The sequence below is a fragment of the Sebastes umbrosus genome, chromosome 2, assembly GCF_015220745.1.
Source record: "Sebastes umbrosus isolate fSebUmb1 chromosome 2, fSebUmb1.pri, whole genome shotgun sequence".
NCBI lineage: Eukaryota > Metazoa > Chordata > Actinopteri > Perciformes > Sebastidae > Sebastes > Sebastes umbrosus.
This window is the reverse complement of record NC_051270.1, coordinates 3,340,361-3,412,449: the sequence shown is the minus strand read 5'-3', so window position 1 is coordinate 3,412,449 and position 72,089 is coordinate 3,340,361. Positions and strand designations below refer to the sequence as shown.

General features: G+C 42.1%; 1 protein-coding gene and 2 long non-coding RNA genes across 3 annotated transcripts in view; 2 read left to right on the top strand and 1 right to left on the bottom strand.

The window, feature by feature from the left end:
- The window catches only part of mex3b (mex-3 RNA binding family member B), a 5,703-nt gene extending 3,835 nt beyond the window's left edge, over nucleotides 1-1,868 (bottom strand). The window contains exon 1 of the mRNA XM_037758893.1: nucleotides 1,154-1,868. Within this exon, the coding sequence (XP_037614821.1) occupies nucleotides 1,154-1,427 (274 nt within the window). The 5' untranslated portion in view covers nucleotides 1,428-1,868. The remainder of the gene's footprint in view (nucleotides 1-1,153) is intronic.
- A 27,271-nt stretch (nucleotides 1,869-29,139) lies between these two features.
- On the top strand, nucleotides 29,140-55,414 carry LOC119501355. The gene is made up of 3 exons (XR_005209805.1): nucleotides 29,140-29,649; nucleotides 53,797-53,899; nucleotides 54,996-55,414. It is a non-coding gene; the product is annotated as an uncharacterized LOC119501355 (long non-coding RNA).
- Nucleotides 30,515-51,910, top strand: LOC119501361. The gene is made up of 4 exons (XR_005209807.1): nucleotides 30,515-30,659; nucleotides 44,661-44,673; nucleotides 51,011-51,012; nucleotides 51,900-51,910. It is a non-coding gene; the product is annotated as an uncharacterized LOC119501361 (long non-coding RNA).
- Nucleotides 55,415-72,089: the final 16,675 nt, after the last annotated feature.

Genomic DNA, 72,089 nt, shown 5'->3' with positions numbered 1-72,089 from the left:
AGCTCCCTCTGAGCTCATAGTTTGGTGACTTAGCCTTACATGTTCTAATTTACCAGATAATAATAATAATAATGATGATAATAATAATAATAATAATGCACTTCACCCAAAATGATTTGGAAGTGTCTGTAATTTAATTTAAAAAAGGGAGTTCACTTCAACCCCAGTCCTCTTTCCCCCAAAACGAACCTCCATTCAATTTGTTTACATTTTAAGCATCTTTACATGCCTATAAAAGTATACAAGCCTGAAAACATGACTTAGTGTTTTGTCAGAGTTGTTTCAGGCCTCTCGATCAATTCGGCCTGTACAGAAACATCCCAACAGGCTCTCATTTCACCTAAATGTCAACTTTTTTGAATTGGTTTCTGCTGCTCGACTGCCGCCCACAGCTGTGTATTTATAGAGGAGGAACAGTGTGTGACTAAACTGGCGAGACGCTCACTAAAAAGTTCACGTTTTTTATTGAACTGTTTGCCAGATCCTGGTGGATTAAATAGAGATGCCGAATTCTCCAGTGGTACCTACACATTTAGATAATAGAGATTAAAACGCAGTTTGGAGTGCTTGTGCACAAAAGCAAGTCGGTTTTAACATAAAACATGCAGTTTTCTAGTGGCACTCTGGTTCCTCTCCCACCCACACAGGATAATAAGCTCGGGACGTGCTCGTACCTGAAAGTGGTTTGGGTGCATGTTGCAAAACATGACAAATATATATATATTTGTCATGTTTTGCAACTGAACATGCACCCATATATATATGTGCATACATATGGGTGCATGCATACACCATATATATATTTGCATATATATATGGGTGCATGTTCAGTTGCAAAACATAACAAATATATATATTTGTTTTGCAACTGAACATGCACCCATATATATATATGGTGTATACATGCACCCATATATATATGTGGGTGCATGTATACACCATATATAAGCTATAACTGTGTAGAAACTGAGAAACACACACCCTGTCTGCCCACAATCTCAACAACATGCAAAACATGACAAATATATATATATTTGTCATGTATTGCAATTGAACATGCACCCATATATATATATGGTCATATATATATTTGGGTGCATGTATACACCATATATCAGCTATAATAAGTGTGTAGAAGCAGAGAAACACACACCCTGTCTGCCCACAATCTCAGCCACATGCTCGGAGCTGGGCACCGGCACGCATTCGGTCATGTTGACGCTCTTCTTGCGGGGCTCCTGGTTGTCGTACAGCGGGTTGTCGTCGTTGTCCAAGCCGAGCAGGGAGAGCTGATCCAGGGCGATCTGCAGGGCTCTCTGGCTCTGGTCGTCCAGTGCAACATCTCCTCCTCCTCCTCCCTGGTGGTGGTGGTGGTGGTGGTGGACGCTGCTGCTGCTGCTGCTGTCGGCGAACAGCGAGCTGGGCATCTCTGCGACTTTTGCAGCGTTGCAAAGGAGGATTCAGGGATAGGATGCACAACCCAAAAAAAAAAAGGAGTGACCAGGAGGGGAGGAAGAGGGGAGGAAGAGGAGGAGGAGGGGAGAAAAGCACTGGACTCTTCTCTCAACTGGTCAGTGCAAATAAATGTGTGCAGAAAAAACAGTGCAAGCAGCAGCTACATAAAAAAAACATCCACCCTCCTTTTTTTGTTCTCCCAGATTAGAAAACTGGATGCTGTTACTTTGTTGCTGCTGCACAGGAAAAAAGAGTTTATTCCAGAGCCGGTTGGTGGATAGATAGATAGATAGAGAGATAGTAACAATATATTCCTTCCTTCCTTCCTTCCTTCCTGAACAAGCAGCTGAGCCCCTCCCCGGCGTGGCTTCCCTCAGGTCCTCTGTTGCTTCTGTCTGAGCTCTCTGTGCAGAGCCAGACAGAGAGGAGAGATGTGCTGGTGACGTCACCTGCCTGGGCTGGGACGATGCGGTGCTGCGAGCTCATTTGCATATCTGAGAGCTGATTGGCTGGCTGGGGAGGTGAGTGGGCGGGGCCTAGGAGGAGGGCCTTAAAGGTAACGCCCCCTTCTTTGTTCTCAGTCTCTTTGTCTCTCACTCTGTCTGTTTCTAATGTTTACTCAGACACTTCTATCACATTGTTTTATATGCATGAATTATACAGTATGTATATACAGTTTATATGTATACATATCAAGTCAAATTTATTTCTATAGCACATTTAAAACAACATGAGCTGACCAAAGTGCTTTACAGACATAGGCAGAATAAAAACAGAATAAAAACAGGTCAACAGAGCAGACAACAAAATCTCACACATATCCACAGACAGAGACCAAGATAAAACCCACGAGTAAAAGACTGTTATAATGAGCATTATAAAAGGCCAATTAGTAATCACAATTCAAGTACATTCAAAAGCCAAACAAAAGAGGTGGGTCTTGAGCTGTGCTTTGAAAGACTCTAGACAAGATAAGATAAGATAAGATAAGACATACTTTATTGTCCCACAGGGAAATTTGTCATCACACAACATACCAGAAGTCACAATGTAGATACACATATTAAAACATGGATCATACACACACTCATGCATGTACGTGCTTGAATTCACATGTTGAGTGTGAGACAGTGGTTCTTTAAAAATAATAAAAGTAATAAAAGACAATAGTTTCTAATACTAAAAGCAGTAGTTCTTTTTGTTTCTAATGTTTACTCAGACACTTCTATCACATTGTTTTTCAGTATGTACTGTATATATACGTATACATATAGATAAGATAAGATAAGATAAGATATACTTTATTGTCCCACAGGGAAATTTGTCTTGGGCTCCGAGCCACTGCATCACACAACATACCAAAAGTCACATACAAGTACATACAAGCAATAAAACATGGATCATACATACTGTACACTCATGCATGTGTGAGCTTAAATTCACATGTTGAGTGTGAGACAGTAGTCTTTAAAAATAATAAAAGGTAATAAAAGACAGTTTAAGTGTACACATGTATATATATATATATACATATATGTGTGTGCGTAGAAATATATGTACATGTTGAAAAGTATGCCTATATTTTTGTGTATATTTATATATACTATATGTGTATGTGTATATGTATTTATGTGTGTATGTATATATATATACTGTATGTGTGTATGTATATATATATATATTTAAAAAAGTGTATATATATATATATATATGTATACAAACAAATATTTGTGGGTTTATGAATATCTATATGGGTATATACTGTATGTGTATGTATGAACATTTGTGTATGTTTATATGTCTATATAAATGTATATGTATAGGTGTAGATATGGAAATGTATGTGCACATATATTCGCAGGTATCATAGTATACATAAATTACTTGAATACAGCATCCAACCTAGTTGTTATATCTCTGCCCACCTTTTTTATTTTTATTTTTTTCATCTAATTTTTTTTCCTATTTATTTATTTATTATTTATTTATCTTTTATAATTTCTAATGCTGACGTTGTTTTCTTTTGTGTACATCCTGTTTTGTCTCTCTGTTCTTTTCTAAGCTTATTACTTAAAAGTTTGTTTATAAACTTTTGTAAGTTTGAACTGTAAATAAAAATAAAGAGATTAAAAAAAGTAAAGAAATATACAGTATTTAGCCTACTATGGACATGAAGAGTAATATGATCTCAGTAAATCAATTCATGTACATCCAATCTGTAAATTTCCTCCAGGGAACCATTTTAATCCTGTTTTTCACTCTGGAATAGAGGAAAGACACCTCCTTTCTTTTTACAACACGTGGCGTTGATACAGTATATACGTTGAGATCTGGGCTCTCCTTAACAGCTAAGAAAACATTGTTTTATGATCTTGATACCTCAGGACTTTTAATCATTTAATGAGAATTGCTTTTAAACACTTTTGAACTGATGGCATGTTTCAGATAATTTTGGATTGGAGTTTTATTACAGTTTGCTCATAACAGGGAGTTAAACCTCTCTGGGGTCTAATTTGAAGAAGAAACAGTTGATTTAGATTTTGCCATTATTATTATTTTTACACATAATGCACAAATAATAAGGATGTGAAGCCATCTCAATAAAAAAAAAAAAAATTAGAAGAAGAGAGCATCAAGATAAGAATTTGGTTTAGGGTTAGATAACTAAATATCTTTCTTAATATTCAGAGAGGAAACTAGATTGGATGGAGGAACTAGACTAGATGGCACAGGCTCCATTTAAATGATATTTTATAATTCATATGTCAAATAAAATCACTATTACTCAACATATGAATACAAATTATTCAGCATAATACAATAAAGTGGAATAAGGTGTTATACTACAATACAGATACGTTTGTTAAGGCTATGAAAAAGTGAAAAAGGAGAAAATATAAACTACACATGGACAACATTTTGAGAAATAAAGGCATAAACATGAATAAACAAAAATATTTCATTCATTTGCGCCCTTCAGTTCTTTTAATTAAAGAAATATACTATATAAACTGAGATATTTCTGATATCTCCATGAAAATTGAGCATACTCCATCTGCTGAAAGAGACCAGTTGAAAGCTTTGCAAAAGTAAGTAAGTGTGAATCTTTAGTTAAGATTATTTTTAAGAATAAAATGTATATGTATTCACATTGGGGGTTGCAGCTTTGACTCCAAATAAAGCACATAAAAACCCACTGAATTTAATGTTTTTCATGAAAAGTTGATGTTTTGGAGATACGGGGTTTTCACAAAGCCATAATATATTATGTTTAATTCCCCATGAACTCAGATATTCTTGTGTTATCACGTTGCTTTGGTATCAATACCGATAATGTGATAATGTGATAATGTGATTGTGTTCTTTTTTTCAACATTTATTATACAGTGACAATACATTTTATTTTATTTTGGTAAGGGAGTCCTGTTTGATAGTGGAAAGCCTTCCAGCCTTTATGTAATAATGTTTGAAAAAGGCATTTAATACACCTCCGATCCAGCAGTGCAGAGGCTGGCTGACAATAGCTACAGGCCGTTTTGCATAATGATTTCTGCACTCTTTCTCAGTAATGTGCTGGTATTATGAAGCCTAAATGTTAAGAGCGTTGCAGGGTGATGGGTCAGTGGCCTTTGTGGACGGCCATAGACCGAGAGAGGCAGGAGGATGAGGGGGTAGGGGGTGGCGGGGGTGTGTGGGGGGGCGGGGGGGTTGGCCAACACAAAGGGGATTTCAAGCCGATTGAAAACCGTTGAGACCAGAAGCACTTTGCTTTGTCACCTCACTCCTGGAGCACAATACCAATGCTAATGAGGAGCCGCTCAGGAACTGGAGGAGGTGATGGGATGGGACCCTCTTGTTAATATTTGACACCTCAGCCCCCCCGCACCCACACCCCCCACCACCTCCTCCCAATTCCTAGTGATCCTGAATCTATTCAATTCTATATAGGCAAAGTGTTTCCCATACTTTCTTAAATCCTGAACTACAAATGGGAAAATATCAGATGCGTATTTGATAAGATTTTGACTCACGTCATACATGCCAACCCTCCACATTTTCCCAGGAGACTCCCGTTTTTCATAGAGCCCTTTTAAATCAGGAACTTTTTGGTCAGAACCAAAAAGTGATGAGGTTTGATACCCGACACTATTTTCCCAGCAGACTCCAGTTTGTCATCGCCCTCTCCCGGTTTCCTCCCGGGGTCACGATCCTCCCGTATGTCTCCCAATTTATGGCAAATTTTCATACTTTTTTTTCCTTTTCGTTATCTCTGCCTGTTACTGGAACTGAACAGTGTGTATAATCCCGACTGTTTCCACCCGGACGACAATAGAGCTACACCAACTGTCGTTTCCCTGCAGAAGAGAGCAGTCTACGCTCGCGACACAGCACAGTTTGAGCTCATGTTTAAGCTGCGTTTAGCCCAAAGTTGGGCTTTGCTGCAGTGCTAGCTGTTGGAAATAACAAGTTTCAGAGCGCAGTGGTGGCGTTGTCGCGTTGTGTCTGAAAGGACCTTCAGTGAGTGAGAGACGGAGAGAGAAATGGAGAGAACTAAGAGAAAGAAACACTCAAGCAGGAGCATAAATAAATAAAAACAGATGAATATTAGTTTATGCCAGAGATTCACAGGCTAAGTTCACACCAGAGGGGCGAATTCAGCAGCAGGACCCACATTCATCAGCACATGAAGTCATAAAGTTGTCACGGAGACGTAGATGTTCAATTTCCTTTTTTTTTCTTAGCACTTTAAGAATTTCTTGTCCGGGTTCAGCTCATTCATTCTTGACCTCGAAAAACAGCAGTTGAAAAAAAACAATCTCACCACAGGTTTTAATTAAACTAAACTTTAATTTAAACAACTTCCAGTTTTGCTGGGGAACCCCCTGGAACCTGCTGAGGACCACTGAGAGTTCAGGCCTTTGCACACAAAGTCCGCATTTTTCGTACGAAATTGTCGCACGTTTAAAAATAGATTCCAACCTGAAGTTGTGTCAATCACGTTTACACACCGACTTTGAAACCCTCGTTTTCGGAACGGGTACGATTTCCATGTTTTTCCGCGTCCGTCAAAAGGCAAAAGAGGGCTGTTTGACCATTCAGAGCCTCCGTGGAAACATCATCATCCAAAACTGTGCTAGGTTTCTGTGGATAACGTTTTTTATCAGATGACGAATTAAAAAAATGCATATGAAAAGTAAGGATTTGGTGTACAAAGATCTTTAATTTGTTGTCAGAGCAGAGGCTTGATCTCAGCTATAAAGTGGGAATTGACTACAGCTATCACAATATTATTGTCATCACCAGGAATTACCCAATTTCAGCGCACACACAGATATGATAATAATGTGCATTTGAAAATAATGTGTATTAATCTTCATTTTACAAAGATATTTGTTGTTGTTATTTTACTAAATCTCTCAATATCATGCCATCTCAGCACCCAATCTGATATCCATCAAATCAGATGTTTACGTAGCTGTGATATCTAGCTAAGCTCAGCTACTGTCAGTTTGTTTTAAATGTAATCCCTGTATTGCTGCTGGCTGCACCTCGCCTCTGTTCCTCGGAAGAGAAATAAACCAAAAAGCAACACTTCTCTGCAGCTGAGTTTATCTACATTCCCATCTCTCCCTGGCATTTGTTTGTGTTCACAGTTCTGGTGTAAAAATCTCACTGTAAGCTTCGAGGGCCTGGTGAAGTAAAGTGCTACTGAATTTAATTAAGCGGCTGGTGTTGCCGTGGCGTTGCACAATGTGTCCCACTGCTCTTTCTTTTAGCCCAGCCGGGACGCCGATTGCAGCGCCATCGCTGATATTTGTTGTTTGGTATTAGGCGTTAGCCAGCTGCTTAGAGGCGATTACCCGTATGCCTTTTAATGAGAGGAAGAAAAGCTTAGTCTGCTCTAACCCAGAGAGCGACGGAGACAGACAGGGCTTAGCGACTGCTCTGCCAGCCACCGTGCTGGAGCTGCAGACACAGACACTGGGTCATCGTAAGCAGCAGGTCACAGGATACAGAATCTCCTGTCTGCACACTTCTCCGTCATGCCCTGACCTCATATACACGTATACATGCACACGTCATAGGCTTCCTGCTGTATCTTTAACCCCAGTGGTTACCTAACTACTTTCCTTTAAGCCTCCCTTACTTAAACCTGAGATCTTGCTTTGATGAATATAACTCGTCAGTGCGTGCCTCCCTTTGCGTGCGGCAAGCAAGGATGTATTAAGAGAACTGGATACAGCGTTGGAGGCGGGGATCCCATTCATTCCTATAAAGAGTTGCTCAGTGGCGCATGAAGCCAAAGTGGCTCGACTTCCGACTGGAAAAGTACGCGGATCTTCCAGTGATCTTCCGCATCCATTGAGCCCATGGAGCAGAAGTACGTCACGCTGTCGCCATGGCTCGCTAACGCCGCCTCCCAGCCCTCGCTCCGGCCTCGGTCTGGGTCTCATTCACATGAACGGAGGAAGGAACTCTGGATTCGGCTATTATAATGCATTTTACAACTTTTAGGACCTAATGATTTAAATAAGGACTATTACAGTGTTCGTACTGGGAAGTTGATTCACCTAAAATAAAAATTATCTGCTGAGTTACAGACGTCTCATTCCCAATGTTAGTCTATGGGGAAAAGTCTTTTTGGGCCCAATGGCATCACATGGCGGACACAGAAGTTGTAGTACCACCGTTTAGCCATTACGAAAAATTGGGATCAACGACCGGCGCTCTTCCTGGGGGGCTTGGAGGCTAGGCATGCTAGGAGAGAAAACAGTTTTGTGACCTCAGTGAAAATGTAGTTTTTGAAAGGCTATACGCCAACACATTTGGATTGAAGCAGAATATTCCATTAGGTAAAAAACATGTGAATTTGGGAAATGAAACATCTATCTTTTTTCAACACAATTTTACTTTTGGACTTTACAACGCTGTGGAGTTATTGGAAATGTTTGGATCACACAAGTCAGAACTCAGGACATAAAAACACCCCAATGAAACCAAGCTGAAGAAGGTTGCAATGGACTACAAACTGCATCTCATGAAACTGTGGAGTGAAAAAAAAACACAGGAACCCCCCCCCCCTACCCCCTGTACAGTATATCAGAGGTGAAGGACTCATAGAGAGGAGGAACAGCTAGAGAGGAGCAGACACAGATGGAGATGGAAGGATGCAGTGTGCTCGTGTGGTTTCGGGACCGGCTGGCACGTAGCGCACAAACACAAACACACACACACACACACACACACACACGCACACACGCACACACACACACACACACACACACACACAAATATGGTGGGTTTCACTTGGTGTTGCAGACATTTCTCTTTTGTGGTGCTGCAAAAGGTGAGCTATTGGTTTGTGGCAGGTTAGCGGGAGAACACTGAGTGTGTGTGCGTGTGTGTAAGCCACAGACCGTAACCCGACTCAAGGTTAGACAAAGGAAAATGGGACACTTTGTTTAGTTTTTTTTGTTGGTTGTGGTGCATTTTACACAAGAAAGCTTATTTCCTTTTTCTAACACCACTGGATGTAATCAGTGAAGTGAAAGCCTCTTTGTTCTAACCAGGGGAATCATTTAAATGGTATTAATCTTCCCGCCACTATAATCCACACACACACCGCAAAAAAAACAACACAAACAAAAAAACCCTTGAAAGAGTTGAGGCTTGAAAGACGGGAGCTGTCACTGAGGATGTCTTCAGTATAAATTGTATTGAAGTCTGGAACATAATTAGAGCGTGTGCTGCTGCCTGGCGTTCAGGCAAATAACAGATGACAAAAGGAAGGATGATTCATTTCCTCTTCTTGTTGACAGCTGGAGAGGTAAAGGTAACTGAAGTTGGATATCAGCCTCATCAGTATGCATTTTCTTCTTTTTTTTTATCTACCCCTGGATGTCAGTGGTGGAGAAATGAAAAGGGTTTTTATTCCACACCCATGCAGAGGGGAAGTCTGCTTTGAAGTGTTTGAAGCTATAGAAATGGTGCAGGCTATGTGTTGGGATGGGCAGGTATGGATGCAGCGCTGTCTGCCTCTCCCTCCCTCCCTCCCTTTTCTCTCTCTCTCTCTCTCTTCTGCCTCCTCCCATTTCCATCTCGTCCTCTTATCCCCTCATTCCCTCATCTGCTCCTTCCATGCCTCCCTCCTCTCCTCTCGTCTCCCTTACATCTCTGTATCTCCTCCCTCCCTTCCTCCCCTCTTCCCTCCCCTGTTCGCTCTGACACACTGAACTGAAGTGGCACTGCTTCCCTGCGCTGTGATTGGCTGCCTGCCAGACGCTGGCTGAGCCAAGCAGCACAGCGGCAGGGCAGCTGGAGCCGCCGGCCCACAATGCACCACAGCGCACCGTTCGCCCTCCTCATCCTCCTCCTCCTTCATCCTACCATCCCCTCCTCCTCCTTCATCCTACCATCCCCTCCTCCTCCTCCTCCTTCATCCCACCATCCCCTCCTCCTCCTCCTCCTCCTCGACAGCCAGCCACAACCCAGCTCTTTGTGTTTGCCTCCCTCGTTCTGCTTCTCTTCTGATATTCAGTCAATTGCTGACCGCCAAATAATGACGGTAGACTCTCAGAGGTACGGGAGGAAATAGCATGATGTCACAACACAATGCACAAAACCTCTCAGGGAGTATAGGTCAGGTTTGATGGTTGGGTCATCAAAAAGTGTGCATTTGACATGGGAGGCCACAACAGTCAATGTTATCTCTTAATCACGATCTTTCCCTAAACTTAAAGTTGGCCCACACTAAAGGATTTTTCAAATCTTCGCAGATTTTGAAAGCGTGACAGAGCCCACACACAACGACATGTTATGTTAAGTTTAACAGTTTTGTTCCTAAAGTGTGTGGAGAGCAACGATTTGGTCAAAAGAGCAACCACACACTAACCTTCCAACCCACAGAAATCTCACAAAATCTCTAGCGATCAAATGTGACTTTAGCGTAAACAAACATGAAATTCACGAAGGATGGATGAAGTCATGGAGACACGTTAAATAAACTTGTGTTGTTGCCACGAATCAAGAAGTTGGTCGTCCATTTCTAATCTCCATCTTACTGCTACTTTATGCTTTACGTTTAGCATTAGCTTGTGCATTAGCCGAGGCCACTATGACGGCGGTGGTTGTCCTTCCTTCTTCAGTCAGCTTGGTTCTCAGTTGGCTATCGTTCTTTCTCACGTGACTGCGTCATCGTCTGTCCTCGGGGTTCCTTACACACAACACCATATCAGATCGTAAATGTTAAACATGTTTAACATTTACGATTTTAAATCGGTGCATCCAGGATGGACTTCAGAGCCAATCAGGGATGTATAAAACACTCTTACCTCACACCACAGGAATATCTGGAAAGATTATCTTTAGAACCATCAAAAATTCAAAGCTTTGTTGACGATTGTCAAGTAGTTTTTTCATCATGATTGCCAATACCATGATCTTTCCCTTTGCTAAAATCATGAGCTACTCCTTATCGCTATCTTTCCTTAACACTAACTTAAACAAAGTTTTTTAACAACAATCGCAATCTTTCCCTTTTAAACCATAATCACAATTTGTTTCAGTTTTAACTTGCTATCTTTCCCATATTTTTAACCAGGTTTTAAAATCATTTTTCACAATATTTTCCCTAGCCTAAACTAAGTATTATTTTCACCTTTGATCGTGATCATTTCCTAATCTTACAAGGTGCTAAATTTAAAATCCAGAGCATTAATATAGCAGCAAACAACTACTGTTTATGTATAGATATAGAGGAGTAATGTCTACCTGAGCAGAGAATGAAGTCTCTCCCCCTATGTGTGTGTTGTATATTTGTATCATTCAACACAGGGCATTTCGGTAGAGACATTAAATATATGACAATAGAATAGAAATAACCTTGTTTTACTTTTGTACAGGACTTTGTAGGCAAACGTTTTACTGGCGTCCGGTAGTCGCTTCCAATCTAAAATGTCGGAAGCGTAGCTCTGCTGCTGGGCGCTGATGTTGCAATGGAACGACCAATTGACTTTCACTTCTTAGCAATAAACATTCTTTGTTTGCACTGTTAGCTGCTAGCTGCTCAGCCATCACCATTTTGAGAGTGTGAAGACAATCCCTGAATCATAGACATGCTCTGTGTGCAAATTCAGCACCTTCAACTAAGTTGTTTATTCAACCATGACCACACCCTTTCTCTTTCTCATTTTAATCATAATTGAGATCTTCTTGTTTTTAACCATTATTGCAATCTTTTCATTTCCAAGTTTTTGCTATGATTGCAATCATTTTCTAACCTTAACCAAGTACATTTTTTAAATCATAATTTTTTTCCCCCTTCACAGTCAATCTCGCTCTAACCATAATCAAGTGGGTTTAGTTACTTATCTCACCATAACCATATAGGGGTGGCAGGTCAGTTAATGCTTTCATGAATCATTTTTATAATGGTCATATAGATTGTTGTGGACTGACACTGACAAGTATGAGGACATGAAGAGAGGAACAAAGCTGCTTTTCTTTGTTCCTGGAAAGTTAAATGTGATTTTTCACTCAAGCAGCAGCAAAATGTTCCAGAAAGAAGCACTAATTTCTACTTTTCCAGAGCCTAATCAGTCCCCTTCCCCCGCCCCCCTCGTCCCCCATCCCTCCAGACTGCTTGCTGGTCACTCGGCAGCCCAGCGGGAAACCCCTGCCCTATTCCTCGCCAATGAATATACGAGGCCGGTGTATAAACAGTTGACGGGTTGGGGAGAGGAGGAAAAAATAACGCTCCATCACGTCTCCTCCTGGCTCAGCAGAATTTAGTGGCCTCCAGTTATGAATGGAGCAGAGAGAGAAAAAGGAAAAAAACATCCACCCCTTCAAAGAGAAACGAGATGGCTGGCCCTTCGAGATGTGTTTTCTATATCGTCTTTTTCAGTGTTGCATTTTCATATCCTGCTCAGTGATGGATGAGTGTATTTAGGGCTATACGCTGAGAAAGATGAATGCTTTTGCAGATGTTGAAAATCTGATCTGGTCTCAGCTATTTCATCCAATTCTGATATGATTTATATAATGCAGTTTATTAAAGACCAGGGGTCTGCAATCTGCGGCTCTGGAGCCACATGCGGCTCTTTAGCTCCTCTCCAGTGGCTCCCTGTGGATTTTTAAAAATGGAAATGAATAACTGTTTTTTGTTAACATTAAAATTTGTATCTATCATTGTTGTAGGTCTATGTCTGTGTATATATATATATATATATATATATATTGTACGTCTGGTGGACGTGCAAGTTCGGTTCAATATTTGAACGTCTGACTAGGACGCCTTTTGGACGCCCGTGGACGTGCAACTCAGGCTGACATCAATAGTTGAACGTTAAAAAGACGATTAAAAAAGACGTCGCAAAAACATTCATTCTGGCTCCTCAGTGGACGTCTTTGGACATCGACAGAGACGTTCAATTGATGTCTTTTAGATGTGTCTTTGCTCAGTGGGTTGTCTATGTAAAGATATAGAGGAGTAATGTCTACCTGAGCAGAGAATGAAGTCTCTCTCTGTGTGAGTGTAATCAGAGCTTCTCTGTGCTTTGTTTATGTAGCCGGCCAGGCACGCGTGCATGTTAGTGCATGTGAGTCCCTGTTTTTGTGGCTAGTTGATCGCTGCCACTCTGCACTGCTCTCATACGGCGAAGATGCGAAATTCTGGTGCTTTGACAAATCAGTAACGTAAATCAGAGGATCATTTTTTTCCCGAGGTAAGCGGTTGGAAAGGTTGGCACCTTGCATGGCAGCCTCTGCAAAAGTTTAAGGTGGCCAATGTAAAACCAAAGTTGCAATAAACCATATAGTTTTTCTTTGGAACAGCTCAGTCTTCAGAATGGAGTGAAAGGAAAGTGGCAAGCTGAGATGAAATACTTAAAGTCATCAAGTTTCAAATTCCACTGGTTGCAGCTTTAAAGATACTATCAACACTAAAATCCAGGTGCTGGTAACTTTAATGTGAGAATGTCTCCAGCTGAAGTGTTATCCTTACAGCACCACTGCACATTATACACCAAGTAAAACTACTGGTATTGGTACTGGCCTTAAAAGACTCTGTATCAGTCAAGTCCTGATCCTAAACCTCCCCTCCTCAGCCAGAGAGCTGCAGGCGTTCCTGTATAAACATTAGATCATGGTTTCTGGCTCGCTCTGGGTGGGGCTGCCTGCCCAGCTGCATGCTGAAGATGAAGGGACGGTGGGGTGGGGTGGATGGATGGAGGGATGGATGTATCGCCCCGGGCTCGCTGGCAGTGATGGGACATTACAGACATGAAGACGGAGAATGGGCTTTCAGTGATGTTTCCATGGCGGAAATCAGATCCTAATGGACTGGAGAATGGCACCAGTGGGTGAGATCCAGCGGAGCTCAGAGGCTGCGGTAATGCACTGAGAATAGAGGCTGTCTCCATTAGTGTGTGATGGAGATAACATGCAGTCAGCTGTTATGTCTCTTTGGCGAAACCTTCAATCACAATGGAACGATGACTTATGATCACGTTTTCACTATTTGCACTGCATTTTATGCTAGGTATTCAAAATATGCAGTACATAGTATAATAACAAATATTATTAATATATATTATTCTCATTGTTATAAATAAATTATTATAAATAATGAAAGTATCCCCCCCTACACTCTCTCCCTACTCACTTCCACCCGCCATATTGAGTGCCATTCCAAACCAAGTCACAGGGAATGGAAGTGGGTTATAAACCCTCCAGTTGCGAGCCTGCATCAATGCCGACTGAACCAGCTGCCCTTACTGACGACGTACAACGCCGTTTTGTGTTCATCATGGAACGCGCTCCAGTGTCAGTTCTGTGCGACTACCGGTACAAACAGGGGATCAATAAAGTATTTCTGATTCTGATATTTATTGATAGTTTCCATGCCGGAGAGAGGGAAGTTCGTCCTGAAGTGTCCGCTGTGTTGATACCCTCCACCTTAAAGAAGGTGTTTCATTGAGCTGTGAGTGGGAGTGGGAGGGTGTAGGGACCCGATTGGAATCAGGCCCTCCAGTCACCTGCTCGTCTCTCCGGCCCTCCTCGGCCCCTTCATCGCCATTTCTCATCCATCCACCAGATGCCCCTCAGACTTCTCCATCGAGCCTCCTTTCTCCCATCACCTGACTGCCCCCACCCATCTACATATTTGTTCCCACTTCCCTCCAGCGGGTTGAAAACATGGATGTATTAAGAGAACTGGATACAGCGTTGGAGGCGGAGCCCCATTCATTCCTATGAGAGTTTCTCAGTGGCGCATGAAGCCTAAAAGGCTCAACTTCCGTCTGGAAAAGTACCCGGATCTTGGCGGAGTAGCGTCCGCTCGGTCACATGACTCAGTCATGGGGTCCCAAAAGCTTGCGCTCCAGCCTCGGTCTGGGTCTCACTCACATGAACGGAGGAAGGGAAATAACTCTGCATTCAGCTATTAGTGCGTTTTACAACTTTAAAAACCTAATGTTTTAAATAAGGACTATTAGAGTGTTCGTACTGGGAAGTTGATTCACCTCAAAAAAAATTTGCCGCTGAGTTACAGACGTCTCTGTCCCAATGTAAGTCTATGAGAAAAAATATTTTTGGGCCCAATGACATCACGTGACTGACATGGAAGTTGCAGTACCGCCGTTTGGCCACTAGGAAAGTCCGGATCGACGACTGGCCCACTTCCTGGGGGCTTGGTTGAAAGAGGATGTCATGGCGCCATATCGCGTCATATCGGCTGTATTCGAAACCGCCTACTACATACTACTGACGAACGCAGTATGTAGTATCCAGTATCCAGTACATACTGCGTTCCTGCAGGAGTATGCAGTATGCAACGGTTAAAGCGATGTATTTTGTAGTATGCTAGGCAAGGCTTTAGCCTTTAAACCTGCTAAAGCACTGGACAAAAAAAAATCTCAAATATCACAGATACCTCATAAGCGTGGGAAATAAAAGTGTCTGCAAAATCTTTTGTGATTCGGGTAAAGTGCTGCTTTAAGGAGCTGGTCGGTCACACTGTCCCACAATCATGTAAACAGTCTTTCAGAGGGACTGACAGATGCAAAATACAGTTGGAAGCACTGAGTAATTGAATTTACTGGTATGAATGTGGTTAAATTTAAGCCTTATGAACACAGGCTCTTTGTATCAGCCACAAGAGCCTTTCAAAGATTGAAGTACCAGCCTTTAAAAATCTCTGTGATGCTTCATGAGAAACACAAGTAGCGCTACCAAATACATTTACAGGATTGTTTCAACAATGCAGCCTCCCTGTCAGCTTCTCGTGCTCGGGCTCAGTATGCTGATGCGGTTGCATCTGTTAGCTCCAGTCCAGAGGGGACTTCCACCTGAACTAACTCTGGGGACCCTCGGGTGCAGAGCGTGAAGAGGTCTCCACCCAAATCAGCAGCAGCCAGGCCTGGACTGAAACAAGCACTTAATTTACTGCCATGTTTTGCTGCTGCTGAAAGTGTTTTTTTTTCTTTTAATGGGAAGCTGACTGTAGCAGGTTTGGCAGCATGAATCCAGTCTTTGTCCCAATGACTGCGCCTGGTCGCTGCTTTGAACTTTTTTTTTTTTACTTAAACTGTGGGTGTGTGTATGTGTGCGTGTGTGGGTGTGTGTGTGTGTGTGTGTGTGTGTGTGTGTGTGTGTCACTGGGTCCACCGGTGCTGGTTGGATTACTCTGAAAAATGTATTCTGGGTCAATTCCAAATACAAATGTAGTCCAATAATCCACATGGCCTTTTGAAGATGTGGAGTAATCAATCACAGTCATTGATGGGTGACCGGGGCTGGACAGGGGAGGAACCTGATTTACTAGCTGATATATACATATACAGTATATATACAGTATATATACTGTATACAGCACGCTGTACAGCGTAGTTTTGGAAGGCTGCCATTTTTTAAAAGCGGGTTTGTGAAGGATGGACAGATAGAGCCAGAGCAACACAACCTCCTCTCCACGCCAAAACAGATAGAGTCAGAGCAACAAGACCTCCTCTCCACGCCAAATAGATAGAGCCAGAGCAACACAACCTCCTCTCCACGCCAAATAGATAGAGCCAGAGGAACAAGACCTCCTCTCCACGCAAAATAGATAGAGACAGAGCAACACAACCTCCTCTCCACACCAAATAAATAGAGTCAGAATAACAAGACCTCTTCTTCATGCCAAACAGATAGAGCCAGAGCAACACGATCTCCTCTCCACGCCAAAATAGATAGAGCCAGAGCAACACGACCTCTTCTCCACACCAAACAGATAGAGCCAGAGCAACACAACCTCCTCTCCACACCAAAGAGATAGAGCCAGAGCAACACAACCTCCTCTCCACACCAAAGAGATAGAGCCAGAGCAACACAACCTCCTCTCCACACCAAACAGATAGAGCCAGAGCAACACAACCTCCTCTCCACACCAAAGAGATAGAGCCAGAGCAACACAACCTCCTCTCCACACCAAAGAGATAGAGCCAGAGCAACACAACCTCCTCTCCACACCAAAGAGATAGAGCCAGAGCAACACAACCTCCTCTCCACACCAAAGAGATAGAGCCAGAGCAACACAACCTCCTCTCCACACCAAAGAGATAGAGCCAGAGCAACACGTTGTTAGTATAACAATATACAAAGATTTAAAAGTAGATAGTTTGTATACCAAACTACTAAATCAGTGCACTGTAAACATGAGCACATTGCAGGTAAGAGATCTGTATTAACTGGGCAAATATTGATTCAGATCCAACTAAAGCCAGACAAGTACCTCAAGCCAAACAGATCTTTCAGAGGAAAGCTGAAATGACAACACGCTCATACCGTATTGGCTTCTTGGTTCTTAATCACAGCATGAAACAGTAGTATATCATTGGTTTGACTTCCACTAATCTGGCTTCAGGCCCCTCCAGAGCGAGCATAAACACATATCATGTTGTATATGTTTTTTATTTCATTCAGTGTGGAATTGGGTCAGCCACTAAAATTAGCCGAGCGAGAGAGCAGATTTGTGTTTGTTCACTGCAGACTGGGGGGAAGAAAACAGGGAGGAAGTCCTGAAAAGAAAAAGGTGAAATGAGGGAACAATAGTGAATAATTTCCAAGATGGGTGTTGTTTATCTTCGCTCTACAGAGAGACAGATGGGTGGACGGTAAAAAAAAAAGGAGCTGTGATTCTTGTTTCCATTGACTCCAGGCTGCATTGATTGGCTGCTTGGCAGAGCTCCAGAACAAGGCGAGTCTCCTGGCCTCTCAGCTCTCCCAGGAAGGCGCTACGGCAGCGGGGCTCGCCGGAGCTCAATGCTGGCTCTGTTCTCTCCATGTGGGTCAGGCCACCATCTGATGACCTAGCATGTCTCAGCACACACTGGATGGCCAATACTCTTGTTCCTCTCCTTGTCTGGAGTGTATATATTAAGGAATGGAAGTCAGGTGAAGCTTACATCACTTGTTTAAAGCCCCCCTCCAGCTCTATTTTGGCATTTATATGATATTTCATATTTATTTGAGTAATTTTTTCACGTGGGCTGCAGTTTGCCATGTTATGACTTGAGCATATTTATTATGCTAAATGCAGTACCTGGGAGGGTTTCTGGACAATATTTGTCATTGTTTTGTGTTGATAATTGATTTACAATAAATACATACTAGGGATGTCCATAATTAACCGTTTTACCGTTAACCGGCATTAAGCATTTTAACCGATTAACGCTATCGGTTCAAACGGTTAAAAAAAATGTTAATAATTAACTCAAAAGCTGAGCGGCTCAGAGGAGTGGTTCAGCTTTTGAGTTAATTATTCAGAGCCCAAGCGACAAGACCTCCTCTCCACGCCAAACAGATAGAGCCCGAGCAACACAACCTCCTCTCCACACCAGAAAGATAGAGCAAGAGCAACACAACCTCCTCTCCACACCAGAAAGATAGAGCAAGAGCAACACAACCTCCTCTCCACACCAGAAAGATAGAGCCAGAGCAACACAACCTCCTTTCCATGCCAAACAGATAGAGCAAGAGCAACACAACCTCCTCTCCACACCAGACAGATAGAGCCAGAGCAACACAACCTCCTCTCCATGCCAGAAAGATAGAGCCAGAGCAACACAACCTCCTCTCCACACCAGAAAGATAGAGCCAGAGCAACACAACCTCCTCTCCATGCCAGATAGATAGAGCCAGACCAACTACTGTGCTCTGTGAACTGTGCATGTGATGTCAGTATTTTTGTTCCGATTTGTTCCAGTTTTAACATACAACACATTATGGTATGGTAACTGTTAAAAAGTTAGCATTTTGGCAGAGTCATTCTTTTTTTAGTATTTTGACTGCAGTCAGTGATGCTGCTATTTTTGCTCCAAACACCTATAAATCCGTCCTTGATTAGATGGCTGGAAGGAAAAGCAGCAGGGATCTGAACCTGCTGTGTGCTGACTGAGTAGTAATAGGTCTGTACGATTTATCTCAGAAGTGAGAATATGAGAGTTTTAACTAGCAAGGACAAACTGATTTCACCTTGTTTCCGTGGTGTGAGATGGTGACTGTACGGCTAAAATTAACAGCAGATCCTCAGCAATGTTGCTGCTGGCAATATTGATTGTGTGTTGTTTATTTAGAGGTGAGTCAGGGTGAGATGAGGAACGCTGTGTTTGTGTGCGTCTCATAAGCCACACAATAGTGGAGATACAGTCAAAAAACTGACATTCAGCCAGATAGGCTTCCCATCCAAACTGGTGATCTCAGACATGAACCCCCTTTAAATTTAGCATGTCTAATGTCTGAATAAGCACCCTGGTCACTTTTATGTAAAAAGGCAATGAAAGCTGTGATGTAACACAGTTACTCAGAGTACATTTTTACATACATACTTGAGTAAAATGTCTCTATAGTAACAGCACTTTTATTTGATTACAGTATTATTAGTACTGTTTCCATCACTGAGGAGAAGTCAGTTTTGTCTGAATGACAAAATGAGAGTGGAGCAGGTGGACCCAAATGCAGGCGACAACAGGAACATGGCAAAATCATTTAATTCAATCTCCAATGCAGGAAAGGCGAAACTGAAACTCTCATAACAAAATCAAGGATCCAACAAAGACAGAACTGAACTTAAATACAAACTGATCTGATGAGAGGATGATAGCGCAGGTGGAGAGATGGGCGGAGAAGCTCAGGTGAGGGGAATGAGGTGATTAGGACAAGTAACAATAAACAAAAGGAGCTGATTGGCTGGGAAGAACTAACGAGGTTGATTCAGAGCAGGTGTGTAGATAGGCAAAGGAGGGGAAGCCAGTACAGGAACACAAGAGGAACAACACGGTACAGAAAACCCAAAACACAGAAAACAACTCAGTCCGGTCTACAAAAAGTCAGAAGGCATCTGGACACAGATAGATGAAACCAGCAATGTTAAATATTCCTTGTTTGAAAAGCTTGCTGTCCACACTGAAACACCTAGACACTATGAGTAGCATTACATCTCTTGAATGAGAAGAACAGGTAATCGTTCTTTCACGTCAGCGAGTATTGGCCATATTTCATGCTGTTTGGAGACGAAGACAAGCTTTCGTACGTTGTGGGAATATCCGAGAAGACGGCCGGCAGCGGAGTTAAATGTTCGCTATGTCAGAATTTAATCAGAAAATGTGTTTCCGTATCTCTTTTAGCGCATCAACTCTTTTCGACGAAAGCAACCTCAGGCGACTTTAAAACTTTTTTTCCGCAATTGAGGACGTTTCATTGAATTTAGCTGTTTCCACATAGCTTTTCTAATCCAAAATACGAACAAAAATATGTAAATCGAAAAACAGATATTGATCATATCTGAGAAGATCAGCAATCCAGTGTTTTAAAAGCTCAGTTTACAATGGTGGAAAATTCTGGGAAAAGAATGGCAGGCCAAAGTGTAGACAGTGTGGACTTTGCTTTCTGTTATTCGTTTTTTAAAATATTCCATCTTCTCTGAACACTGCGTTCATATCTGTGAGCCACATTTGTACACACAAAAGCAATGCTCAAAGCACTGCTACCCCAACCTCCCGCTTACTCTCTCTATTCTCTTCCCACCTACTCATCCACCCACACACACACACACACACACACACACACACACTCCCAGTAAGAGCGCCCAGCCCTCCAGCATCCTCCCTTACTGGTAGTCAAAGCTCCACAGCTTCCCCCTGAGGGCTGGAGGCAATTACTCCCAGCTGCCCTGAACACCATTAACAGACCGGTGTATGTTTCTGTCGGCTCGGAGCACATTGTTTACATCTGGAGATCAGGATATGACTGGAGACACATCAAAAATGGGAAAGGGATGAAAACAGAGGCTGTCCTCCCAAGATAGACCAAGATGGCGGCGCATGCACAACATCAGGCTCAACATCTGTTCACTCAGAACAGTTTTGCATACATATATCATACAGCCGACAAGAACCTTTGGACATTAGATCTCACAACTCAGACGACTTTATCGGCACTCTCCGGCTCATTCCAAAGATCACCAAGACATCGGAGGCTACCAACGCAGCTCCACCGATGAGAAGTGCTTGCAGGCGGCGTCTGTTCCAATATCATTATCACATTTGCAGGCGGCACAACGGTGGTTGGCCTCATGGAAAACAACGAGCCAGCCTAAAGCTGGGCATATATTGTACGATTTTAGAAATGTTGTTGTGTACTTCCTAGTCCTACTGTACGAGTAGATCGTTTGCGATGTAAAGCCAAAGCTCACGATTTATGCGCTCACACTGTACGGTCCGATCGTCAGCCACGACTCTAGGCTCTAGTTTGCCTGTGTCTTCGTTTTTTCTGCCGATTCAGCATGTTGAATCGGTGGTGGCGGCACCCGTCGGCTAACTGGTGAGAGACAGTGGTTTCGAAATGGTTGGCAAACGCCACTTTGTTTTGTGTACGTATCATAACAACAGCTCGTATAAAGCCGCCGTCCTCGGTCTTCTGGTTTCCCTTTTTGAATGACAAATACAGACTACCGCCACCTGCTGGTAGGGAGAGTTATTTCATCTCACGCAGGTGCAGAACGTACGTCAGCCGTAGTCTTTGTCATGTGTTCGAGTGCAACTTTTTGGCCAAGACAAAGGCAACGTGAGGCCACTCAACGGTCGGCCTTCGTCGTCGCTAGTTCTCTGATGTCGGGTTGGTGTGTCTGGGCCTTAAAACGCAAGTAGCAAGCACATCAGGCAATCTGGCACAGAATGAATGGAAATGGGCGGTATATACATACTGCAAGAAAAGTGCTACAGAAAAGTAGAACATGACTGTCAAGTGACCTTAATCTCAATCGATCAAAATAATGTTGAACATCCCATCCTCATTCCTTCATCAGAGCACAACCATCTTGTCATATTCCAGTTTAACATTCCTGCGCTGGGCTTTCACAGACTGGACTCACCGTGCCTAAGGATGCTGATCTGTAGGTCATCTCAGCTTATATACCTTCCCTGCTTTTAGGTTTGGGATTTGAGAGTGCACAGGCTGACTTGAGATCGGAGCCTCGGGGCACCTTGTGAGGCAGTGAGTATTTCCACAGTCTGCTCTTAGCAGGAGCGCAGCTGGAGGTTGAGTCACAGGGTTGAGACTCTGCATATTCACCAGCAAAACACACCCACGCAAAGAGTACAAATCTAGTGCACTAAAGCTCATACTGTGTGTGAATACCTCAATTAAAAAAACATCCAGATATGTGAAATAAAATCCTAAAATAGACAATTAAATAAAGAAAAATCTAGGAGCACATTTTTCAAGATAATTTCATCCCATACCACGACTACAACCTTCCACAGATGGATTCCTAATTGGCTGTTATCGTAACCTCACTGAAGAATTGTGTTTCCATTCAATGTACATCATTTCAGTGAGCATATGCAAATAAAATGTGCGAACATATCAAATGCATTTTTTCAAATGATGGCAATATGGCTTCAGAACAAATGATTAGGGGAAGCTCGAGGGGTACTCTGGATAATTTCTAACTCTTTAAAATGCAAATACTGCTTCCACTTTGCATGCTAAAAAAGATAATACTTACGCAATGGTCATTTCAATAACACATTCTTTTTCACTCGACAAAGAAGGCCAACACTCACATGAATGTAGCCGTGTGGGTGGATAGAGAGCTTGGGAGAGATTAAGCCATTTGAGGAAGCAAATATACGGCCTATCACAATCCCAACGAGCAGGCTGAAGGGATCAGGCTCCCGTCTGTAAGAGAGAAAAACAGTCACAAGGAAATATGTTTACCTTGTTTTCTTTTTTAAATCAAGCAATTAACCAGGTTGGCCAGTATTTATTTGACTCTATAAGGTGTTCGTGTTTGCTCAAAGTCAGCCACACAGTCACCTTTCTGAGCTCGGTGAACGCCAAAACAAGTTGACTACAGGAGCACGGAGGTGTTTTGAAACGAGCGCGCGGCATGCACTGCACCGCCTGTACCTGTTAAAATGCTAAATCAAGTGTAACGGATGGCTTCGAAATGTAATTTGTAAGGGACAGGCAGTGAAAGCTGGTGGAGGATGGGTCTGCAGACTGGCACCACTTTCACACACAAACCCTGAAACAGAATAATAAGCATGTTTGTCTATTCATGGACGACTGGTCACAGTGAAAAGCTTGACTGGGTAGAATAATAAAATTAGACCAATTAAAATTATTCTAATTAGGGCTGTCAAAGTTAACGCGATAATAACTCGTTAACACAAATTAATTTCAACGCCACAAATTTCTTTAACGCATTAATGCAAGTTGAGATTTTTAGGTTGTAGCGGGGTCAGTTTTAGAGCTAGAGTGAAGATACTAATATCATATAAAATTAGAAATCACAAGGAATCCATCGGTACCAACCATGTCAGACTAGCTTGTTGTGAAGGAGGGTAAATAACGCTCCAAACTTGCACTACATTTTGGCGAGGAAAAACTGTCATGGGGTCCCTTGACCTCATGACAGTTTAAATATAATCACATGCAGTTTTGGGGCAAGTCATAGTCAAGTCAGCACACTGACACACTGACAGCTGTTGTTGCCTGTTGGGCTGCAGTTTGCCATGTTATGATTTGAGCATATTTTTTATGCTAAATGCTGTATCATATTTGTCATTGTTTTGTGTTGTTAATTGATTTCCAATAATAAATATATACATACATTTACATATAGCGAGCATATTTGCCCACTCCCATGTTGATAAGAGTATTAAATACTTGACTAATCTCCCTTTAAAGTACATTTTGAACAGATAGAAAATGTTCTAATTCAGACCAAATGTGCACACACCTGACACAAATTTGATACACAAGCTTGTTTTGTAAAAGCAATTAATTTCTCTGTATTTTCATTATTAACTCTTTAGCAGCAGTTGTACACACTGATTTATCACGTGTACATCAATGAGGGTGTCATTTAAGCGTTCGTGTTTTACATGTGTAGACATGCGAGTGATTAATTTCTGTATCAGAGATCAGAGAGGACACAGAAAAACTTTGGTACACACTCACGAGCTAGAAGCAAATTGTTCACATGTGCACAGCATGGAGGATGTTCCCACTGTAACGTACTGGGTGCTGCATCACTCCTTGTGGGACTGACAGGCTTCTAGTGACACATTACACACACACCAGGTTCGTTCCCATGATGAACGTTGATGCAACACAACAGATAAACATCGGCCACTGCCATCGGCGAAGTCATCTTATTTGCTGTTAGGCCGATGGTAGTCAACAAGGCGATTATCGGCCGATATCGATGTTTGGCCAATAAATTGGTGCATCCCTAGCTCTGACAATATGTCTGGTCAATTACAAAAATCCTTTCCCCGTGACGATCACACGCCTGGTGGTGTTCATGGAGAGGCTGGAATTTCAGTACCTGGAGTTTTGTGGTTATTGAGGCTCAGTGTTCACCAGAGACTTCTCTGCCTCTGGATACTGTTGCTACGTAATAATAACCATTAACCAGCCTATAACCTCTGAATGGTTGTAAAGTGTTTTTTAGAGACCTCCTCAGAGAGCAATGTTTTTGACAGGAGCTCAGAGCTCAGTGTGAACCCTTCACAGATCCTCGCTGCAGGGACTCTCCACACAACAACACACTCCGGACTCTTAAAGCTGACTGACTTTACTCCAAATAAAATCAAATTTGGCGTTTTTTTGCAAAGGCTGTCAAACTGCTGTCGTACACAGCGCTGTGAGGGCAAAGTCTGTGTGTTTAATGATGGAGACAGAGTGGGAGGAAATGCTGCTGAAACATATATTATTGACCAGTTGCATTACTTTGGGGGGGGGGGGGGGGGGGGGGGTAAAAAAAAGATGTTAAGGCATCTTACTTTATTTAGTTGGAAATCCGCTCTTTTCTGTGTTCAACTGATGACAAACAGACATGAGTCATGAATCAAATGAATGTTTAAAGAATAGTTTGACATTTTGGGAAATATGTTTATTTACTTTCTTTTAGAAAGTGAGATGCAAAGCTTGATATCAATCTCAGATCTGAGTGGAGTCAGGAAGCGATCAACCAAGTTTAGATTGGAAACAGAAAAAGATATACCTAAACATCTAAAGCTCATTCATTCTGGTCAAAGATCCTTCCTACATATCCTCTCATCTTAAATGGTTTTGGATTTCTCCTGTAGCTGCTGATTATGTACTTAGATGAAGCTACCACATAAACTTCCCTTTTTGGAGGTAATTAGTGTGTTTTAAGGACAATATGTGGTCTGAGCTCCACAATTTTAATTAGAATAGCCTGAGGCTGTGGTTGAAAAATAATTTCCGTAGTCCCAGACAACAATAAGTTTCCTCTGAGGAAAACTTTCTACAAGATTCCCAAACTGTCAGTGTGACATGAGGAGGATAGCCCTGTGATTAAAGGGGGAGAATTAGTGAATGTGATAAGTTATGATTGTCACAGCCTCTAATGCACCCACCTATAATAATGTCTTCTTTCTGATCCCACCTCGTGCTCAAATTCGCCACAGCTGCGCCGAGTGAGCCACCCTGACGAAAACGCCTATGGTGAGCGCATATTAGCACGTGCGCATGCATGAACGTCCGGTACTCTTACGCCTCATCCACACTGGGAACGTCAGGAGCGCGTGGCGGCTGCATAGATTTGCCTTTCATAATGGCCATTTCATTTCATTATAAATGTAATCTATATTTATTTTAGAAAGAGAAAGATTAAGAAACGTGTGGTAATTTGTAAACAATAGTAATAATCCACAATTAAAACCCCGTACTATATTCATTCATGGAGCTCTCCAAGTCACTGCATGTTCTACAACACTGTCCGGCACATATTTCAGAATAAAAGCCTCATGTTAACAAATGAAAGAATTCTGTCCTCAAAACAAAAGCTTGAGGACTTTCATTTTGAAATGAAGGCAGGAAGTGTTGATTTAAAAGTAAGTCTTTACTTTTTTTCATCTGCGTAACATCACCTTCACTGTCAGTGACATATTCTACAGATAGACATCGAAACTGTAGTAATGTAGCTGATATGATGTCAATATACTGTCAATAGATCACTTTCACTGTCTGTGGTTGCTGTGAACCGCATCAGAAATAGGCGCCACGCGCTCCTGACGTTCCCAGTGTGGATGAGGCTTTAAGGGTCCCGGTTTGGGGGTTTGATAATATGGTCACCTTTTGTTGAGGGGCACTGACCAAGCTGTGGTATTTACAGTAGTTGGGAGTGAGAATGGGTTGGATAAAACAGGGCACGTAGGAGGGGAAGTCAGTTGATTTTAATGTCTGTAGTGTGAATTCACAGTTTGGAGCAAGCACGGCATCACTTAGCTTGAATGTCACGCAGCGGCACACACACACACACACACACACACACACACTAACTTAACGTAACCTTAACCACTCACCCAAAAATCTGCTCTTTTTCCAAATTGGGGGGACACGGCTTTTGTCTCCAATTGCACAAGCCTTCCCCAATTAACTGGTCTTTAGTCTGAAATGTGTCACCGAAGGCAGAACACACATCATATGAAGGACTGAGTCTACTTGGCTCAAGAGAACATTCCTGTTGTATGACAGTCTTGTGGATTCTGTGTCTTCAGCAGTTTGTGTATACAGTAAACAAGCAGGAAAGACACTATCACACAAATGCATGCATGGACACACACATACACACTTTGTGTCTCTCAGCAGAGGTCACAGCTCTATTCTCTGCATCCTGTAATGATAGGGCAACTCATTTTACAGTCCATTACCTCGGAGTCCTGGACTTGTGCTGCAGCTCATCTGGCTCCATCACACCAACTCCTCGTGTCAGCTGCAAACACAATGGAAACTGTTACCCACTACCCCGCTTGTGTGTTTCATTTTCCTTATTGTTTTTGTGTGGGAGCAGAAGACATGTGAAACGCTTTCTCCTCTATATCAAGGCGATCAAGGAACGAGCACTGTGTTTCATGATGCAGAAACACAGTGTCAGGAGGGCCGTTTCAGTGCAAACTGATCCATGTTCAGTTCAGGCTGTTTGGAAAGACAGCAGTCCGCCGGCAGGCCGGGGTCTTCAGAGAGCGTGGGCGAGTTGGCCTAGCACAGTTTGGCACAGTCAGTGCTTGGTGTTCGGTCCTGGCTGAGTTTTTGTGAAAGAATGTATGTGTGTGTGTGTCTGTTCCACTGAGAATACTGCAAAACACAGAGAGCTTCTCTCACACACCTACACATGGTTTTACCTTTTGAACCTTCTGGATTTGTTAGTCAGGAAATCTGCAGGTTCCAGAAATGTTAACGTGTTCCCAAACACATACTGAAGATATCTACCAAGATTTATGATGATTGGACTAATGGACAATGAATTATGGCCAATTTCCTGCTAAGCCCTGCCTTTTGCGAAGTTCATTGGTCAACATCTTCAAAACACAATGAGGTATCAACAAGCTTTTGATAAGCTTTGTCCAATGATGATCCACAGAAAATGTCAAAAATGTGTTTTTCAAAAATGGCGGAAAATCTATTCAGGAGGAATTTAGTGATCCAAGATGCTTTTTTATAGCGCACACGTGTGTCAAATTTCAAGTCAATCGGACTTACGGTGTGAGGGGCGTGGCCTTTCCAAAATCACGTTTTTTGGCGTTAATTACAGCACCACCATGTGACCGATTGGGGTCATACTTCTCAGGAATTTTCAGTTTTTGTGCCAAGTTTCATGTTTCTAACTCATTCCAGCTCACAGCAATTGAGGGGGCGTGGCTAAATGTGAAGGGTGAGGATAGCCTTCATCCATGAAACAGGAACTATCTGCTGAGTCCAATGACACCTTCTTCAAGAGTCTACGACAAACGGTTAATGAGTTATGAAAGGGGGCATGGCTAAATGTGTAGAGTGTGGGGAACACCGTCACTAATAAAAGAGAATCTCCCTGCTGAGTCCAATGATACCTCCCACAAGACTCTACGACAAACGGTTCATGAGTTATGAAAGGGAGCGGGGCTAATGTGTAGGGACGGGGATAACAATACCAATGAAACGGGAACTCTCTCCTGAGTGATATGACATCTCCCACAAGACTCTACGACAAACGGTTCATGAGTTATGAAAAGGGGCGGAGCCAATGTGTTGGGGCGGGGCTATGAGTCTATAATGGCATGTTAATGACCTCAGGCCTGGACCGTCATCATGGCTGAGAAATCCGGAGCAGATTTGACAAAGTACGCTGAAGTTAGAAAAACTTCCTGTTTCACGGCAATCGGCTGCCATACCACGGCAACGAAATCTTCACAATAATGCATCATCAAGGTCTTGAGGCTTTTCTGACCACCTGACCGCTCAACCTGCTAGAAGGAGTACATTTACATAGAAAACATGTCATTTCCTGTTGCCACTAGGGGCGCTATGAGTATTACTCAATATGGACCTTATAATGGACCAATTATTGACCTCAGGCCTGGACCCTTATCATGCCTGAGAAAATTTGGGGCAGATTGAACTATACACTGGAGTTAAAACAACTTCCTGTTACATGAATACTCAGTATTTTAATAGCTTTTGGTCCTTAAGGTCTTAAGATGTTCCTGACCAAATTTCAAGTCGATCTGATTAAATCTGTTAATCTCGTTAAAGTACACGGTCTATAAAACGCAAAAATTGGATGAAAATCGCACATTGAATTCAAAATGGCTGACTTCCTGTTGGGTTTTGTATATACCTCCAAGAGGCTTTTTTGTGCGTCTCCACATGTTACATCTGTCTGCCAAATTTCATACATGTAGGTGAAACCTGAGTGAGGGGCTCGATTTCTCCAACTTTGTAGGGGGGCGCTAGCGAGCCATTTTGCAACACCCGAGCCCGAGAGCCTTAAAATAACAAATTTTATATTGTGTCGTAGCTTTAGAGAGAGAGAGAGGAAGAGACAGAGAAATTAACATAGTAGACTGTATACTGTACATTGAGGTGTATATGAATGTAAGAAGTTTTTTTTATGTGAAACAATCTTGCTTTGAGATTCCACTCAAAGTTTTGTGTGTGTGTGTGTGTGTGTGTGTGTGCGCGCGCGTGCGTGCGTGCGTGCGTGCGTGCGTGCGTGCGTGCGGTATTGATTTTCCTTTTTTATGTAACTGAGGATCATGTTGTATGCTGAAGGTTACTGATTGAAGTAAATATAGACCGGCAACCTTCTCCCTCAGATACAGAGAGACTGTCTTACAGAGCAACAGCTGAGGAAGAAGGAGAAGAAGAAACAGACATTGGCTTCATCTTGTGCTCTGGATACAAACTGTTAAAAAAATAACCCCAACCAACCACCCTCTGCCTCTACACCGAGCAGTTCAATCACCAGCGGAGAAAAGTAAAGTTAAAGTGGATGGGGGAGAGTGAGTTTGGGGAAGTTTGGAGTTGGTGGAGCTTGAAAGTCCCTGATGGAGCAGCTTGGACTGCAGCATGGAGTGATGGTCGATCTGGCAGGAGGACTAGAAAATGCTAACGCACCGCCTCAGGCTGTTTCAATATATTTACTGTACAGGAGTATGTAAGCAATGTTAGCCTTGCTGTTGGCCTGCAATCAGTACGCCCTCCCTCCTGAATGGTTTACACCGTCTTTTCCCGGCTGATCCCGGAGCATCATATAGATGTTGGAACTAATATTCAGTAACTTACCCGACTACACCACTCTGCTTCACCACACATCAGACCTTTGCATCGAAACAATCATCCATGTGTGTCCATGAAGAAAATGTGAGTAGCTTGTTCTTCCTAAGCCTCGCTACCATCGCAGTATGCAACGCTGCATAACTCTAACCAGCCTAGCTTCCTCAGTTGCACCCGGAAAGTTTGACAATGCCATCTTGGATAATTAGCCATGTGCTTCTGTTTGTTTATGAACAATGAAATATTTAGTGTGGACAATGAATAGATGAATATGCCTAATGCCAAGTTTACACTACAAGACTTTAGCCCTGATTTTCCACTCGCACAACAGTTTTTGGAGCTCCCTAATGAAAGCCCTAATCGGAGACAAATCAGCGTTGGTTTGGCACTAGCAAATTCACGCTCAAGCGCCATGTGTGAACTGTTGTGTCATTTCTAAATAGTAGCTTTGAGACCTCATCTGGGATTCCTCTTGAGGCCTGTATTACGAAGCAAGTTCAACATACCCAAGGTATCCTATCCCTAACAACTGTGGAACGTTGGCTTAGACAGCAAGGCTTCATCCTGGTTTTACTGTATAATATAACTGAACAGCCTGGCCCACTGAAATAATAACGGCTGTACCATGGATGTATTAGGAGAACTGGATACAGTGTTGGAGGCGGGGCCCCGTTCATTCCTATGAAAGTTGCTCAGTGGCACATGAAGCCAAAATGGCTCGACTTCCGACTAGAAAAGTACTCGGATCTTCCGGCGATCTTCCGCATCCTTTGGGTCCATGGAGCAGGCGCAGTAGTGTCCACTACGTCACATGGAAGGGAAGGGAAATAACTCTGGATTCGGCTATTAGTGCATTTTACAACTTTTAGGACCTAATGATTTAAATAAGGGCTATTCAAGTGTTCGTACTGAGAAGTTGATTCACCTCAAAATATGTATCCGCTGAGTTACAGACGTCTCTTTCCCAATGTAAGTCTATGGGAAAAAGTCTTTTTGGGCCCAATGGCATCACGTGACGGACACGGAAGTTGTAGTACCACCGTTTGGCCACTACGAAAATTGGGATCAACGACCGGCGTTCTTCCTGGGGGGCTTGAGTCAAACTTGTTTCATGAAATCTCTTCGCAAAAAAAACGTGATCTGGAACCATGGGTGTTGCACTGGACCACATCAGCATGAGCCTCTCAAAGCCTAAGGCAGCTGGATACGGCTCCCATGGCAGCAGGCTCACAAGTAAAACCAGAGTTAGGGTGACGAAGGTTCTATGGTTAGTCTCCTAAACTGCCAACCCAGGAAAACAAAGGGAGTTCTGGGTGGAACCTTTCACAGATGGTTCTAGGTATAACCCTTTATGATGGGATCAAGGGGGCCTCAGCTTTGGCTGTACTTAAGGGTGTATAAAAACACAAAGAGTCCGCCCCAAAATTTGTGACCACGTGGATTGTACACACTAAAGGCGCGCAAAGAGTGCTTGCACTAGGAAAGTAAACCCGAACTCTTGAAGTCTGCGAGTAATGTAGATACATAATGTTGTGTAACTGACTGCCTTTGTGACTCTTCTCTAACAAAAGGAAAATGGTTAAATATTGTCTCTTTCCTTCTATTTCAGTTGGCAAACCACAATATTACACACTCAATATTGTTTTATTAAAACTACCCTTATCCCTCTCTAGGCAATTGGAGTAAATCATTTAACATACTGTTTAGCAAGGTTATCTTGTAGGGCTGGACTTTTTGGAATTTTTGGTTAAGTTTTCTTACTTAAGGACCAGAACCCAAAACTCTATATTGATTCTTACTGAGATCTCGACCAACTATATTCAAAGTACTGAGTGAAATACTGCGATTGTGATCATATGTCCCTGTGCCATGCAGACATGTAGCAGCTGGTACCAACCATTTGTTCATTGAAATCAGCATCAGAGACAGAAACAAGTCGTTTGCCAAGCAGAATCAAATGTGCTAGAATTTGTCTGGCAATATCACAGCATGACGTATCGACAGCTTAAATGTACAGCAGCAACAAGACTGGCCCAAAGTGTAGAGACAGAGATGTGATGACATGAACAGAAAAAGAGTCAACGCTTTTTCAAGGCTATTCTGTCTTTTTCCAGAATATGATATCACTCAGTAAAAATTTCCTCTTTATATTTTAGAGTCTCAGAAGGCCAGTCAGACTGTGTGTGAGAGAGAAAAAACAGAGAGAGGTTGACTAGTGTCAGGGGGGTGTGCAGCAAAGGCAGCGAGACTCTGGCAGCAGAGTGTGGAAGCACATGTGTGTTTTACATAATGTACTTTCAAAAAATACAAATCAGAAATGATCTGGACCCAAAGGTCACTGGGTAACTCATCACTGACATTAATGCAAAGGCTCATGCGGTACAACAGAAATATAGGTACCCTCGATCATCACAACACTGCAAGTACAAACAGTATTTAAGGTGCAGCCAGGTCTACCTGAGCTGACTAGTAATAATGTCTGCAGGTGTTTCAGTTGTGTGGAAGATGATTTCTCTGTCTGGGCTGGTGACTGTCAGTCTTAACATTCAAGCATTTTCTTTTCAGACACATCTTTAGTGTGAGCTGTAGGAGCTGCGTCTCTAGAGGATTTCTCAAACGTGACAAACTGGCAGCCCGTACCACATATATCTGATATTCTCTCCAGTAAACAGTTTTTTTATTGTGGTGGTGTGAAATACTCAGCGGGTTGTGACTCTCGCATCTCATGGAAGTAGTTCTGAACATGAGTTCCAAAACAAACAATTTCAGGTTTATTTCAACCACTAGATCTGAGCTGAAAGATGACTAAACAATGTCCACTAAAGGCACATCTTTGGTCGCTTGTTCTGGAGCTTTTGATCGTATCACAGTCTGATCGATTTTATTCAACTGTCTTTTGTTGCCTTTTGTTTCATAGTAACTACATGGCGTCATGCCGTTTTACAACAATAACCAATCAGGTGCATTCCACGATCGGGTAAGTCATCCTTTGAACGGCCAGTTGAGTAGAGCAGCGAGTCCCCGCCGGACCTGGTGGACATCTACCGCTGGATTTAACATTATAGACATATATATAGACATGACCACTGACTGTTTGTGTAACAATTTAGCCAGAAATTCACAGACTGACCGTACACGGTCCAACCATATACTTGGTTTTGATTTCAATAGCAGGTAACTCCAGTGAAACCTGTTAACGGAGTTAAACGGAGACTGTCTGGGAAGAGACCCACGAGCAAAATGCTTTTCACTTCCATTGTATCGTGGTGGAGCTCAGAGACTAATAAAGTGCGAATCCAAGCACATTAAAACCAAAAATAATACCTGCATGGAGTCGAGAGAGAAATGATGTTTCTTTAGTACTTTGGGTGAATCAATCCTTTAATTAGTAAAGAAGAGACGGCACATTTTTATCCCAAGATACAGCAAGGATGAGCACAGTAATTGTAAAAAAAAACAAAACCAATCCATGGGGCATGATCTGGCTCTCACGGTGGAACATTACAAGCACAGCCAGAATTAAAAGCTATTCAGAACCTAGGTGCCCCCCCCACCCCCTTCTGCACACTCATGCACACGTACACTCATGCACGCACACACACACACACACGCACACACACACACACACACACACACACACACACACACATCTCCCTCCCTCTAATGGCTGGGTTGAATGTAGAGTCCACCTACACATTTCCCTGACTCATTTGTACTGTTGCTCCTGGAGCGTTGCGCTGAGAGGTGCAGAGTGGGCTGCAGCGGCAGTGTGTATGCGGTGTTTAAGTGTGTACGTGTCTGTGTGTATATGTGTGCGCACATATCTTTTTGGCATTAAAATGTAGACAGGTGCTGAGGCTTGTCTAGTGTCAGCTCAGGCAGAAAACACACACACACACAAAAAAACTGAGGATGCAACAGATGTGTCGTGCCTCTGATACTTCAGAAGCACATGGTAAAACCGTCAGGGGTTTAATGAAATAGCAACGCTCCCCTGTCTAAACCCGAGAGGTTGGCAGGTTTGAGCAATTTTCACAGATCTTCAGCAAAATCAAAAATGGCAAACCTTAAGAGGAGTTCAGACACCCTTGAGCACCTCTCCGATTGAGAGTGCTGATTAGTGGCTGGGATTTTGGCTGTTCCACAGTGACTAACACCCCCCCCCCCCTGCCATTCCCCCCATACATAGATTGCCACAGCCCCACCCCCCACTGAGGAGCAGGTGGCAGCATGTGGGGGGATAAGCAAAGGTTGTGAATGCTGCTCTTACCATCAGTAACACAGCAGAAACACTCATATTACCCCCATCAGCCTCGCCCTGACCAAGCATGCTATTTATCAAGCACAGCTACCGGCCTCAAATGACTGATTGAAATTTCATTGAATCTGATCAATGACCTTGATCGGCTAGCGTACATCAAGAACCTAAACAAAAGCCAGGCTCGGGCTTTATAGTCCGATCATCTCCAACGTCCTGCTTCGGCAGTCTGGCAGCACGCCAGCATCCCCTCCATGACCCCGTACAGTGGCTGCCCCTCCGCACATACTAATGATGGTTCAGTCTTGTCACTGACGCTGAGCACGGCCTAAAATTACCATCGTGATTATTGTGCAGGGGTATGCTGTTCGAAATAGAGACGCGGCTGTTTTCACATACAGATCCTAGCCAGCAGGCGTTGGAGACAAGACAGATGTGGCCTTGAACGCAAAGTGTTAGAGTGTGCTGTAGCTGAGCCCCCCCCCACTTTGCTGTGTGTGTGTGTGTCTTTGTCTGATTTAATATCCATGCTCCTATACAGTGATACTAGGGCTGGATATCGGTACTCGATACCTTTGATCGAAATAACCCAAGTAGTATCGAAACTTCTCCAGTGAAATGATACCTACAATCGATCCTTTTTTGTGCCCATGTGTTGAAATAAATGACCATTTGTCAGAGAATGTGAGCGGAGTGGAGCATGAGTGAGTGGGGGAGTGTGAGCGGAAGGATTTCGCCTTATCTCCTGCTCCATCCCGCTCCAATTTTTCGCTCTGGTACCGCTCGCACCATGATCAGATTTGTGTGATCCAAACATTTCCAATAACCCCAGAGCATTGTAAAGACCAAAAGTCAAGAGTTACTGAAAAAATATAAACGCAACATGTTTTTATCTAACGAAATATTCTGCTTCAGTCCATATTTGTTGGCGTTTAGCCTTTCAAAAACAATAGATTCACTGCAGTCAAAAGACAGAAGAAAGTTGATTTAATAAAAAAGAGATTGGCTCATTTATCCAATGAATCACTTTATTCAATTTGAGAAATTTGCTTCTTAATATTGCACATTTTGAGTGTTTGCATGTGACCGCGTATTAGTAATACGTAATATGGTGACAGGTCCATAATACGCCCATCAGTGAGTGAATGAACGCATTTTGCCCAGCTGCTTTAGATAAGTGCCCAACTGCCTGTGTACAAATGATGTCCGTGACTGTAGGTGATGATTGCTGGAGTGCATTTTGGATGAATCAGAAACAGTTAGTCAGAGGAGAGAGCTCGAGGCTAAGCGTTTTGTGTCTTGCTGAAACACATATGAGCTATTAAAGCCCAGAGGTTTATCAATGAATTAAAATGCATTAATGCATCATTGAGGTTAATAAGGCCATGTGCACATTTAAAGAGGTTACTTCCCCAAACAAAAGACACAAAAGATTTAAATCATGTCTACATGTGTGTTGACTCAGCAGAGATAACATTAAATGAGAGAAGATATTTCCAGTTCCTACTCAACTGACTGACTTGTATTGTCTCTATTATGCTGAATAACAGCGGGCGCTAGCCAGGTGTGAGCCTCCTCCGCAGGTTTCCATTTGGTGCTGTGAACACAGATTTCCTGATCCTCTAACAACTGCAGGATACTCACTGCACACCGGCTCCCTCCCCGACACAAGGAGGATGGCATGAGGAATAATGGCCCTGAGGTGAAATGAGGCAGAAAGCGAGCTTTTCACCGGTCGTGACCCGCAGGCTGTAAAACAGCTTTTGAAAGAGTTGTGGGCAGACGCCAGGCTATATAAAGCAATCCCATCAGCCTCGGCGGTGGAGTAGTTTAAGGTGTTCCACTTTTCACAAAAGAAAATGGGCTATTGTGCGTTGATTAGGAGGTGACGTGAAAACAGTTAAACATCAGACACTGGAGGTAGTAGGAACTCTCTCAACCTCCTGAACTCCAGTTAAGGTAACGTGAAAAACAAACAAAACATCTTCTCATAAAATTGACACTTTCTAAAGAGGATGTACTCTCATCGCCCTGTTCTTTCTCTCATCTTTCATCTTTCACTCTTAACATGTCCTTTCTCTCTTGTCTGGATTGGCAGATGTTCTCTCTCATGCACAAACCCACCATTTTTAAATAGCCAAGCTAATTCACTTGACCCAGATTTTTAAAATTGGCAGCCCACAAATCTATGCTGTACATTACGCCGTACAGTTGATGAAGTGCAGATGTGTTTGGTTGCCAATAAAAGGATTCAGTTCTTTTTACATCCATGAGAAAGTGTCCTGTTGAAGATCTATCTGCAGGTGTTGGCTAGAGGAGAAAACTGGGGAAACTCCTGTGAGATGGTTAAGGTTAGGCATTGACCTTGTATAGTTAAGGTTAGGATAGGTCGTTGGGCAGCGAGTCTCGCAAGAGTTTTTGCAAGTTTTTGCAGATCAGATTTTGCAATTTGCAGGCTCCCCTCTAGACATGACCCTATCTGCAGTGGAAACACAGCATTACAGGATGTGCTGGTAATGAGTAGAAATATAACAATGAATGATTAGTTATCCCTCCAAAATATTAAAGGATAACTTCACCACCATTTCTGCTAAAAATCCTCCCTCCATGTGAGAGAGTTTACAAGTTAGTTTTGGGCAGAAAAATCAGCTGATTATCCCTAACCCTAAACCTAAAGAAGTTGTAGTTTTATTGCCTAAACCTAAAGAAGTTGTAGTTTTGTTGCCTAAACCTAGAGAAGTTGTCATTTTTTTGCCTAAACTTAAATAAGTTGTAGTTTTATTGCCTAAACCTAAAGAAGTTGTAGTTTAGTTGCCTAAACCTAAAGAAGTTGTAGTTTTCTTGCCTAAACCTAAAGAAGCCTCTGTGTTTGTGTTCAAAACGTGACTTTTCATTCAGTTTTACAACATGTTAGAACGTGTTGCTTTAAAGTTTCACTTTCACTTTTACAACGTAGTAGGCGTAGTGGGCCCCTACTGACCCACATCTATGGTGCTTATAGTGACTGATAACGCCTATTAAATAGCATGATAACAGTCAAATTGGGTGTGATGTTGTAGTATGGGAACATACTGTACATCTGTGTGTAAGCTCACTAGACATAGAGACACCAATTTTCATGAGTCTGTGAAAATGCACTGGTGTACAGCCTCGTGCCTTATTTGCATTAGAAAGAAGAAGTGTTTTCTCATGTGTTTTGAAGAGGAGACTTAATAACAAAAAATTACATTTTCATTTGTTATTTCTTTTAGTTTTCTTCTTTAATTTCCTGGATATTATTAATGGGGACAAGAATTCAATCTTTTCAAGTTTAGTACTGAAAAGTAACAAGTCCTCCTGCTGTGATAGGCCAAAATCTGTCTTTCATTTAGCAGCATGCAGCTTGGGTCTCAGCCACATACTGCCTGTTTTACAACGTTAGCTGGAAAAATCCAGATGTTAGAACACTGAGTTTTCCAACAGCGTAAAGTTGTCCATATGTGCTGGTGGATTGTTTGGCTGTCTCGGCCGCTCTGACCCCTCAGCCCCGTGGCCCCGAAACAGTCCATTTACCTTTAATGCCTCCACACTGCCAGCCGCCGCTAATGAGCTCTTGAAACTCAACTCTCCCTTGGCCTGTCCAAATCTAAAATCTGTCTAGAGGCTGTTCTGAGTAACCAATGGTAGTTAGTTGTAAATCAGTAGGTTGGAAAAGAAAAGGAAAGCTGATCAAGAGAACAGAGAATACAAAGAGGACTGAAGAAAGAGATATGCAGTTGCTCTCCTGCAGTCCAACACTAAACCTCATATGTTCTCATACTGCAGCTGCTTCACCAATGAACTCTTGGATTAGCGCCTCCATCTGGCAGTCACACCTTTTGTGCCAGGGTTTAAGGTCCTGGTTTCAGTCCCAGAGGCCTGAACTAGGAGGCGAGTTCAACATACCCAGGGTATCTTCTCGTTATCTGGCTTAACTAACCCTAATAACTGCGATCCCGCTAACAGTAAACGTAAATTTTGTTTATCTTTTCTTCTAAAATGTTCACCTCCCCCCCCTTCAGATCATGGACATCAAGAAGGGTGTCAAGGTGAGGCAGGTGTACACATGTTCCATTATTTTAGATAAGTGACATGGGCGTTTGTTTGCCTGATATGACATTTTTTATCGGTGAACAAGCATCATGACAACCCTTAACTTCTCAGCCACCGCTGCTTGGTTTGAACTGGGCCACGGTCTGGTACATGTGTGGGCGCTGTGCGGCAGCAGTGGCCTCTGTCGTGCATGAAGAACGACCTGGCAGGAGCACTCTGGGAAAGGCTGGCCCAGTTGTGGATGACTGCAATGAACAGCGGAGATGTGGGATTAACTTTTGTTGATACACAGCATTTTTTTAGTTGTAGCCTATTTAATATTGACAACCTGTAGACAGAACCTGAAAATGAGATCAGCAGAAGAGGATATAAAATATATATCTGAGACATTAGAATAACAGTTGTAGCCTACTGACTACTTTTTTTTCCTTCGTATGGACAATCCTGAATCAGAAGATGATCAGCTTAAATGATTTATATTATTTAAAACTTTAAAAGGGGAATTCTCCTGAAGTTCTGCTGAATCATTTCTCTAGAGAAGGGTCACCAGTCTTTCCATCTTGTTGAACTACAAAATGCATTCCACTTGCAGTTGTAAAGTGGTGTTTCTTTTCCCGCGCGATTGGATGTTTGCCATAGTTTTGCTGTTGTTAAACGCGACGCCCATTTACTTCAATTCATCACGAAATTTCTCCCTTTTTTGATTCTCTGTTCGCCGTGGAGAGAAACATTAAGAACACAAAGCGCCACACAGCACAGCGCAACTGTCATGCCGTTAGGAGCACCGGAGGAGGCACATGATTTTTTTCAGGTTACCTGTTTCATATACTACTGTCACAATATACCGACCGTTTTATAAAAACAACTTTTTTTAATCATATTTGCTCCAGTCTCGCCGACTGCAGCTTTAACTACACTGTCTGGAAAAGTCCAATTGTGTTTCCAATTGGTGTAAAACTGATCTATTTTAACCTATTTTCTGTCTGCCTCCTTGTATGTATGTCATTCTCTGAACGTCCTCCACGTGTCTCTGGCCCTCTTTGACCCGTCCCTCTCTCCTCTCTCCTCTCTCTCTCTCTCTGCTGTCCTGAGAGAGCAGTGTGTGATCAGTGAGGGATGAGGTGTGGGCCTCTGTGTCACAGAATCATTAAAGACCTGCTCAAAGTTAATGGAGCACACGTGCACGAGTGTGCATGTGTCCACAAAGAGGAACATATGGGCACGCCAATCTGATCTCATGGGAAGGCGTATAAATAGCATGACATTTTAAGGACATCCGCGTGTCATGATATACATGTTATTTTATGCTTTTATGCGTGTCATTTCACGCCACGTTGTTGCCGTGAAATAGTCACGGTTAGGTTTAGGCTACAAAACCTCTTAGTTAGGTTTGTGGATACGTGTGTGGATGTGTGCGGAAGCTTCTGTCCTTCCGCTGTGAGAAAGAACAAAGCGGTAGATGACGGGATGAGAGACAACGTAGTGTAACGTTATACAGACATAACAAGGTTGCTGAATGAGAGAGGCATCCGCCGATACGTCACACGGAAACACACCGTGTTAATAACAAGCCGACCACCTCAAGGTACCGCCAGCTGTGAGATGGGATCTGTTTTTAAAGTCACGCACCTTGGCGGAGGTCTGCGCTCTCCGAGTGCAATTCTAGTTGTATTATGTTACCTGCTTGCTAGCTTGCTAAATTGTTAGCATCTGTGGCTCCTAGATACCGACTGTAACGTTAATATTGCCGTTGCCTAGCAGCAGTGTTCTCACGACTTGAACGCCAAGGATATCGTGTACACGACTTCCCGTGTTGTAAACACGAGCTCACGAGTTTCATTTGAAGGCACCAATAAGTACGGAAAACACGTCACTAACGTCACTTCAAAATAACTCAACAACACTTTTGGATGCGTTTACACTGCAGTCAGTAAAGACTACATGGCGTGAAATGACACACCAAAAGCCAGAACGTCGTTGTTATCGCATGCAAAATGACTTACAAACTGCCGTATCATTCATACGCCACTTGGTGCGACAGGGCTGGAAACCCACATCCAGAACATGCAACACATGCACTACACATACAGTGTGTTCAGATACACAGCTTTAGTTTCTTGTGGAGCATATTTCCAGAGCGGTGCTGCGGGTGTTGATCGACAGTATGTGCGGAGGCCGGGGATTCAGCCACATATGGCTCGGATAAAGTGACTGGCGTAAGTCACTGCTAGTGTAACAGCTTCTTTGTAGTCTGGCTGCTGGTAGTCATAAAACCTGGCAGAGGGAACGAAGGCAGCGAGGCCTGATTTACACCGAGAGCCAGTCACTGGTCAAAATGTCAAAGTCTCAGCCCTTTAATGAGGGAATGCCTCTACACACTAGTGTGTACCTTTCTCTCTCTCTCTCTCTGTGTGTGTAGGGTCATACATCCAATCTCATCGACACAAAAGCAACAGTAGATCTAAATCCCAGCATGCCCCCTGCTGACTATCTGTGTCATGTATTGATCCATCAGCTAAACCTCAACAGATACGTATATAAAGCTGCCTGCCAGGGTACATGAGAATACTGACAAGTAGTTGTTGTTGTTGTGAGTTTGCTGCTGTGGCCTCGTGTTGAAGTGCTGGCCTTTAGGCGGCCATGTTTACCCGGCAACATATCTGTGATCAATACAAAGCCATTGTGACTGGGCCTGATGAGCTCAGCGAGAAAGTCCCCCCCAAAACAACTCGATATCATCGATAAGCTCCGACCGTCTGTCTGGTGGACTGCAGCCGGCCGGCCGGGACTCATCACAGATACGTTTGATGTGTCACTGAGTTTACTGCATGTATGAGACATTTTGTCTCCTTTTCATGTACTTCTTCTCGGACTAATTCAGTTTGAACTGACAGATACTGCAGAATAAATTCAGTTTCTAGAGTAATAACAAAAAACACAGGCTAGAGAATCTCCATTCTGTCAGCACCATACATGCCAACCTTGAGACCTCAAAAAAAGGGAGGATTTCAATTCCTGCATTCTGGTGACTTAAAAAGAATGAAGTTAAATAGGCCTACTTTTAATTTTACTTTTAATTCTCAGGAAAGAAAACTGAATAATTTGCCCCTCTGGTGTGAACTTCTGGTAGAAACGAGTCAGTTTTTGCTGCGTCCAGCAAAGCCCAACTTAGGCGCTGCATGCTGTGATGTGCTGCGAGCGCAGCTTAAACTGTGTTGTGTCGCTCGCGAGCATATAAATAGGCTCGTTGGAGATGAACTGCGCCTCCCCTGGAAAGTAGACGAGATCAGGCGGCGGCAGCAGCAGCAGGGGTCGGTGACAAAGTCAAGTCGGACAGTTTCCAGCCGTTTCCAGCAGCCTTCACAGAATATACAGGAAGTCACAGGAATAGTTACTTCCTGTTAGATCCGATCTGTAGGCCACTTGTAGTTTTCAGACCACGTTGGGATTTATTTATATTTGTTTGTAAATATATGTGGAAATGTGCATGTATCTGGCATTGGATTCTATCATTTATTATTTTTATGTATCTTGTAAAGCACATAATGAGCACTCGTTTTGATAAGTGTTATATATAGATAACCTTCATTATTATAATAATAATTATTATTATTATCAACCACACAAGATGTGTTTGCTAACAGATGAAACCTTCATTGCACAACATGAGACTAACAGCCTACAATCTAGTGTTTAATATTACAATTACACAGAAAGTTGTGACTTTCTACAACAGGTGGTGTTTGCTCTCAAAACTAAGAGCCAATCAGCTCTTTGATCAGACGACAGCCAGGCATTTCCCATAATGCCCTGGGTCTTGCAGTCGGTGGAGAGCAGTGGTTCGGTGACTAACCTTCCTCACCATGGAGAAACCCTATAAGATGCTTCCAGTTCAGCCCAACTTCTAGACCCTTACCAATGTCAGTTAACACCACCCCCACCCCCCACCCCTCCCCCGACCACTTAACTCAACAAATATTAGCTCCTGAACTGGGGAGTGAATGCTGGAAAAACACCATAAAAAGTAGCCGTGCACACTGGCCTCCTGTGTAGTCACACGGCGGGTCATGGTTGTAAACCACAGCCCCCCTCAGAGAGAATGAGTTGGTACACTTTGATGATTCAATCTATCCGGCCTGGTTTATTAAAGCATGAAGGAACAAACATCGTTCGTGCACATCTGCAACAAATGAAACCGATTATAACTGACCAGAGTACCAGCCTGTACTACGAAGCGAGTTCAACATACCCAGGGTGTCTTCTCGTTATCTGGCTTCACTAAACGGGATCCCCGCTAAGAGGTCCTACAACGCTGGTTATCAACTCGGTAAATCAACCCAGGGTTTCTCCATGTGGTTATGAGCAGCACATTGTACAAAGGAAGAGCAAACTATAATATCATACTAATATAAAGAAGTTAAACACATAATCCAGACTAAAAGGTGGCCAAATGTGGGAAGGACAGCTGGTAAATTTGCAGATGTGTGAGTGCGTAAATTAGCTGTTCAGCATCAGTTACCATGGAGATCTACTCCGGTAAGAAGTGAACCACCTTCGTAGGACTGAAAACCCTGAAGGGTTAACCCTGAAGTTACCTCACTAACCCCAAATCCTGCTTCGTAGTCCAGGCCCCAGGTATCCTGGATCCTGAGGATTTTTGGTTTAGTGAATGCACCGCTCCTTTAGCACAACCTCTGTGACATCCCGTCTCCGACTCCTCCATTAATCCACACCTGGAAACTGTTCATCGTAACAGTCATGAAGATTTATAGAACCACTCCCGTTGAGTGTTTTAATGTAGTGTGTTTTCACATAACCTGTGAGGAGCTCTTGATGGGAATATGGTTTCCATTATGGCGGTCATTATGGCCATGTCTGGTCGCCTTCAGTTGATCCCTCAAACCACGTTTTATGTACGACACTCCGCTGTGACTGGAATAACAAATGGTTTAAATTAAAGTCCTGCTCCAGACACATTTTAAAGTATGTAAAGAATACTCTTTTTAATACCAAATTTAGCGTAAGTTTGTGTTTAGCGTTATATTTAGCATTATTTAGCTATGACATGGTTGGTGCCAATGGATTCATCAGGTTTTCTAGTTTCATATGATATTAGTATCTCCACTCTAGCTTTAAAACTGAGCCCGCTACAACCTAAAAATCACAAGTTGTGTTAATGAACTAGCTCTATCGTGTTATTGGCACGTTAACTTTGACGCCTAGTGTGAGTGTGTGTGTGTGTGTGTGTGTGTGTGTGTGTGTGCGCGTGTACTGAGCAACGTCCTTAACTTAATGAACCAAATGCGTGAAAGTGACAATGTAATGCAAGTTGTCAGATGAATCTGTTTCTCTCCCACGTACTGTTCTTAAGTGGCGAAGAGGCAGAGGGGAAATGAGACAAAATGTCCCCATCTTCAGCACTTGAGATACACATGAACACACTTATATACAAACACACACACACACACACACACAAGTTGAAGATGCAGACTGAGTGTGTGATAGGTTGGTGGCTCTCCTTCACTCTAAAGCCCATCAGCCTCCCATACTCCAGCCCTTCTACAGTACCTTCCTCCTCCTCCTCCTCCTCCTCCTCCTCCTCCTCTCTGGAGAATAGCCCTGCATTGTCATTCACTAACAGTAATGAGGTGGAGGGGAGCTGTTGAAGCGCTGAGAGCTGACAGCAGAGAGGCAGAAGGCAGGGATTAAAGTCAACTCAATGGCACACTGTGCCGGAGATACAGCAGGGAGGAGGAAAGGAGGGAGGAGGGGAGACCGACAGAGGAGGAAGGAGCAGTGTGCGCTAAAGGAGCAGTTTAGAGTAGATTATCTGTGAATGAAGGAACATTTTGTCCTAACTGGAATGGATCTCCCCTTTACAAACATGTAAAGATAATATGTCATAATCACATGCAGTTTATTTTCAACTATTCTAAAATGGTGTGTTTGAATATTTCTGCATACTGGGGTCCCTAAACAGTCTTAAATTACATAAATTGGTTATCACTGTAAAGCTGAGACTCTTGTGGATCAAATGAGCCCAGCTGTATTCATGTGTGAAGATGTTAGTCCCCATAGGAGCCATTTCATTGTAATGAGAAGTTTGTGACCCAGCAGCCGTGTTGAGATCAGTTGAGGGAAATACCAAGCACCGCCCACCGAGAGAGCAAGAGATAAGACAACTCTTACCATCTAATCATCAACCTTTCAGTACAAGACAATGAAAACCACTTCAGTCACCGAAACAAAAAAGTACTGCAATGAACAACTGCATGGAAAGTGAACTGTACAGCAACCGTAAGCCAAAGGAGCTCGTTTGCAGCAGCAGGTTATTCTTCATACAGTTCTTCTTCCCTCACTGCTCTCCCTCAGTGGCCTTCTGATTAAATTAGTGCGTCTCCTGGCATTTAGTGGCTCACGGCAGGATCACTCCGGTGCAGTGTGACTGAAGCAACTATTCATCTACTTATTACATAGCAATTCATCTACTTATTACATATGGGATTTTTTTTCCCAGCCGCGACAGCGACGTCGGTGTTGTTTCCACCTTGTGAGTGTTTGTGTGAGTCATCAGAGCAGGATGTGGTCCTGGAGACACCTGATGTAGCAGGAACTACCACAGAGGAGGTTTAGAGTGCTTTGCCAGGTATTTATATTTCTGTCTGTCTGTGGACAGATTTTGTCCACTGCGATAGCAACGCAACCGTGCAAGATGCTGACGCAAAACTTTACAGGTGTGTGGTTGAGCTCTGCGTAAGGGCAAAGGAAGTAGGGGATAGGAAGTGGGCAAGGGGCCATCGGTTTAAGGCCCTGACACATCAAGCCGACAAACACCGTTTTGTTTCACGTAGGTATCGTAACAACAGCTTTCCCTTTTTGAATGATGAATACAGACTACCGTCGCCTGCTGGTAGGGAGAGTTATTTCACCTCACGCAGGCGCAGAACGTACGTGGTAGTTGGCCGTCAGCTGTAGTCTTTGTGGTGTGTTTGAGTGCAACTTTTTGGCCGAAACTAATGCGGCATGAGGCGACTCAACGGTCCGCCTTCGTCGCCGTTACTTCTTTGATGTCGGGTCGGTGTGTCTGGGCCTTTATGCCGCCCCTGGCCCGGCTGGCGGCTGGTGTGATCCCATCACATGATGGTCTCTAGTTTTAACTCACAATAGTAATCTCATCAAGGCAGTGATGTCTACAGTTTTACTCCACCATGTTTAAAAGGAAATCTCACTTTTTACAATATAGAACCTTTAAAATGAATACATCTGCGGCTGTGCTTATGAACATCATCAGTGGGAAATACCCTGTTAAAATGAAAATTCAAAGTGTTATGACCATGATGGTAATCTAATGTATTACAATTAGTCCCCTAAATTTGCCGCTAGATAACAACCACAGTGTGCATTCAACATTAGGGCTGCTGAAAAGGCTTCTCCTGGTGCAGGCAGAGTCCTGCATTATTAATATTATTGAGTTGACATAACGATCTCCAATGAGCTGACGTGACCAGTGAGTGCACGTTATCGGTCTAACTCGGGCAGAATGGATTTCAGTCTAACGCGGGCAGAATGGATTACCAGGTTTGAGTACACAACTGATTTCCTATAACTTTCACTATATTTATGGATCCTAAATATGATCCATTCACTAAAACTGTTTAGTAAAAACAGTTCCACTTTGGTAAGTCAAAGACAAAGTAGAACAGCAGAAAGACAGAAGAAGGAGAGAGAGCCAGCTTCCACTTGGGAGGGTGCGGGTGGGAGTGTAAAAGCCTGTGATGCAAAGCTAATGGTCCAGCAACAGCACTTAAGCCATCTCTCTTGATCGCACATCAAGTACGAGAGCCCCCGTGTAGGCGGATCTGCTGCAGGTCAGTGTGTAACAGCAGCAGGCGGTCTTTACATAATAAACTCATCGTTACCGCGTCTGACACTGAAGGCGCTGCTCATCATTATGGATCATGACAACTGACAACTGTTCAATATCAATAAATCTTGGTAACACTTTAATTTTACAGGTCTGCATATTTCATGGTAATTATGTGTTAATTAGAAAGTAAACTGTTTGAAATTTCTTTGGAATTACTGCCAAATTACCCCAATATTTACCTCAAAATTGATCAAAAATCATTTTATTATAAACATTATTTAATAATGATATGCTAAAATAGCATATAATGGTTAAAATAGGGCCCTTTGGCTTGAGAAGCGGCTCTGCGCTGCTCTTCATCGGAGGTGGGAAACCAAGTTTTTAAAGAAATTTCAAGGAAGTTATTTGCTAATTATTATCTATTTATCAGCACACATGCAAATAAAGCATATCAATTACATTTTTATTCTTTTCCTGGAAATGTATTAAATAAATTACCAGATATTTATTACTGCTTATTGGGAAACAGTGGAATATAATTATTTAAATCATATTTATAATAGGTATAAAATAATAATAATAATAATAATAAAAGTGCAGAATCAAGTCCCAAGTCAAGACAGCCACACAAAGTAATTTTGGATTAAATTTTGAGGTAAATATTGGGGTAATTTGGCAATTATTCCAAAGAAATTTCAAATATGTTACTTGCTAATTATCACCTAATTACCATGAAATTTTTGGACGTGTAAAATGAAGTGTTACCCAATTCTAAGAGCCACACCGCTAGCATGGATAAACTCATTGATATCATCAGTTAAAGGTAGAATGAGTAGGATTTTCCTAAAAAACAATGTATAGACTCTTATAAACACAATCCCTCTCAATCATCCACCCTCTGCCTGGATTTTCTTATTTTGCAGGACATTTCTGGGCATCAACCTCTATAAAAAACGTGGCGACCAGGTGCCAAAGAGGACGCTACAAAAAAGGCGAACACAAACGACAAATGGACAAAACGAGAGTGAATCTGGTGTTGGCTTTCACCCCTCTAGCGAGCACCCTAACCCTTGTTGAGCCTCGGAGGAGGGGCCAACCTTGAATGTTGTGTTTTAATAACCGCAACTGACAAATCCTACTCACTGTGCCTTTAAGTTGAGCATGAAAAACAAGTTTTACCTGTCATCTAAATAGTGAAATAAACTGCTTCTTGGCCTGGCTGCTGAAATGTCAAGTCTGGGATCTGTCTTTAACTAAAACGTGCTGTCTTACACTTATAGTGTGCTCTTTTGGGAAAAAGCATTGTTAATGGTCTGTCAGCTTCTGTTTGTACACAGTGCGTGAAATACGCTTATTCAAACACATTCATCACTGATGGCAGTAACAAACTAACACGCCTTCTTGTTTTCTTGCTCCAGTTGAAACTAAAAAATCATGAATAAAAGAAAGTAAATCACACCATTCTCATGTGTTTGTTTGTAAGGGCTGGTAGGGTGATGGTGATGTTTAAAGGTTTGACAGGTGGCATCTTTGAAAATAACTGGGTCACATTAACTACATATGACATTCATTTTCTGCTGTTTGTAACTACGCTTTTATGTTGCATTAAGTCAAACACATGCTACTGCAGCTTGCAGTTCAGAGCTCACAGCCTCACATTGTCTTCATCATCTTTGTAAAGCGTCCTTGGGTTTCTTGAAAGGCGCTATATAAGTCCAATGTATTATTACCTCCGCTGAAGGAGGTCGTAATTCCTAGGCCGAAGTCCTAGGAAGGAGGTTACGTTTTCACCGGCGTTGGTTTGTTTGTTTGTTTGTTTGTTTGTTGATTTGTTGATTTGTTGATTGTTTGTTGGTTTGTTTGTTGGATTGTTGGTTGGTTTGTTTGTTTTTTTGTTGGTATGTTGGTTTGTTGATGGGTTTGTTGGTTTGTTTGTTGGTTTGTTTGTTGGTTGGTTTGTTGGTTGGTTGGTTTGTTGGTTTGTTGGTTTGTTGGTTGGTTTGTTTGTTGGTTTGTTTGTTGGTTTGTTTGTTTGTTTGTTGGTTTGTTTGTTTGTTTGTTGGTTTGTTTGTTTGTTTGTTGGTTTGTTGGTGGATTTGTTGGTGGATTTGTTGGTTTGTTTGTTGGTTGGTTTGTTGGTTGGTTTGTTGGTTTGTTTGTTGGTTTGTTGGTTTGTTGATGGGTTTGTTGGTTTGTTTGTTGGTTGGTTTGTTGGTTGGTTTGTTGGTTTGTTTGTTGGTTGGTTGGTTTGTTGGTTTGTTGGTTTGTTGGTTTGTTTGTTGGTTTGTTGGTTTGTTGATGGGTTTGTTGGTTTGTTTGTTGGTTGGTTTGTTGGTTTGTTGGTTTGTTTGTTGGTTGGTTTGTTGGTTTGTTTGTTGGTTGGTTGGTTTGTTGGTTTGTTTGTTGGTTTGTTGGTTTGTTTGTTGGTTTGTTTGTTTGTTTGTTAGTTTGTTTGTTGGTTTGTCCGTTTGGAGGATTACTCCAAAAGTCCAACAAACACACGATTTTCATCCAGGACACCGCTGTTCGTGTCCCGTGCGTCACGTTACAATCAGCATCTGTCTTATATATTGTGGTGATGCACGTATTCGGGTAGGCATGTCCTGATTGGCCGCTTACATTTATGCAAAATTTAGTGGGCGAATGTGTGATTGGAGGAAAGTATTACGCATACAGTCCAGTAGAGAGTGGAGCCTGTGTGTGAGTTAGAACATAAAAATACCTCAAGTGTATACATCTCAATCTCATTTTGCTGATATTTTCTTGATGTTGATCACTGACTGGAGGTTAAATAGTTTATCGATGTGTTTAGTCACCACTGCAACATTAATTTGCATGTTAATGATACATGATTGTGATTGTAAATGATTGAAAAGGACTCAAATGAATAACCTAAAAGTCTCTAAAATCTATACAAGTCCTGGTTTGAATCAACACAAATGCAGCAGCTCTGTAAACCCCTCGTCCATACGGCCAATGCATTTTGTATCATCTATCTCAATAGTCTCAATGAGGAAGAAAAGGCCCCGCTAAGCAACAATAGCCATCTGAGAGCACCTGCTTCCCAAGCTGTTGAACACCCTCATGTCAGTTCTCAGACAGGCCTGTATGTGTTCGGCGAAATAAAATATTTATTTTCCACTTGCAACAGTTATTTTTGGAGCAGTATAGCTGTAAACTGAAATTCCCTAGAAAGAAGTAAAAAGATCTGGTGTGGTGAAGGAGCCGCCTCGATGGGACGAATGAAATTAAAAACCCTGGAGATGTGACATTTATTGGGCAGCTCTTGTGTCGTCTGTCATACCGTCAGCCGAATCTTTGGTCCATTCAGCATCATCAGGCCCGTAATGTTGGACATTTTAACTGTTATTTAGGATATTTAGGATATCTCTAACTGTCGTTTTGACTAGTCAGGATGACGTCATAGATATCTGGAATAACTGGAACTCTGACTCGTCACAATGTAATTAAGCTAGAGATGTACCGATACCAATACCAGTATCTGGTATCGTACCTGGGAGCACCTTTGCCCCGAGCCTTTCCAAGCCGACCTAGAGCCGGTCACGGCGGCGCACCGCCTCGTATGCGGGACTCCCCAGCCTGCCGTGTGTCGCTCACACCCTCCAGCTTGCTGTTAACGAGGATCTTTTGGCACAGAGAAGTACTCGTATCAGTACTCGGTATCGGCGAGTACCCAAATGTAAGTACTTGTACTCGGTCTGAAATAGTTAAGCTTAGCTGTTAGATGTTAAAACGGCTTGCCGTAGTGTCTCCTCCTGCTCCGCGTCAGCATTAACCCGAGCTGACAGCTGCTCCGCCTGCTCCTCCCTGACATCAGCCTGGGCAGATGTTCCGGGGCTGGGACCTCATGTCTCTCTGTACAGAGGTGTGGATGTCATTAGGAAATTGTGGTAATGAAATCCAGGCTGACAGGCATCAGATCGGCTGCTGTTCCCATGGGGTTCGTTTGCCTTGCTTGACCCACCCACACATTTACCATCTGAAGGGATGGCCAACATCAAGAAGGCTTCTAAATGATTCTACTCTACACGTTTCTATACACCAAGATACTGTTTCCTGTTCTGTTCTCTTCTTTTGTAAACACATAGAGACAAGTCAACAGGCCTGGATCTGATCTGTTGACGAAGCCTACTATACATTTCTCAGTGTTGGGAACTCCACCACAGATATCAACACTAAAAATGCTTGTTTTTGCCATGACAGGCTCTGAGTGTTGTTATAAGTGTCTGACAACATTATGGAAAGAGTCTCGCTCAAAGAGAAGTCTGAAATCTGGCGAGGTGACGTGTTGTCAGAAGACAACGGTGGAATAGTTGGCACAAATCCATGGTGGAGACGTAAGTGTTTGTTGTGTTGGAGTACAGAAAGTGTAGCTTAGTGTTAACTAGAAGATGTTCAATGTCATGAATATTTAGATGATTTCAACAATGTGGATGAGATCTTTGAATTCAATGGCCGCCCGTATTTATTTGAGCCAGAGTAGACAGATATTCAGATTTCACAACGAGACTTCTTGAGCGGGACTTGGGGCCTGTTCAGACCTGGTATTAACATGCGTCCTCAGTGATCGGATCAAAAGTGGACAGCTTTAAGTACGTCTGTTCACACCTGGTATTAGAATGCGTCTCCACATGCGTCTTCAGTGGCCATTTGTGATCCGATCTCACTTCCCCGCTCTATATGCAAATAAACACGTAGTAAACACACGGCTAATACAGCAGCCGCTGTGACATAATAGTAGTAATATCCTTCATATTCGTGAATTCTGGTACATTGTATTAACATCAAAATAAAAGGTTATTGTACCGGCGTCCCCCGGGACCTCTGCGCCGCCGGCACTGCTGCTTTTGCCAGAAAACACCGGGGTACAGCGCTCGAGAGCCGGGGAGGACAGAGAACAGGCGGGCGGGCGATTGCGTGTCAGCTTCGCGCAAAGCAGCGGAACAAAAACACTGACACGTTTCCAACACGTCTCCGACAGTATGATAATAATGCACTTCACGTGCCTAGACTGATAGTCTGTAGATATTTAGCTTATAAAGAAGATATATTTTAATAAAGTACAGTTGTACCGACAGGATACAGTAGAGCACAGAGGCCGTTTCCATGCCGACAAGCGCCCGTGTCTGCTTGTTTATTCACCTGAGGAGCGCGGTGATCCCAGCTGGACATCAGATGAGTAGGCAGTCCTTAATGTGGCCCAGGACGCATTCGCGTACACACTGCTAAAGTGGTCATATGTGGCCCAGACCACCTCTGAATGTGGTCTGAAAGATCCGATCTCAATGCGTCCTCAATGCGTCTTGAGTGCGTTCACACCTCCACTCGGAGGATCACTGAGGACGCATGTTAATACCAGGTCTGCACAGAGCCTTGGACACAATAACAAGCAGACCGGATCAAGCGAAAGGTAAAGAAAATGTTATATTTCTCCGTCGGGTCCTTTCCATGATGTCGTCAAACACTTATAATAACAATCTGAGCCTGTCAGTGGAATAAAACAAACCCTTTTAGGGATGACATATTATGGTAATTTTATGATTTAAGACAATATTGGTCTTTTCAGCATTAAAGTGAACAGATGACTTCAGGCTTTGTTTTCACATTAGCAGTAGATCTTGCACATGAATGCTAGAAGAAATCTGTGAGGCTCACATAGTTGTAGTCTAAAAAGCATGACTAAATAACTTCACCACTAATGCTTCACACCTCAAATTACCCAGATCACCAGGAATATATAGTTTCTTCCTTATTATAAATGAAAAGATCATCTTATAGAACAAGCTACATGCTCAGTGTCATCAATAATATATGGAAAGCTCATGATGGCATCCTCATTAATTGATTATATGTGACATTAGCATTACATAATAAGGATAAAAGATTCATGTGTCATATGACAGGCAAACAGGCAGGGTTGTGTATTCTGCCCACTTGCTAATAGCCAACTACCAATATGCTGTTTCCACACGTACACAGGAAATCATGGTTTGGCCTCAAAATAAAATACTGACATGTTAAATAAATACATTTCACTTTACACATGGAGTGAAACCACAGGCTGCGTTTTGCTGGTCCCAAAAGACTAATATGCAACAGAGCACAAATAATGAATAACAGTGAAGTCACCGTGCCCCGGCCGTTTACCGTCTCTGATTCTAAGCTCATTCCCAGATGTGCTTTATTATTAGCTGCAGTGGCTGGAGTGGATGTTATCACCGTGTCCAAAGAAGGTCGTCATCAGAGAAAACTTCCAAAGGAAATACGAACCTTAAAAGGACTCTCTGTAAGAATCAGACATTGCTTGTTAACAGTGACACCTGTGTCCGTTAAGTCAACGACAGTCAACGTCCCGTTGCTCGCGTTTGTGTACGCACTACGTAGACGCGAGCGAGCATCGGTCAAAACAGAGAGGTGACGCACAGGAGACTGATTGACAGGCATCATGTTGATTAGCAACATTAGCCAGCTAAAACCCCAATATCTTTATATATTTAACATGCTTGTCAGTAATGTTAACTTATCAAACGAAGGTCCCTCCATGAGTCGAAGGCCAATGTTGATCCGAGTGTTAACTTTTCCTGCTTCAGCCTCCCGACCGTGGTCGGAAGGAACAGGGGAGACACCGTAGTTTTGGTCCATAACGTTACTCGCTCCATAGTTAACCCCCGCCGTCACTCCACTCAGCATAATTTAGTCAGCCTTGTTTGTGTTGTTTCCAGAAAAGGCAGACAATCAGTTAGACCTGGTTTTAATTTATTGATTTCATTTATTTGGCACAACCATTTTGTCCCTATACCTACACCACATTTTTTTTGTTAACCTTTAGTAATCTTTAATAAACACCTTTAAATTTGCACATCACTTTGACTTTCTCTAATCATTGGTTGTTCAGTTATTGTTCCACCTAGTGGACGTAACACTGCACAAACTACAACTTCCACTGAACATTCACTGATATTCTCAGAGCTAAATTAACTCTTCTGTTCCGCTGCTCGCTCGTTTTTCTCACACTCTCTCTCTCTCTTGCTTCACCACTCACTTCCCACGTGCACACGCACTCTTCACACTGACTCTGCATGCTATTTTCCCACAACACAACACAAACAGCTGATTGTAACGTGTAGGTGAAACTTAACGAACAGCGGCCTCCTGGATGATTGTTGGACCCATCCAATCTCCCCGCACGTCACTGCACTCCCGGCGCACTTTCTCGGAGCGTTTACTGTTGCCGCGGATTTACATTACAGTTAATGGAACGCCTGGTGAGTTTCATACTGGGTAAAGGGTAGCGATGGCCGTGACAAAGCATCGATATTTGACGCTCTGGGAATGAGAACAGGCTGATACATTGAGAAAAAAAAGTAAAATTCCTTTTAATGTGCAGTGACTGCAGAGTTAGTGGGTTTGTCACTATGAGTGACAACTTTAGGTAACACTTCATTTTACAGGTCTGCAAATGTCATGGTAATTAGGTGATAATTAGCAAGTAACCTATTTGAAACTTCTTTGGCATTACTGACAAATTACCTCAAAATGTATCAAAAATTACTTTATTATAAACATTATTTAATAATTATATTCAGTTATTTCCCAATAGCTGGTCATTTATTTAATACGTTTCCAGGAAAAGAATACAAAGTTAATTGATATGCTATATTTCCATGTCTGCTGGTATCTCTGCTGTGTCATTCCTTTCTATTAATGTGAGTCTGTCACTGACAAAAAAAATGGTTTGTATAACAACCCACCGGCAAAGTGCCACCTCCTTTTATCTCAACGTCTTCCGTTTTTTTTTTTTTCTTGCTTCACACCTTCAAGCCAGCCCAGTCAGCCCTTCCACTTCCCTCAGGCTGATCTTTGGCTTTATGTACTGTATGTGTGTGTGTGTGTGTGTGTGTGTGTGTGAGATTCTAACAGTAATCTTCCTCCTTTCCACTCGAGTCTCTCCCTCAGACAACATGCCTCCATCTCTCAGTGCAGCCATGTGCTCTTCTTCCCTGTTTCATCTCAGCAGCAGCATCACAGTAATCTGCTCACAGCCAGGGAGTCGTCCACCCACCAGTCTGTCTCTCCCTCGCTTTATTACTCCCTCCTCTGCACCCCCCGTCTCTCTGCCTGTAAGTATTTAATGAACAGTGGCATGCAGGTAGTCGTTTTTCTCAATTCATATTAAATCTGTTTTGAACTGATATTGCAGGCCACTGTGTCAACACATGAACTCTGAAGCGGTTTAAACCCCCGGTGCGGTCGTAATCGTATCCTCTATCCTCCTTCTATAACGTATCCTCCTCCGTCCTCTAGTACAGGGGTCAAAATATCTATCCCCAAAAGTGAAGACAAAACATCTCCATCACCGGCTGGTGGCTAGTTGTTAGTTTAGGAAGCGCTTGATTTGATATGCAGCAGTTTTCTATGAGCAGAATGCACATTTTAAACATCAATATGGCAGGCGATCATGTTCAATTAATTGTGGGAAGCCAAAATTGTGATCGTGATTAATATTCGATTAATTGTGCAGCCCTAGGTAAGGCACCCAATAGTGCTGCTAAATCCCAAAATATCCTTCTAGCTCACTGTTGATGTTCTGGAGTTCAGCTCAGCTGAGAATGAATTTTGGAAACAGCTTAATAGTAAAACTTTTTATATTTTTTAGTGTTGAATTGCTGGACTGAAGTCGACTGACCCACCGGGAAAACTCCCACTGCTCCAGATGTTCACTCCTGATGACAATACAAGACTAGACATGAACAGTTAACGTTTCGTGAACTTGACTGACTGATCGACTCGCCTACAAAGCGGCTGGCTTGTGCCCAGCCACGGACCACAGCTGGGGCTGCGTTGGGCCCAGCTGTTTCTTTTGTCTTCCCAACTGTTGGGGTATGACAGCGACCGCAACATCTGCAGGGCGACGCTGGAGCTTGCCACAACACAGCAGTTATACATCCGCCTTCATCCGGCATCTGCTGGACACATGATGGACCGCAGGCCTGCTACCTGCGTCTCACCCAGACCTCTGCACGGTCCTATACTCAATAAGTCCACTTCAGGAAACCTCTGTTTGCACAAAGATCCAAATGAAACACCACAGACGAGCACACATGACGTTTTTTATTTATATGAGGATGACTCAATCCCCTCTAGATTTACTTTAATGGCTTTGGTCTTTCTCCTTTTTTCAGTTGTGTTTTTGACAAAGCTCATTCATCATTTCAGACCAAACTAAATGTGGCACCTCCAGCGCACCCTGAAGAGACTGGAATCAGGACCAGGTCTGAATGGATCCACTCAGTCTCCTCTCATTGATTGAACCTGACTGGCACAACAATGAATCCCATCTGGCACCGCGGAGGCTCTAAAACTATAAACTCTCAAACTAAAAGAAAAGAGGATTATTTCCATTAACATTTCAATGAACGGTGGAGTCTGCAGATTTGCACTTGCACACTGACATAATACGCTCATGGGAACATGACAGAGATGAAACATGTTACAGTAATATAAGTTATCAGCATCAGCAGCAGAAAGTATATCAGTGTATTGAAGCTGATGTCTCCTATGTAGACACGGTTTAATACTGTACAATGATACTGTAATGACCTGACACGTAGGAAACTATTGAATAAAAATGTTCATACTGGTAGTATGTAGTTGATTATTTCAAACCTATTCTCTCTCCCAAATCGTCAAATACTGACGCTGTACGTGGCGGCTGCCTGCCTTGCTGAACTGCTGTGTCTCTCACACGTGCGGCGTCCACACTTTCTGCTTCTGCCAGCTCTTTCTTTATGCATAAATTTTGCCTTCCATAATGGCCATTTCATTTCATTATAAATGTCATTTATATTTATTTTAGACAGAAAAAGGTTAAGAAACGTGTGCTCATTTGTAAATAACAGTAAAGATCTACAATTAAAACCCGGTTCTTTATTCATTCATGGAGCCGTACAAGTCACTGCATGTTCTACAACACTGTCCTGCTAAATATTTCTGAATAAAAGCCTTGTGTTAATAAGTGAAGGAATTCTGTCCACAGAACAAAAAAAACACTTGATGGTTTTTATTTTGAAATGAAAGCAGGAAGTGTTGATTTAAAAATAAATCTTTACTTTTTTTTCATGTCCATAACATATTCTACAGATATCTAGACATCGAAACTGTAGTGGTGTTGCTGCTATGATGTCAACATACTGTCAAACGATCACTTTCACTGTCTGTTGTTGCTTGGAACCGCATGGCTCGCGGTAAAAAATAGGCGAGACCTCGAATCTCTAGAAGAGATGCAGCTGACACGCAGCCCACGCGGGCAGTGTGGCCGCTCTAACCTGTTAACATGGACGCCAAAATAAAAAAAACAACAGGGTCTGCAGCCGCCACGCGCTTCTGATACCGATTCACTGAGGCACCCTTTAGTGTCCGTATGAGATACACTGGGCTTTAAACCAACTTCATTGTAAACCCATCCGCGTCAGTATTAGACAGTCTGAGCAACTGACGTAGCAAAAAGAGCAAGAAAAGTCCACTTAGGGAGGAGGTCGGTGTGGATGGACGGGTTTGAGTCCTCCTGACTGCTGACGCTCATTTAAGATGCACGGTTCAGTCGTACCCAGCGGTCCGTTATGAGAGCCAATCCAACCGACCAACATGTAAAAATATGTTACTCAATCACCCAAACCCAACCAGACCTGCAAACCGCCAATTATGCATTATAGTAGCACAATTGTCAAGACTGAGGTGTGAGACAAGAACGACAGCGACGGACTAAGCGCCGCCGCCGCAGCGCGATGTCTATGGAAGGTGACAAAAATAGAGAGATTTTGGTAAAGTTTTTATGTTTTTAAACTACATTTAAGTCTTGTCTTTTTTTGTCAACAATATTGCATGTTTGATATCGTCACTGTTAGTGTTTAATGACGTCGGTGCCGTCTCGTCATCGTCCTGTCTTAGTCATGGAAAAAAAGGTCGTTGACGAACATATTTCGTCAAAGTTTTTGTTAATGAAACCAAAAATACCGTTGGTATTTGACGCCCCGGGAATGAAACGGGATGATTGAGAGTATCGATGTATTCTGGGAGGTGTGTGATGTCATGTGGCCAAGCTGAAATAAAATGAGGGCTGTAACAAATGATCACATTTTAAGATGAAGACTTTAGGTTTAGGTTAAGGTTACAGTTTGATTAGGCAAGTAGCGGTTATGGTTGGGGTAAGTCTTCAGGAAATGAATGCCAACGTAATGTCTTCTAAAGTGATGGAAACACAACTCTACCAGCACAACTCTACCAGCCTGGTAATGTCTGAATGGTTTTGGGGGCATGCCTCCAAGGGTCAGACTTTCCATCCATCAGTATTTCCAGTCATCAGACCCAAACGCTTGCTCCACTCTGCTCTGACATGAACTGGATGACTCCATAACTCAAAGTTATGTGTGGCTATGTCAGACGAATGAAACCAAATGATGGAGAGAGGGGACGCACAGATTCAGAGAGACAAACTGTTAGAAAAGAGCAGCCAAACGATCAAGACAACTCACTCTTCTGTTTGATAGCTGTATCTAATGACAGTGTCGCAAACATCCACAAATTAGGAACGGCTGTAGTTAAAAGGAGCAATCCAGCAATTTTACACATCAAAATGATCTTACTCGTCACGGAGAGTTCTACTCAGTCTGTGAAAATGTCTGTGACAGTTGTATAATGTCCTCCGTGTCTCTGGAAGAGCTTCATCAAGTCAAAAATGATGTCTTCAGGGTTACTGTCATTATCGGCTATCAGGGTTTAGAGACTCAAACGTTTCAGCAGTCAGCCTGCATCACAAACTGGGGGCAGGAATTTAAAGACGTGGGCATCATTTTTACATCATTCAGGGCTGTCAAAGTTAACGCCATAATAACGCGTTAATGTAAATTCATTTTAACACCACTAATTTCTAACGCACTTTTTAGGTTGTAGATACTGGTATGAAATGAAACTTAAAAGCCCAAGGAATCCATTGGTACCAACCATGTCATACTAGCTATTCGCAAAGGAGGCTAAATAACTCTCCAAACTTGCGCTAAATATTGGTGAGGAAAAACTGGCATGACCATTTGCAAAGGGGTCCCTTGACCTCTGTCCTCCAGATCAGTGAATGTAAATGGGTTCTATTGGTACCCACGAGTCTCCCCTTTACAGACATGCCCACTTTATGATAATCACATGCAGTTTGGGGCAAGTCATAGTCAAGTCAGCACACTGACACACTGACAGCTGTTGTTGCCTGTTGGGCTGCAGTTTGACATGTTATGATTTGAGCATATTATTTTATGCTAAATGCAGTGCCTGTGAGGATTTCTGGACAATATATTTCATTGTTTTCTTTTGTTAATTGATTTCCAATATTAAATATATACATACATTTGCATAAAGCAGCATATTTGCCCATGTTGATAAGAGTATTAAATATGACAAATCTCCCTTCAAGGTACTTTTTGAAAGGTAATAAAATGAATTGTGATTAAATATTTTAATCAATTGAAATCCCTAATATCCCTGCATCATCATTTTTTATTTTTGCAGGGACCTGAACCAAACAAAGATGTTTTCTTAAGTCTGTAGAATATGATGTGTAGGCCAGGACATCTCTGCAGCACCCCAATATTTAATTTTTAAAATGGTATTTACACATTTCGCCTCTAACAAATATTGCGTGTATTTGTAATTATTGCGACCCAGAATTACTTTATTTGCAGCAGTTAGGATATTTGCGTTAAAATTTGTAATAAACTTTGCAATAAACGCACTGTTAATCGTACACTCTTAGAAATAAAGGTGCTAACTAGAACCATATAGGGTTTTTCGGCTTGTCCTCATACTGTAAGAGAACCCTTTTTGGTTCCTTTATAAAAGGTTCCACCAGGTGGCCGACTCCATTTGAAGGCACCATATGGGTGGAACCATTACACCGTAGAATGGTTCTAGAACCGTTGCTTAGCAGCAATGTTCTTCACGACTTAACCACTTGAACACCAAGCATGTTGTGTACAAGACTTCCCGTGTTGTAAACACGAGCTCACGAGTTTCATTGGAAGGCACCTATTCTCTTAAGCTTTTTCCCTCCTGAGAGTGAGATGGGTGAGACGTTAGCTGCTAGTAGGGCTAAAAAGATAAACCAACCAAGCCCTGATACAAACAGACCATCTCATACATGATGAGAGTTATTCATATACAACAATAGAATCTAAAATATATTTGTGATCCCAAACTGTGAAGCCGAAACTGAGAGTTGTTTTCTCTCCCTCTTCCAGTCTTGGAGAGGCAACATGCTCATTAGCTGGCAGCTGAACTCGTGGTACAATATTCAGTCCTGATGGCAGGATATACCAATTAGTTTACCCAGCAGGAAACAGCCCTCCTGCTGTCAAAATAAACACCAACCATAGGTTATCTTTATACGTTTCTATTCGCCTAGTCTTTCTTTCTCTCCTCTATGTTTGTAGCAACATGTCCTCCTTCTCCTGGTGTGTCTCATTCTGTTACATGTACACAGTTAGAAGCAGATAAGGCAATACTGAGGCAGTAAGGTCACAGAGGTCATGAACTAGATGGCAGGTCATTGGAGAAACACATGAATCAAACGGTTACGTTAATGAGTTTGCGTATGGCTGAGGTTATACTGTGCCAACCTTGAGACCTTAAAAAAGAGAGGATTTCTAAACCAAAGCGGGGGTAGTCTTGGGGTCCGCCCTCCAAAAACTGTGAGTTTCAGAGACTTCGTTTTCTGCATTCTGGTGACTTTAAAAGAGATAACAAAATAATAAGTACACTGGAACAGCATTTTTTTTTGTTAAACTTTTGATTTTGAAACTAATATTCATCCGTTTTTATTTATTTTTACTCCTGCTTGAGTGTTTCTTTCTCTTAGTTCTCTCCATTTCTCTCTCCGTCTCTCACTCAGTGAAGGTCCTTTCAAACACAACGCCACCACTGCGCTCTAAAACACGTTATTTCCAACTGCCAGCGCCGCGCCACGACAGCTTTTCGCTGCATCGAGTAATGGTACGTGTCCACAGGCTCCGTCCTTTCCACGCTTCCCATTCATTGTCTATGTAAGCAGCTGTGCAATGCATTCTGGTAGCTTGGCGGCGCGATTCGAGAGACGGAGCGTCATGACGGCCGCTTCTTATTTGCATAAAGTTGAGGTCTAGTCTACTTTATGCAAATCCCGGGCATCCGACGCGACTCGCCGCCTCTCGAAACTCCAGAGAATCTTTTAAAATAAATGTTGTCGATCCAAAAGACAGATTCAACGACTGCATTATTTCTCGCCTCAAATGTTTTCAGAAACACAATTCGGTGAACTATTTTCGTGAAAGTTGGGAGGGTTGGCAAGTATGCTTATTGACTGTAAATCCCTTTCAGTTAGTGGTTATTAAAGTGTTGCAAACAAGAAATTAAACTGGTGTGAAAACATTTCAAGTAATATATTTATACATGGGCGGCATGGCTCTGTCTCCTCGCAGCATGAAGGACTTTCTGTGTGGAGTTTGTATGTTCTCCTAACCCGACCCGCCAGATGGTTTGTTACACAGAACCATCCGAGAAGCTGCCATTAGAAACTGTTTGGAAAAGGGCAGGCACTTTCAATTAAAAAATACTTGGCAGGTGATTGGATGAACCATCTGTCAATCAAACTCTTGGCAGAAGGAGAAATATTTTCCTTTGAGAAAAAATATGTTTCGGTTCATTATGAAACTCTGTCGGGTTGGATGTCAGCTATGATACAATATATAATTTATAAACCAATTATTTCACATTACACAAATTAATGATAAATTAACAGAAATTATAGCATTACTAATAATTAGTAAACATTATTAATTATCATGGCATTGTTAAAATAACTATTAACTAAGTTTAATTAACTATTTATTTACCATTTATGTGTTCATTAAGTGTTCCTTAATCTTGCAGCATGGTTTGCAGAATGCTTAGCTGTGATTTAAAGCACTATAGATAGTTGTAAAATAAATAACTTAATAATAAAAAATTAAAAAATAAATAAAATTGTTGGGTAACACTTAATTTTACAGGTCTGCAAATGTTATGATAATTAGGTGATAATAAGCAAGTAATCTGTTTGAATTACTGCCAAATTACCCCAATATTTCCCTCAAAATTTATCGAAAATTACTTTATTATAAACCCGATTTAATAATTAAATCTCCCCATTGTGTGACTTATTGTTTACACAAATGTAACCTGGTATCTGATGCCATGATTCAGGGATTTTTTAAAAGCTAATTTTAATCTATTTACCAGCAGACATGCAAATAAAGCATATCAATTAACTTTGTAATCTTTTCCTGGAAATGTATTAAATAAATTACCAGCTATTGGGAAATATAATCATTAAATAATGTTTATAAGAAAGTCATTTCTGATACATTTTGAGGTAAATATTGGGGTAATTTGGCAGTAATTCCAAAGAAATTTCATATAATATCATCACCTAAAATTACCATGAAATTTGCGGACCTGTAAAATGAGTTTTAAATTGTGGATCTCGGGGGCTAGTATTCGATGCTATCACAAATCAGGATGTACATCTTTTAAGCGTTAAGACAGAGGAGCAGAGCCAGTGAACCCTCTCAGGGACACACGATTACTGAGACAATCTACCAAGACCTTGGTATATTCCTCCGTGTGCTGTTTGCTGCATTCACTTCATTGAGTTTATTGTAGTGCAGAAGTGGTCTGAACAAAGAGGCAGCCAAAGTTCTCCTCTGAGGAGTATCAATAATAGTGGAAATCCTCCTCCCACCTCTCCCACCCTTCCCCCCCTCGCTCATTGGGATCGTTCATTGATCTGCTCATGCATGCTTGTGCTTTCTTGTTGTCTTGCATGTTTGAATTTGTGTGTGTGTGTGTGTGTGTGTGTGTGTGTGACACATCATCCTTCTTCAGTCTCGATGGGAAGGGTACACTTTCCCACTGGTCAGGGGCTATAAGGCTTACAGATCCCTCTAAAGGTCATTTGGGCCTATATAGTGTGACATCACGGCAGCTTAGAGGGGTCAAGAGAGGTCAGCGGTGGAAGGAGAGGATACCGACACGACAAAAGAGTTGCCGATATAAATAGAGAAGCACATTATGAAAGAGAAAAAGGGTCGAAACAAAGAGTTTTAGGACGAGAGTGAAGGAATCCAGAGACGCGTCCCCTTCGCTGCCAATCACATCGTGGCTTCTTTGCACAACTGATTGAACACACTGGAGGATAAATGTTGACAAGCATTCAGCCTTTTTCCCTTCAGTATGCTCTGTTTTGTCAGGGTGGAAAAAACCTGTGAGACGACATTTAGAATATCACAATACTCAATGGAAACCAAGAAAAACACATCATTCGGTATTAGTTTTGTCGGCGAAAATGTAGACAAAATATATTCACACTTTTTCCACTGCGAAATGTAAATGAAAAAATAAATTTAAAACCGTGATGAAAAATACAAGTAAAATTTTTTGTCAATGTGGTAACAATCTTAATCTTGCAGCATGGTTTGCACAATGCTTAGCTTTGATTTAAAGCACTATAGATAGTTGTAAAATAAATAACTAAATGAAAAAATAAAAACAACAACACTTCATTTTCCAGGTCTGCAAATTTCATGGTAATTAGGTGATAATTAGCAAGTAACCTATTTCAAATTTCTTCGGAATTACTGCAAAAATTACCCAATTTTTACCTCAAATTTGATCGAAAATTACTTTATTATAAACATTATTTAATAATTAGATGCTAAAATAGCTTATTTTTTCTTGCCAGCTGTCCTTCCTGCATTTGGCAAATTCAACTGTGTTACTTTTAGCCTGGATTATATGTTTAATTTCTTCGTAATTGTCTAATATAGTTTACTCTTTGTAAAATATCCTGCTCTGCTTGTCTGTCTGCAAATCTGTGGACTTGTCCATGTCTGTGATTGGTCAGATGCTGCAAACACCACCCAGTTCATGTGAACTCGCTCACAGCCAGACTGAGAAACCCTGGGTTAAATTACCGAGTTCATAACCAGCGTTTTAGGACCGCTAAGCTGTATCGCAGTTGTTCGGGTTAGTGAAGCCAGATAACGAGGAGATACCCTGGGTATGTTGAACTCGCTTCGTAGTACAGGCCTCTGGTCTGTGCTTGAAAGGATCAATAAAGTTTGACGTCTTGGTTCAGACTACGGTGCCTCTGTGTTGTTGTTTCCTAAATAAAGGCACAATTCAGCCCGTTCTGCACAACGTGATTGGTTGATGCCTTTATTTGCGGTGTGAAAGCTCAGAAAAATCTACCTTGTTCTGAAAAAAAGTACGTTCTGTGTGAAAGTATTGATGACGAAAACAACGGCTCTAAAAAATATTATTGACGAAATAATCACACGAAAAAAACGTCCCTGGTGTGTAAAGGCCTTAACACTGGTACTGTTACTGCCACTTCCACTACTAAATAATCATAAATCACTAATAAATACTACTTGTGCAAACTTGTGTATAATCTTATCAAAATGTCAAATCTGTATATAGAATTAATCAGACTGCATCTGACACTGACACTCTTGTTTATTTATGGAATATGCATTCATAGTGATGTACAAGGATGGATTTAGGTGTATGTTTGTGTGTCTAGACTAGTCTGACTATTGGTTATTTTCCTCCTGTCCCTGTACAAATAAAACATATTGATTTGTGTCTGCAACTGCTGAGGAAAAATAGTTTTTAACTTCATGAATAATTACAGGTTATTTCACCAGTTTCAACATGATGTCCACTGCAGCTGCAATAATAATTAAGTTAGCAGAAGCTTTCATTGGACTCTTGGTTTGGTTTCCATAGCTCGTTACACCTACTCAGAGGTGAATGTTGCATATTTTGTTTCAGATTTATTGTGTTATTGGAGCTGTTGGAGCAGGTGTGATGCCAACTGAACTTGACTGCAGCCGAGATGCCTTTTGTTTTTTGTTCTGTCCATTTGTCACTGTTGCAGTATAAAGCTTCAATAATCAGTATTTTTGGTATAGTATGTCCCAATAGGGCTGGCCGAGACTATATCGCAATATACGATATCGGACCTATAACCAATAAATTATTGAGAATTATTACATTTTGACAGAACGTTTCTTTTTTCACTGTTGCAGCTTTTCTAGCCTTTACGCCACTGCTTTAGCAGCCCAGGAAACTCACAGACCAATTGCATGATTTGTAAATCTTCTCGCAAGATATGTTTGTGAAGGTTCTCAGTCATCCAGGTCATGGTATCCAAGTAAGGGTTAACGTTTCACTTCTCATCCAAGAAGCTTCTTCAGTTGAGAACTAAAGAAGCTTCTTGGATTCTTCTTCAGCTTGGATGAAACTTCTTGGATGAGAAGTGAAACGTCTTCAAGAACCTAAACCAAGTCCAGTTGCTGCTGATTTAACCCTTACTCGGTTCTCACAAGATGCTACTCAGCCAATCAAATCTGCATTGCAATAGGCATTGCGACGATAATGCACAAGGCGTTTAGCATGCAATAAGTACACCTTTCTTGATTTCCGTGTGTCATTTGTACGCCATGCATCCTGTACTTACTACAATATAAATGCATCAGAAAGACCACTTATGGTGGACGGTAGGGAGGTGGATGGGTCTTTTGGTTTTTGCCTTTATCGAAAAAGAGGTGATGCCAATACTAGCTGAGGTGAAAGAAAAATTAAAACGTGCCCAATTGAAACAAATTCCTGAAGACCTCTCTCCATTTTTCTCTGGTAGATGGTTAGATGGCCAAGCCGACTTGTTTTCTTTGTGGTTCACAACCTCTACTTTCACTCTGTTTACTGGCAGATTACAGCCATGCGTAGCCTACAGCGTCAACTTCTGACCAAACTATGCAGCCTAGTTTATTCACTCCAAACCTTTTGATGGAAACATGCCCAACTCACATTTCTTTTTTGCGACATTTTGCTTAAAATTCGCTTGACAATTGAATGGAAAGACGACTACAGTCGATTTTGTAGAGAAGTCTGCATCTCTCAATACACAATTGTATTTCTTTACAAGCGGATCTTGACCACTCCAATATGGCAGACACGCAGATGAATGGCGGCAACATACAGCAGTCTGTTGGGTGTGATCGCGTTGAAAGTGTCCAATCATATAGGGTCAGTGCCTCCCTTTGGTTTCCACCCTCAAATTGACGAAAGTCAGGTCGATTTGCGCGAGCAGAACTCAACTTGGAGAGCTTGTCACTCGCAGCTGCCTGTACAACTCTTTTATATTGTGCGAGTGGCAGTTCATATCTGCACGTGTGAAATAATATATATTTTATATATTATCGTGCTCATAACATATGACGCCATATCTCTGATTGGGGTTTTAGGTTTTGTGGAGTCAGACAAAAGATGAGAAATACATTCTTTCTCGTGATTACATACCCGTTATAATCTCCAAGAAGAGACTAATGACATCATCAAGGTTGTCACAGGAGACCATACAACTGTTTTTTAGTGGTAATAACATTCAAATAAACTGATCTTGATGTATAAAATGAGTGGAGTAAAGAGAATGCCTCAAAACTGAATATAAGGCAATGGAAATTGGATATTAAAAGGACATTTTTGCATACATGATCAGTAGATGCAGTAGCTGGCTAATATAATATCAGTTGGGGAAGTATGGCAGCCTTTGGGTTCTCTCTGCTCCCACACTGTCTTCCTCTCCTGTCGGCAGAGAGACAATAACAACAGCAGAAGCTTTTTATCTGCACCTGAAAATCTGCTCTACGCCTACACTCTGTGCAGATGCTTTTATAAACGTCCATGTGTCTGTATGTGCCGTGTGTGTGTGTGTCTGTGTTTTCAGAGTGACTGAACGCGTGGGAGTTTGCAACCGAGAGGCAACATTTCCCTGCTGCATTAATGAGCCTCTCCACCGGTCTGGGGACAAGAGGAAAAACAAAAAGGATGTCTCCCACCTCTGACACATTTACCTAGATAGAGCCCTTACACAACCACACTCATTACCAGCTTGGTTCGAGGGCTGTGAGACACCAAATGACGTCCTCGATCCAAAACAGACATCGGTATGAATGGAATCAAAACTTGTCCAATAACATCCATTTAACACACTGCTGGCATTTTCCCTCTGCTGCCCTGAGTGCTCATCTCAACCTTTCTCCGAATTGAGTCGGAGGAGCGTCAGGCAAGATAAGTCATTTTACTTTCAGCCGTCTCTTCAGTGCCCTGAATCTTAATGACCACTTCTGAGGTTAGAGTGCTACATACGAGTGGGGTGGTGTAGTGCAGATTATTGCTCTTTGTGGCCTTCTCTCTGGGAAAATAATGTGTCTCTAACATCACAGTTACAAGCCACAGCCTGGGAACACTTCCTTAATGGACTGGAGAGGCTGAGTGTATGCACACACAGTAACTTATGTCTACTAAACTTGATAATTCAGACAATGCATGGCTCTAAGGATTGCCTACATTGGCATGGAATTTTATAGCAACCATTTGGTTTGTGGACCACCGTTTTGAAGCCTCGACTTTGGCATTTTGGCTATCACCATCTTGGATTTTTGGAGCCAGAAGTGACCATAAATTTGGACGATCAGAGGAGGGGCTAAAGAGGAGCGAGGCCCGGCGGGGCCAGGTACCGTTAGCATAGCAAACACCAGGTTGCCAGATAACACGTACGCTAGCTAGCTAGCTTGGTTACCAAGTTGTATCAGCAATTCATGTTAAGTGTGATATTAATTGGGATGCTAATTTTGGCTGGTGAGAAACATGCTTAAAATGAAATATACTTACTGGAAAAAAACCAGCCGACTCCTAGAATGTCTTTCAGTATAACCGAACACTTAACAACGCCGTAATAATGATGCCGTGGTAATGACTAATCAATCACAAGGTAGCCACGCCCTAAAGCATACCCTGCTTTATGGTCTATTTGACTCTGAATGGGACCATCATTTCTCATCATTTTTTTCACAACATTTTAACTTCAGTAATATAATCTCTAAAACAAAATACACATTGAGTAGGAAAGTGTTTGAATGTGTTTGAAGGAGAAATCATCAATGGTGAGGATTTCCCCTCTTGTATCAGGGAGTGCATGGCGTTAATGTCTCCCCTCAGTTACACACAGCAGTGCATTGGGGTTTCTGCAGCCTGCTCACATTGCTGCTCTCATCTGTTTTTTGTTTTGTTTTTATGCATGTGTGGGAATGTGTGAAATCTGAAAATACCTTTTGGCTCTATGGAATGATGAAGCAATGCATTCCTTATCTCTGCATTATTAGAATTGTCAAAAGGCAAATCACGAATTCTAATTTTAAAACATATATGTTTACCTTTTATGTCTTGCTGGCTTCTTTTTCATGACCATGAACTGTATGTAACTGTGTGCCCTTTAGGTTGCAGTGTAAAGTCATAATAATGTCATAATGCTATTGATGTTATTGAATTTATAGAGTTGCTCAATGGCCTTTTCTGTACAAAATGTTTTGAAGACCGCACAGAATGTGACATGAGTTCGTCATTTTGAATCTTTTGGAGGATGATGTTTTTTTGGCCCAGAACCCCTTTGTTGTTGTTGCTTTACGTCCAATGCCAACGTTATACCAACGGTAAATTGCTGGTTGTGGCGGGTGAAATCTTCAGGCCACACACCACTTTGGCAGATAGGGAAAACGCTAGAGATGAGAATAGAGAATTGGTTCTCTTTGGCTCTTAGTTTTCTGATTCCTTGGCATCTCATGCCTCTGTGACTGTTGATTGATTGTATTGATGCTTTCCGACAGTTACGCATGCACAACGACGCATACACTGTGTCATGTTTCAGTTTGTTTGCGACCGGAGCCACAGCGGAGAGAAAAAAAAGCACTCAACAGCATAGCGCTACTAAACGTACCGTATGTTTTCCCTGATACTGTCACACTGTGAGCAACAAATCTGTGTTGAAATCAGCAGGAGAGTTATTAACGTTACCTGTTAGCAGTCGATGGGCAGCACAGTCCTGCATGCTTACATAACGGAGCTACTAACGTTAAAGGACGTGCCATTGAGTTATTATTATGAGGCGTTCAAGCTCAGTGAAATGACTGTTGGTTGAAGGTAAATTACAACGTTATGATGTGTTCAAATGTAATCTCGTAAAATGAAGTTTTTGCAATATAAAATAGATATTAGAGAGAGAATTATGACATGTTTAACTTCATAACAGCTTGCCAAGAATTATTTTAATCAAAGCAAATATTTAAATAATCATAATCATTTAAATTATGTGTTTTTATGCAAATAACCACTATAGAGTACAGTACTGTGTACAGTACCCTCCCTCCCCCTAAAAATAGGGCTCCCCCAGAAGCTACGGTGTAATTCAAACACTAATTTACCATGCATATGTTTTTTTTTATGTAAAAAATATCAAATATTGAATGACATCAGATCCAAAAAAAACAAAAAAACATCATCAGATCCTTCATTTAGCGCAGATATTTCAAAAGTGGCAGATAAAATTTCTGAGTGGCAGACAAAAAAAAAATACTTGGAGCAAAGGAAATTGAAAAAGTTAATTTCAGACCCTGGTTATTAAAACTCACATTTCTACAATATCTGTGAGTGACATCTGGGTTAAAACATTTAATTAAGGTTAGAGAGGTTAGGGGAGGTTGTGAGCAGATTCTTGGACTTGGAGAAAAGACCAATGAATATTCTTTGGTCAGGTGAATAATGGGGGTAAGATTTCACTTAAACCAGTCTAATCCTGATAAACCATGTCATTGCTGGAGTGTGTGTCCACCTAGCACTTTCTGTCAGAGAGACAGCACTGCAGCGGGGCACCTATCTCTGTAATAAAAAAAAAAGTCAGTTTGCTGCCCTACTTCCTCCAAAATAGGTCAGATCAAATCACCATAGGCCATAATCTGCATCTCCAAGCACTAATTATAAAACCCCTCCTCTCACTCTTAAGCTATTTCAATACAGAGCTGCTCTGCTGCAACATGTACAGACTGTTGCTAAATGCTTAATATATATACCAATTAAAGTGCACCTCTGTGTCTAATTTAAGGGGAAATTGTTGGCGCATGTGGGTGGTCCAGAACAAAATGCTTCAGTACTTCTCTGTGTTAACTCTGGGAACCTGAAGAAGGAAAATGAGACTGCAGATACAGAGGCTCATTAAACGGTTGGTCACAAAGAAGAAAAATATAACAAAAGCATTTAAATATACCTCATGAAGATAGTGAGAGTGATGAACATGGTGTGAATCCTTGGATCAGCTGGGAGTTTCTTTCCTATTTTGTCAATAGGGGCGTGCATCTCAGACAATACACATCAATATACATGGTCCACAATCCAATTTGTACCAATATGATGTCCTGCAGTTCAAAGCCAATTTGATGTGATTCCATTAAACTACATTGACAAAACAAGTATTTTGAAATTCTACAGTGCATTCACTTATTATTAATGATCATTCCATAACTTTATCCAATGGTTGCCTAAAGTTAATCATACCTTAACCATAGTTTATTTGCCATTATCACAATCTTTCTCTAACCTTAACCCAATGTTATTACCAGACAAGAATGTTGATATTGAAGGATTTTGCAAAACCCTGTATTCAATGACATTACTTTACATCCAATGACAAGGTTCTTTAAATTCCCACCTTCTTCATTATCTGTGCGTAGCAACTACAGTATGGTAAAGGTTATGCTTAATACAAAGGCAATCGTTAATTTGAGGTATGTAATGGGACCAGTGGGCAACTCCGGAGTCTGAGAAGTGAAGTCAACGCTGAAGTACCTTGAATCTGCATCCTTTCAAACAGCCTGCAGGAGGCGACTCCTCTGGTTGCAAAAAGAAGTCTGATTGTATAGAAGTCTATGACAAAATTAGCCTACTTCTCACTTGCTTTATTACCTCAGTAAACATTGTAAATCTCAGTTTATGGTCTCAATCGCTAGTTTCAAGTCTTCTTCAATACAGCATAATGTTCATTTAGTAAATTATGGTCCCATTTAGAGTCAAGTAGACCATAAAGCAGGGGATGCTTTAGGGCGTGGCTACCTTGTGATTGACAGGTCGCTACCACGGCGTTGTCCGGTCTGGGAGTTGTCCGTGTTTTCGTCGTAGAACTTTAACCCTTTCACAGTGTGTTTTCAGTTCAGGAAAGTTAATTATAACCTTTTTGGCTGCCAAAAATTGTCTTATTTAGCGTTGGGTTGTACTTAGCTCCACCCTCTTGCGTCACTTCTGGTTGCGAAAGACCAAGATGGTGAAAACCAAAAAAACAAGATGGTGACGTCCAAAATACTGAACTTGAGGCTTCAAAACGGCAGTCCACAAACCAATGGGTGACGTCAGGGTGACTACGTCCTCTTCTTATATACAGTTTATGAATGGGACCTGGACAGTGGACTCAAAGTCAACCTCCACAGCCTTACTCTCCACCTAGCTGTACAAAGGGCACATTGCATGCATTGCATTGGTACTTGCATTGGCATCAGACATAAATTGTGAAGTGCCTAATATGAACATAATACTTAGGGATACTGGACTTGTAGATACATGTATAATGTAGAAAGCAATACAAACATCAACACTGAACACTAAAACTGTTGTCACTGAATGTAATCTGGGGTTTTGCAGAATTGCTAAAAATGTTATAAAGTTCTGTCTCGCAATAGGTTTGACATAAACTACTAGTCGATTTGTTTGAGATAACAAAGTACACAACCAAGAGCCAAAATGTGTTTGTATCACTGTGAATTCACTGGCCTGCAAATTTGGTCCTCAAATTAGTGATACTTCATCGTCATTTTCCCTGTTGATGTCTGTCTCCTGTAGTGGCTCATGCAGCTATTTCGGAAGATCTAAAAAGAGATCTGGACTTTCTCAGGTTAAAAATACACCTCCAGATTATGTTTCTCCCAAATTCCCAAATTTACTTCCAGTGTATTTGGGTGTGGTGTGGTGTATTCAGGGGTGGTATTGGGCTCTTTAACAAAATCATTGCATCAGGGCATCAGGGAGTGTCAATGCAAAACTATCCAAGATCTATGTCCCTGTTACATATTTGATAGTGTTGAGGCAGGCCAGTAGAGCCCAGAGAAACAAAGATGGCCAGCCTCCAGGCTAGCAGAGTGAGACTAGATGAGAGAGAAAAACTGAGGGGAGGGTGCAGGGTGAAAGAGACGGAGGGATGTAGAAGTCAGACAGATGGGTGGTAGAGCTCAACGGACAACCAAGGACGGACGGAATCAAACCAAACAAGACGACTTGTTTCGGATGGGATTTAGAGTAAAGAACAAGAACAAATGGAAACATACAGTAATTCCATGAAACATCATGGATGTCCAGGCTGAGAGAACACAGTCAAAATCTATGGAAACAGCAGTTTGCCAAAACAATCTCAAACCAAGGTCCACTAGCTTTAAAATCTGTTATCATAACAAGCCGAATGTACTTAAAATGTTGTGCTATTTATACGCCTTCCCATGAGATCAGGTTGGTTTCCAAGACAACCCGTTCTCACTCAAATACCGCCGCTTGGTCAGTGCCCCTTCAGCATTGGAAACCGACGCACAGAGGCACCCTTTAGCAACAGTATGTGACATACCGGGCATTCAACTGCCTCCAATACAAACCCACCCCCGTTGTTATTTGCTGGTTGGAGCAAGTGACGTTGTATTAATAGCGTGAGAGTCCGCTCAGGGCGGGCAGGTCAAAGAAACACAAGACTTTCAACAAGAAGACAGCTGTTCATGACCTTGTCCACGGCAAGGTCATTCAATGAAAAATCAGGATTTTAATAACTTTTCATCGTTAAGGTCTTTAGATGGTCCTGACCAAATTTCTAGTCGATCTGATCAAATCTGTAAGAGGAGTTCGTTAAAGTACACAGCTTGTTATACGCCAAAAATGGCCGAAAATTGCACATTGAATTCAAAATGGCTGACTTCCTGTTGTGTTTTGGGTATACATCCAAGAGGCTTTTTTGTGCTTCTCCACATGTTACATCTGCCTAGCCAATTTCATACATGTAAGAGAAACCTGAAGGAGGGGCCCAATTTTTCCAACTTTGTAAGGTGTGTTAGCGAGCCATTTTGCAACAACCAACCCCGAGACCCTTAAAATAACAAATTTTACACTATGTCTGATAAGTGTGCAAAGTTCAACAACTTTTTGAGCACCTTAAGGCCCTCAAAAATGCAATCAATCTTTGTGAAAAAGAACAATTCTTACAGTTTCAATAGAGTCTTCGCTGCCCGACGTTGTCAGTGCTCGGGCCCTAATAAACCTGCACACAAGATG